The following is a 70,914-nucleotide window of genomic DNA, read 5'->3' on the forward strand; positions in this document are numbered from 1 at the left end:
TATACTATCTAACTTATTTTATTATATAAGGGGTTCCTTAGGTTAAGCTAATAGTAGGTTTTAGTTTTACGTTTCCTTTATTCGTTATTACGTCGTAGGCGAGTATTAGCACGTTCTTACCTTCTATACTACCTTTCTTTTACTACTTATTTATAAGCTATAGCGGTATTAAAATCTTTTCCTCTCTAGTAGCGGTAGGACTTATATTCCTTATCTATTATCTAGCTCTTATAAGGATTAGTTTACTTCTTAATTTCCTTATAGATTTCTTATTTCTCGCTATTAGATAGGTAGTGCGTAGGTTCTTCCTAGGAAGCCTTAGTGTGAAGGTTATCCTTAGATGACCTAAGAGTTAGTTCTCGGGGATAGAGTAAGTGCGATAGACGGGGTTAGTGTGATAGCACGATTAGTAGATTGATGTAATATCACGAGGGGGTTATATAAGAACGAAGTAGAATCCTTAGATTAACTACTAGAGTCTTGTACGAAGTTGAACACACTGAGCCAGAGGGGTTCAGTGTCTAAGCTATATACTAATAAGGGTTGCGCTTAGTACTAAGCGTGTGAGTGCTCGTTAATAAGCGATACAGTAGTTAGCCCCCGTTATTAGCTGACTAGTCCTGCTTACTACTAAGCACCTGTTTCTGGATTAGCGCGTAATGCTTACTACTAAGCAGTCACGTAACTACAGCGCAGTTGCTGTGCTGTAATCCTTCAACTACGCCGCTCGATCCTCCAAAGGCATTACGCTTACCCCCGTCTCCTTCGAGGCGCAGATCGTAACACTATCCTCCTCCTATAGGGATTCGTCCTCGAATTATATAACTGATTTGTAGTTTCTATTATTAACTGAGGCTTGCCCCGCGTTATAAGTAAGGCAATTGTTATATCCTCTTCTACCTAACGTCGCTTACGCCTTAGCTCTAAGATTGTTTAAGCTAACCGTCCTGCCAAAACGCCTTATAACTATTATTTTCTTGAAAACAAGATTTGTTACGTTATGCCTGATTCTCGTCTGAAATGTGCTAAGTGCACTCGGTTGGGGCATACGTGTATAAATATGTCCTAGGAGTCCTTAGATCGCACGCGCGATGAATACTAAAAGAAAGTAGATAATAATGAGAAATTACTAGCGACAGTAATTTCGCGGTTGTTACGGAATAAGAAGATTCTAAAACAGGCAGAAGAGCGGGCGCAAAAGAAGGCGTTGTGTCTGGCTTCTAATATAGAGGCGGCTGGTGAAACGGAGATAGCGCAGGAGGTGGATTATCCTGCGTCTTCTATTGGTATGGAGTTCTCGCTAGCTATGTAGGCTATAATAGGATTGATCGACGCTTCCGTTGCTGGTTATGGTACTTCCGAAGGTGCAGTCGGTAGTTCGTAAGGTTCGTATCTGGTTCCTATGTATTTTCGCTGTCTGGGTAGCCTAACCATTTGATCAGGTATTCGGTCCCGTTGCCGTTGTCTCAATGTGCGAGTATTCTTTCGACTTCGAAGACGCTGTCTTCTTCTGTCTCGAAATGAAAGGTTTTTTGTAATGGCGTTGCTGGGTCTACTGGTTCCAACATGTTGATGTGGAATCTGGGGTGGATTTTCGCATCGGCTGGAAGGTCGAGTGTATAAGTAACTGGTCCCTTCTGGTTAAGAATTAAAAATGGTCCGACCTTGACGTTGTCGAGACCCTTGTTTGGTCTTTTGGTGCGGAGATTCTTCGTGAGCAAATAAGCTTTATCCCCCTTCTTTAGCTGAGGTGCCGTTTTTCGTTTCTTGTTGATATATGAAATGCTTTGGCGTTGAGCCTTCTCGAGTACTTTCTTTAGTGACTCGTGTACTTCTTTCAGCTCATCGGCTGTTGCGATAGCTGCTTCTGTCTTCTGACTAGGGAGTGTTCGTGTAAAGAGATTTGGGTGTCTCCCGTGGTTTGCGTAGAACGGTGTCTGTCCTGTGGATTCTGAAAGCTTGTTGTTGTATGCTATTTGTGCTATGGGTAGTAGTGATACCTAATTGTTTTGTTGTTGGTTGACATAAATCCTTAGGTATGCTTTCATTGTGCGATTCGTTCGCTCGGTTTGTCTGTCTGTTTGCGGATGATAAGCTGTTGATAGCTTTCTCTTTGTTCCAATTGCGGCTAGTAGCGTTGTCTAAAAATTGGAAGTGAAGAGTTTGTCTCTGTCGCTGATGATTGACTTTGGAATGCCGTAATGTCTGATGATTCGGTCGTTGATGATATGTGCTAGCTGTACTGCTGTAAAATCTTTTCTGAAGGCGATGTACTTAGCTTACTTTGTGAATTGATTAACTACTACGAGAATTACGTTATAAGATACTTGTGTAACAGGGTCTCTTAAGACTAGTAAGCCTGTAACAAAGTCTATGGAGATGTCTAACCACGGTGCGTCAGGTAGCTCTATTGCTTGCATTTCTCCGTAGGGTGCGTAGGTACTGTGCTTGTTCTTCTAATAGTCTGCGCATTTGGCGATGAAGGAAGTGACCTTGTCCTTTATGTTAGGAAACTCGTAGTTCCGTCTAATGAGTTCTATAGTCCTTGCGATACTAGGGTAACCGTGTACAGGGTCATCGTGGTGTTATTAGATAATTACCTCTTACAATTCCTCTGGTACGTCGCTAGCGATCTTCATGATCTAGTTTAACATCTTCGCGGGTCCTAGCGATCCGTCAGTGTTGACCTTGAGCAACGCGGAATCCGTAATTGATTTTATTCCGGCGATGTTATGTCTGCGGCTAAGAGCATCCACTCTGCCGTTGTCTTTTCCTAGGGTATACACGATCTTAAACTTATATTATCCTAGTTCTTCTGACTATCGAACCTAGCGTCGGTTAAGTACTTTAGTAGTCGTGAAGTTAACTAAGTTCTTGTGGTCTATGAATATCGTGAGTTCTGAGCAGCTTTCGGCGTATACTCTCTAATGCTTTAAGCATGCAACAATAGCTAGTAGCTCTTTGTCGTAAACGTCGTAGTTCTCTTCTGGTCCTGAGAACTTGCGAGAGTAGTAGGCGATAGGATGCTATTTGCCTTTGTGTATTTGGCTGGCACATCCGCCTAGCGCGAGATCCGAGGTATCAGTCTTAAAGCGTAGTGGTTGTCCTGCTTAGAATATGCGGAAGTATAGTGGTTCTATACTTGCGTTCTTGAGTCGTTAGAAGGCGTCTTCAGCTTCCTTACTCTACTCGAACGGGGTGTCTTTCCTCGTGAGTTTGGTTAGTGAAATAGCGATCTTAGAGAAGTCCTTGATGAACTGTCGATTGAAGTTTAGGAATCCTAAGAAGGATTGTATATCCTTGACTGTTTTAGGTGTTAGCTATTCCTTAACTACCTTAATCTTTTCTTCGCTTATGCGTACTCCGTTAACCCCTACGATATATCCTAAGAAGTCGACTTCCTTCTTGTAGAATTTGCACTTCTCTAGTTTTATGCGTAAGTTGTACTAGTCTAGGCACCTTAGTACCGTGCGGACATATTCAATATAGTCTTCTTCTTTTTTAGAGTAGACGAGGATGTTATCTAGATATGCGACGATAAAGATGTCTAGGTGTGCTCTTAACACGTTGTTGATAAGTTCTTAAAATATTGCCGGGGCGTTCGTTAGCCCGAACGGCATAACAGTATATTCGAAATGTCCGTATCTTGTGCGGAACGCTGTCTTCTATTCTTTACCTTCTTTAATTCTGATAAGGTGGTATCTGTCTCGAAGATCTATTGCTGTAAAGACCTTTGCTCGAGATAATCGATCCCGGAGTTCTGTGATGTTTAGTAAGGGGTATCGATTTTTGATTGTGATATCGTTGAGCTTGCGATAGTTAACGCACATTTGTAGTGGCCCATTCTTCTTTAGTACGAAGAGTATAGGGAATCCTGCTAGCGAGCTAGAAGGTCTAATGTATCCTTTCTTCAGATCCTTATCTAGTTTCTCTCTTAATATCTTGAGTTCTATCTCCGATAGTTAGTATATTAGCCTAAAGGGTGGAGTTTTCCCTTCTTCTAGGACGATTTCGTGGTCCTAGGGTTTATGCTTTGGTAGGTCTTGGTCGTCTACCACTTCCGCAAAGAGGTGCTCAAAATCTTTATACTCTTTTAGGATATTAGGAGTTACGCGTTTCTCTAGTACTCTAACTTCTTGATCTAGGGGTACCTTGCCAGTATCTATTAAGTCGAACCTTTGTTTCTTGAAGCCGTTCTTGTGCGAGGTTTGCTTTCCTTTTGTAATATTATTAATCTTCCTCTTATCTACTATCATAGTCGTTGGATGCGTAGGCTGGCTTACGGGTGCGTCTAGTCCGCAGCACTTAAATAAGAACTCTCTCGACGTCTAGTCGATCCGCGGGTTGTGTTCTTGTAACTAGGGAAGCCCTAATATAATGTTATAGGTAGCTAGTCCAAAGACGTCTAGGTCTAACTTCTCTTAGTGATCTTAGATGCTGAGTATCACTTTAGTGACCTCGTGTGTAATCTGGTTTCCGCCTAGCATAGGCTGACTATTAGCAACGTATAGTGGGTAGCTTTCTTCTTTCCTTAGTAGTCTTAGTCTAGCTAAGAATACTGCTTGAGCGGAAAGGTAGTTTACTTATAATCCTGAATCCACTAGTGCTTGCATCCGTCTTCCGTTAAGCTTCACGGAAAGCGTAAGGAGTGTTAAGGAGTTTATACTGTTAATCTCCTTTCTAGGTCTTAGTGTTTCAGGCGTACGTCTAAAAAAGACTGCGCGTTATAACCGTAGAACTCTTTTGCGACAATGTGTAGTTCGCATTCAATGTTGAGGCACGTGTACTATAAGGGCTGATTGCACTCCTATATAGTAGTTCCGTCCTCTAATTTCCTCTGCTATATAATATGCATCTACAGGGTCTCTTGTAGGTCTTTATAACTGTAGAAGTATAGGCGATGTCTCTTGTCCTATAGATGTATGGCGCATTCGTCTTTAGGATAATTGAACTATTAGAAAGCGCATATTAGTATTCCTGCGTACTTACGTGGAAAGTAGTTAGCTCCCGTCTTCTCTGAGTAGTGGACCGTGCAAGAGTCGTGTAGGTACGCTGTCTAGCTCATTTTATTATGTAGTAGGTTCCTTAGGTCGAGCTAATAGTAGGTTTCGGTTTCGCGTTTCCTTCGTTCGTTGTTGTGTCGTAGGCGAGCATCAGCACGTTCTTGCCTTCTGTACTGCCTTTCTTTTGCTACTTGTTTGTAAGCTATAGCGGCATCGAAATCTTTTCCTCTCTAGTAGCGGTAGGACTCGTATTCCTTATCCGTTATCTGGCTCTTGTGAGGATCGGTTTGCTTCTTGATTTCCTTGTAGATTTCTTGTTTCTCGCTGTCGGATAGGTAGTGCGTAGGTTCTTCCTAGGAAGCCTTAGCTTCATACGCCTATCCGAACAGTTCTTTAGCGTCGTGGATACCCTGTATCTTGAGTTCTTCAATAAGATCGTGGTATTCCACAAACTTATCGAATTCATCGTAGAACTGGTCCTTAGTATCAGGGTATTTGTACTCTGGTTTGCCGAGTTACTAGCGTAGTACGCCTAGCCTGAAGTCTAGGTCCTCTGGGCACTTAATAACTTCTATCTTATCGCTAGCAGTAGGCTTGTCCTATACTTTGATAGCGCGATTAATCTAGTTAAGTTCGTCAGGTGTAGGCAGGAACTTCAAAATGTCTGCAGGGAGGTTTTCCTTATCGTGCTCTACCTGGCAGGACAGATTGTAGAAGTCCTAGCGCATTGCTACTATAATGTCCAGTGTCTCGTAGGCATACTCGATAGGTTGCTTATTAAGGTATTGGAGTAGCTCGTTGATCTGGTACAAGAGTGTCTGGAATTGTTCTTCCGTAGCGTGAGGTGTCAGAGGTCAATTTTCTTCCTTAAATATGGCCATCTTACTGAACTTTATCTAATCAATTTCTGTGACTTCTATGTCCTCAAGGGATTCGGAGTCGGAAGTATCTTCGTCTAAAGATAGTTCTTCTACCTTAGTAATAGTGAGGTCCTTAAGACCGTTAATTATCTCTTCCTCTTCTACGTCCAACTTAATGTGTAGTCAAGTGATGACATTCTATTCCTTAGTGAGGTCGTTGTTGGGTACTGCCTAGCGAATAACGTTTAACTGTCTTATCACCTTACCTTAGCTTTAGCAGTCTCGTTTTATATGGCCTTCCTTGCTACAGGCGTAATAAGTAAACTTTTTCTTATTACCTTTGTTATGTGGAAACTTCGGCTTTCTAGGTCCCTTATTGAGATTGTTGAGGTGTATAGGCTCAGGTCCGTTAGTCCTGTATTAGCCTAGGATCTAGGGCGTGTAGCTTCGCTAACGTCCCTAATTAGGGTATGAGCGTCGAAATAGTTGTCTTTATTAAGCGTTTGTGTTCTAGGGTGCGCGATTCCTAGTGTATAGGCGTTCTTCTAGCATTAGCTCATAGAGTTCATTGTCTACTCGAATAGCTTTAGCTATGAGTTCCTTGAGCGTGTTAAGGCTAGATCCGCTTCTTATAAGTTCTATGTGTACAGTCGCTTTGAGACCTTATCAGTATATCCGCATCAAAGCGTTGTCGTCCCAATTGATCATTGTCTAGTACTGCTAGAATTCAGTCGTATAGTCGGCGGCAGATTTAACTTGTCGTAGTTTCTAGATTTTCTACTTAGCGATTACAGACTCCTTAAAGGGTAAGAATACTTCTCGCATCTTAGCTTTAAAAGCGTCCTAATCGTAGACGAGTTCCTAATTAGCTTTGTCCTTGATAGAGTTGTCTATGTAGCGACGGATAATTAGGGTAGCCTATTTCTCTGCGTCGCCGCGGAGAAAGGTAGTGGCCCAAATAACTATATCGTAGTCTTCGACTTTGTCGCCTTCCAAGTAGAAGTATCGGTTGACCTAGAGTAGCCATGTCTTAAGTTTAGCACAATCACTATGGTAGGTGTCGGGCTTATTACCTCGAACGTTGCTTCTCTCTATAGTCTAGGAATTGGTAGGGGTGTCTATTGCGGTATCACTTATCTTGAGGGTGTTTAAAGTGTGAAGGTTATCCTTAGATAACCTAAGAGTTAGTTCTTAGGGATAGAGTAAGTGCGATGGACAGGGTTAGTGTGATAGCATAATTAGTAGATTGATGTAATATCACGAGGGGGTTGTATAAGAACGAAGTATAATCCTTAGATTGAATACTAGAGTCTTGTACGAAGTTAAACACACTAAGCCGTAGGGGTTTAGTGTCTAAGCTATATACTAATAAGGGTTGCGCTCAGTACTAAGCGTGTGAGTGCTCGTTGATAAGCGATATAGTAGTTAGCCCCTATTATTAGCTGACTGGTCCTGCTCATTGCTAAGCACCCGTGACTAGACTAGCGCGTCCTGCTCACCACTAAGCAGTCACGTGACTACGGCGCGGTTGCTGTGCCGCAATCCTTTAACTGTGCCGCTTGATCCTCTAAAGTAATTACGCTTACCCCCGTCTCCTCCTAGGTGCAGATCGTAATAGTCTATCTCTTATCTATAAGGTAGCTAATAGGATAGTTTAATTAACCTAGATAGACGCTATTAATCTAGGAAAATACTTAGTCTTTTTTACCTTATCTCCCTCTAGCTAGAGTAATAATAATATAGGATTAGCTTAGTTAAAAGAGGTTTTTAAGTAAGAGACTAAATAATATACTTTAATAGGGTACTAATTACTACTCCTTAATAGCTATAGATCCTATATAACTATAGATTTTATTAATTATTATAATAATAATAATATCCTATTAGCTATATTTCTACCTTACGTAACCTATACGCTTTAACCCCTTAATATTAGGATATTTAAACCCCTTTTAAGTACTTATATAAACTAGTTAATAGTATACCTCTATAGTAGCTAGGGGTTACTTAATATAGTAAAAAGAGACTTTTTCTTACTCTTTTAGAGGGCTTAGAGTAGTACTTTTAAACCTTTAGTAATTAGAAAGTCCTTTAAAGTAATAGGTATATACCTACCTAACCCTAAGGTTATACTCTAAAAATTTTATAATAAGGTATTAGATTTAGATAAAAGCTTAACTTTAGTACTTAGTACTAAGGATTAGCTTAAATTAGAGTCTATATTATGCTATTTAGTTAAAGATTAGAGGGATAAAGATATTAAGAAGCTTTAATAAAGTTTATATTATATTACTACCTAAAATAGTATCCTTTATAGAGTCCTAAGCTATTAAGAAGAGGAGAGAAACTAAGAGGTATACTCTATAACTTAATAACCCTAAGGATTACTATAAAGGAGCTATTTTCTAGTTACTAAGACGTATTTAATAAGCTTAGGATAATAAGGTATTATAATAATAATAAGCTATATAACTATAACTTTAAAAAGCTAAGAGGGCGTAGGTAATAGAGTAATTATAACTTTATAAGCTTTAGGTATATTAGGAGAAGTATATTAAGTATAAGAGACTTTAGGAGGTTAGGAGGTAGTAGTAAGAAGATAAGATAGCTAAAAAATAGTATTAGAAAGTACTTTATAATACTAAAAAAGCTATATAATAAGCCTAAAAGGGTAAGCGTAAGGCTTTATAACCTTATAAGCTATCTATAAAGTGTTAAAAATATATTAGGGTTACTCTATCTTATATAAAAGCTATAACTACTACATTACTAACCCTATTATATAGTTACTACTCCTAGCTAATCTAGCCCCCTAAAAAATATTTTAAATAAGCTAAAACTTTCGTAAGGCTATATATAGTATAATCCTAGCTTTATATAATTTTATTATAACTTTTAGTAGCTCTACAGCTTTATTTTATTAAAAATATTAGGTTGTAGGGGGTGTTTATCGAGCGACCATGATCATCGAACGCACGGACACGGTAGTGGCGTGAGAAGGAATCGCTTTACACATGTAACATGCCGCTGACTTCCACCGACATTCGGACTACATGGAACGCTTGCTGATGCCTCAGGCATAGACCACCCAGATAGCCTTTGCATGATCGTCGACTTTTCTCGAAACACACCAGCCGCCAGCACTACCTTCGATCGTATACATCCTTCTTCCTCCTCCTCTCAGAACCCAAGCTCCTCCTTGGTGAAGACGGTGATACCCGCCTTTCAGGAGAAGGTGGCGGAAACTGGCGACGCGAACCGCTAGGTTGACCGACTCCCTCAGCCCTACTTCCCTTACCAGCATCTTCACATCTAATGCGAGGATGGGACCGACTACCGCAACCACTGCATACATGGGGAAATCGGCACTTGCTATCCGTGTCCCAGCTGTTTCCTTCGTTCCAGAAGTAACATGGTCTACCTCGTTTGCCTGGCGGTTTTTCAGTGTTCTCAGCGAAATCGAAACGAACTCGTTTGCGAGCGCGGTCGGGCGATGGTCCTGGTGATTGAGAAGCGGTCCTGCGGCGTGGGACCGACGGACGTTGTTGCGTGGATGGTCCTGCTTCTCGGGGTTTGTCGCGAGGACCAATACTGCGGGTATCTTGAGCGGTCGATCTGTGTGTCTGTGGTACAGTGGTGTCTGGAACACTCTTGGAACCCGATGGTTGTATGTTCGACTTTTCCTTGCGCTTCCGATAATCGACCCATGAAATACGTTTGCGTTCACCGTCCCCTGAATCTTCATTCGTGCCTGTATCTTCTTCCGCCTGCATTTTCTCCTTGCCTTTACCCTTGGACGTCATCTTTTCTTTATCCCCTTCCGCTCGCACTATCTCCTTTGCCTTGCCCTTCCTTTTAGACGCGCTCTTATCGACATTTCCAGCTGATTTTGCCTTCTTCTTCTTTCTGTCCTTGGACGCACTTTCTAGGTCTTTTCCTAGCTCTTCGCCCACTTCGCCTCCATCGCCACTCTCATCCCCTCGTTCTGTCACTCCTTCCTTTTCTTGGTCGTCGCCCGTAGTGTTTGGCGGAATAACTGCTGTTACAGTGACGGAATGCGCGACTTTGCTAGACGAGGGTTCGTCGGTTCGCACTTGCTCCTCAGCTACAGTCGATATGGCCACATCCGCAGGCTGAGTAGGTTGAGCCCACTGCGCCTTGCCGCCGGCAGTGTAGAAATATGTTGAATCATTCTCATCTCTAGCGCGGTACCAGCCTAGTGGAAGGACGGTGTATGACGCCGGCGGGATCGAGAATCGTGGTTCGCGGAAGAAGTGTGATCTTAATGTCCGTGATGATGATGGAGAACATGGATGCATGACACCGGCAGTGAGAGTGACTGCGCCGCCCCTTCGAAGGCCAGTCGCGTCTGACGATGACGATGCGCTATCGTCAGTGGCACGTGCCGTATGTCCGATTGAGCAAACTCTTTCCTGTCGCGGGCGCAATGCAACACGAGCGGCGAGCTCCCCAGAACGTCTCAGAGACATGAGCGCTACTTCTGGTGACGAGGAACGATCGCGATCGTGTGGCGATGGTGGTGGTGATGGGGAAGGTTTGTTTGTGTTGATTTCTACAAGAGGAAAGAGCTGGTTAGTATCGGAAATTGCGAGTGCGATGATATTCACTCACCTGGTGGCTGTTCAGACGGTAAGATGTGCCGTTCCTTTTTCTGATTCTCGCCAGTGATGCCACAACTATCTTTGCGCGAGATCGCGTATTCCTGTGATAGCGGCGAGTTCTGGTAAGTTCGCTGAGGTAGAAATAGCTTGCGGCCTCCGAAGGCTGACGGTCGTGATTCATTGTTTCCCATGCTGAAGCTACTGAGAAGCATTCAAGTATCGCATTGGCTGATTTCTATCGTGACGACAGTAAGCCTATAGAGACCGAAAAGAAGAGATGATTGTTTGGCAGCTTACATGCTTTTCAGTTTACTTTCTAGACGTGATTCTGAAGCGCGTAACAGATGTTTGTTTGCGTTGGTGGTGCACTGACCTTCATGCAACGAGCCGACGCAGCTGCAGTATCGTCGTTTCCATCGACGCCACACCGTCAGTCTATCCGCGTCACTTCAGTAAGGCGCTCTGCTCTTGATGGTAAGAGTCAGAAATTAATGCTCTTACGTGAACACTCGGCACGTGGTTTGCTTCTATGAAGTGTGTATCGAGTGTTATGCCGGAGGCGATGAGTAGTCCAGTCGGACTGCGTTGCGCCACGTTGTTTTGCCATGTCCACGACGACAAATCTGAATGATTCGGCGGCACGAAAATTGTTGTTGTAGCTCTGCTTGGAACCAAATCATGTTGCGCACTTTGTAATGGACGCGAAAGTGACAGTTGTGGCATCTTTTCTGAATGAATCAGGGGAGTCACGTGGTATGTAAAGCATCAGCAAAGCCGCACCAGAAGGAGGTGTAGAAGTATTAAACAGCCACATGAACACGCGAATTACGAGAAGAGTGAACTGTATTAATGTAAACGTACACCGTGAGAGTCGTCGCAGCTTTTGAGGCTCGACATCCTTCATCACACGCGAGCATCTTGCAATTCCGCACTCGTGATAGTCAAATTCTGGTACGTTACACAAAGCTAAGAGCATTCGATAATCATCATATTGTCGGCCTGGAGGCACAGCATATGCGTGTGTTACGACTGACGACAGGGGTACATGAAAGAGCGACCAGGCATCTGTAAAATGCCAATGATGGCTAGCAGGTGATGTATGCATCTAGAGATTAGCATACGCCCTTTTCCTCTAGTAGATTTTTAGTATCATCAGAAAAGCTCAGATTATCGGTGTTGATGCTTGACGCCTTCACTCCTGTCACGGACGCTGTGGGGCGGCTCGTCCGCTGATTGGCTACTTTCTACCCTCACCTTCCACCTTCTTTATTGAGCCCCAACGCTAGCTGTGCCAAGCCTCACCCAACATAAACCTCTCAACGTCATCAGACTCTCACATTCTCTTCTCCTCTCCGCCTACTTTCCAATGCGACAGCCAAAACACCCACCAGACGTGGCTCGTACAGGGCCGATGACGACTGTTATTCGTCGCTCGCTTCTCTTTGACATTTCCCACTCACTACACTTACCTCACCTTCACTCTCTATGCAATGCATCACGTGCGGAACCATTTCGACGGCAATGACACAGCTCTGTCAGCCAGGCCCTCGCGATTTCAGAAGTCTTTGTTTTTGAGACACAACCACCCGCGAATTCTGCTATCTTGCATAAGAAGGCTAGCACGTGGCGCCGAGTAAAGGTCACAACGAGTGGAGCATACCTATTATCAAGGAAATGCCCACTATTTCTATGAGTTTGTCCAAGTCGACTCAGAAGTGCCGCCATGACCGTCCCCAATTTTACTAGTTCATTTGTGAACGCACATGAGGATGAATTCGAGTTCAGAAACGTCTTTCCCTCATCGAATGGTCATCAGTGAGTTTCTTGGCCATCTCAGTGAGGAATTTGCAATTGCGTTCTGCCTTCTGCTATGAGATTATGCGGGATTCTAGTTGGAGACGATCCCCATTCATCGCTCACTGTTCCGTGCCTGAGATACCACCATCCTCATCACCGACCTATCTGCGGCAGCGTTACTCTACGCACCCTTCCACTAGAAGCCTGTCTCTTTACTCTCCACATCAACCTCTGATCCTGAGGATAGGTTTGTCGTCGTATACCACAACAATCTCCGACCAACCATTACCGTCAAACGTCAGCATGCCTCCCTTCCCCAAACCCTCCACCGAAGACGGGCGTTCAGTCACCTGGCTCCTCCAATCTTTCACCATCGGTAATGAGCAGAAGATTGCCAGTCCAACGAACATCTTCTTGGACCGCGCAAACGCCGAGTTCGGGTTCATCCAATACAACGCATCCAGCATCGCGTCCATACTCCGCTTTCCCGACACAGATGAACCCATGTACTTCCGAGCCAAAGGTGCGTGCGCATCAGCTTGGAGGGACAAGTGCAAGAAAGTCTGCATCCTCTTCCAGCATCTTCAGCTTGACTTGGAGTTTGCTTCGCCAGATCGCGCTCGTGGGTTCTTGAACATGTTGGAGGATATCGCGACGGCAGCAGGCAACCACTCCTTCTACAGCTATGAAGTTCCGCAAAAGATCGCATTCATGAAGGCCGACTTCGACATGGAACAGCATGGCTTCACCAGTCGGGCTCCACAGCCATGGCTCGCGGTTCCGACAGAGTCGTCCGAGTGGCCTCGCCTCCGCAAGACGGGCGAATGGTCAGACTTCACAATTTTCGCAGGAGGCAGTCAGTTCCTGGTCCATCGTGTCAAAGTTTGCAAAGAGTCGAACTACTTCAGAGCGCTGTGCAGCGGTGGCTTTTCAGAAACCGCACAGCAGTCCGTCAACTTGCCTGAATCAGCACAAATCGTGTCCACTCTGCTCGACGAGATGTACGGTGTGTACAACCCCACTACAGGCTCGCTCTTCACGAACTTTGTACCTCGCAAGGAGATCGAGAAAGAGCATATGATGAACCAACTTCTGCATCTCTTCATCGCCGCGGATAAGGTACGCCGTGCCATTCTCTGTCTTTCTCAGCCACGATACTGACTGATTTGGTAGTACAACCTCGAAGCCATCAAACGCCGGGCTGCAGAAGCCATCATCGACCGGCTTCCTTTCGTTGCTGACGCACTCATGATTGTCGACCTCGCTTCCTGTATCCACCACGAGCAATGCCCGGAGAACGATCGCGGTCTGCGTAAAGCCATCATCGAGTGTATTCGGACGAGGATGCCTGCTATACTGGAAGACGAGAGTGCGTGGAAGGATTTTTCAGAGAACAAGAACGTACTGAGGGCCTTTCATATGCATATGTGCGAAATGGACGAGAGTGGCGGTAATGCGGTCGCGGCTGGGGTTGGTACGATGACGCCGCCTGCTACGCCGAACATGATAGCGAGGCGGTGAGGATGGATGCGGTCTATGAGGCTTTGCATGTGGTAGGGATACACTAGTAGGAGAGGATCGAGGTAAGTTGATATGAGGATGAACGCTATATCAGGGCTGAGAGAAGTCTTCTTCTGGTCCAGCTTTGTGTATGGTCTGTCGCGTTATGTTGATGACGCTTCGACATGGGCCTGTGGCTTGAGCAGGACGTATGAGTAGAACTATACTGCAGAACCCGATATTTTGAGTTGAAGCAACCGTCTCGTGCGCAGTCATCTATCGCACAGTGAGCATCGCGTCGCTGTAGCTAAGGTCCGTGCCTAGAGTATATTCAAAGCTTTACAGCAACTAAGAGTCTTGGAAGCTTTGACTTCATTCTAGTGCGGAGTGAACTTGGTCGTTGTAGTAAAAGACTCGGGCGGGAGCACTGTAAGGCCTCGACCGATCTCAGCCAAAAAGAGACATAGAGCGCTCGGGGGTGCTAACGCATCTTGTTCTGCCGTGAGTTGTGATATTTACGTGAACAGCGGGTTATCTAACAACAAAAAAAGGAATGCAGGAGCCTCCGCACGGGAGACGTAAAGTAAGCGTACATGTTGTTAACTTGTTCGAGTGAGCTACAAGCTCACAGACGATGCGCTAGTCTCCCTCCGCCTGCGACTATTGGTCGACACTCTGCTAGTTTAACTTCATACTTGTACACCGTATATTCTGTAAGGCGGGTCCAGAAGCTGTATCAAACTTTAATCAACAGGTCTTCTTCTCTGGGAACTTGGCGGAGCGGTGTAGGCAAAGCATCGTCCGGAGCACTAAACGTGAGGACTCAGTATATAACACCAGCTGAAAGCCACCATCTTCGTCTACCAAGCGAATCCACCATCACTTTGGCACATCGAATCAGTACAACCGCCGCTTCACAAGAACCAACACATCTACTTTCTCCCGACCAAGATGTATAGCCCCCCCAAGTTCCTCAAATATCCTTCACTTACTCCCACAGACCCATCTCACAATGCGCTTCCTCTCCCTCGCGATCCTCATCTCCGGCGCCACTGCTTGCGCCCCGGCACCCCGGTGCTCCGCTCCCAACGGTCCCGACATTGCCGTCCAATCCAACGGCGTAAATGACCCCGAACACAGCCAATACAGAGTTACTGTAGCGTTCAAGGATGGAAAATATGGAGGCAATACTTGGGCCGGAATTGTCAATCATCTCCGCTGCAATATCATTGTTAAAATTTATTCACCGGCAGCGAATGATGCGTTGCAGTGCTGGGTAGTGAAGCCCGGGGAGCAGTGTAACCTCGACGTCTCGATTTCTGGACTCTGGTACCGTTCGTCTTGTTCGTCCTAAGGGTCTTCACACTAGTTGCTTGACGACGATCGTTGGTAGAGAAGAGGAAGGGGTTACGGGGACTATGGCGAATATGGCGAATATGACTAGGCCGTAATGTAATGGCCATGGAGCTATAATGAAATAGATTCGAAAAGCTCCCAAGCACAATACGTTCTATTCGAGAAACTGTGATTTTCTGCTTGTGTTGCGCTGACATTTTGATTTGTTGTTGTTCGGATTGTGATAGCTCTTGCCTCTTGGAGATTTCGCGTTATACACGTCCGCCTGTTCCGTCTGCTGGCGTCAATGGTGTCTTGAGATCTGGCAATTTCCTCGTTTCTCCCCTGCAGGCGAAAGGCTACAAAACTGCATTCAGCCTCGCATCATATCGCGATATGAGAAGCTCCTGGTCCACGGTACTATCAGCCTGACTGCTGATGGTTAGGTGGCAACGTGCCTCAGGCAAAGGCATACATGCTGCGCGTGTGTGTATGTGGAGGCTGAGCAACGGAGAATGATTTGCTTTTACCCCAGCCCCGCTCTCAAGCCCAAAAAGGATTAGTGCTTACCCCATGCAGCCTCGTACAACATCGGAAGGCTAGGCTTCCAGCTCCTTCAGCCCTCCACTCTAGAATGTGATCATGCACGCATCTGATCCTTTAAGCGATCTGCAGGCGTTTCTGATGCCTACTTGGCGCTGAGATCTTTTCAGGATGTGTTTCCTCTATCTTTCTGGGTTGCCCCGCGCTTCGTCTCCGCTCCGCCTTCCCATGCTTATACTCCCTCTACCAACATTTGATGCGTCACTGCAGATAGTCAGAACAAGATGCCGATTCAGCTCCTTGACTTCAGCGTTGGATGTGTGCTTGCTACAATTCTCTTCTTTCTTAGTGTCAAATTCGCGCCATCCTTCACGCGGGCTACGGATTACTCTAACTCCAGATCCTCGGCTCAGCAGTCACCTTCTACATTCTCGCCTTTCGATCCATACGAAAATTCTAGCTCTTTTACACATGCACCTCTGAAAGACCCGCGTCATTTCAGAATCCTGCATCTAAAAGGCTCCTCGCGTTGGAAGTCAGGAAATTGGAAGGACCAGATACTAAGTGGTACCCTGGTGGAGACCGCTCTCGATGATGTTCCGCGGTATCTCGCGTTATCCTATGTTTGGGGCGATCCCTCACCTAATGATGTCATTTTCATCGACAAACGACCGTTGAAGATAACGCGATCATGCGGAGTTGGACTACGACGAATGCTCAAAGGTGAGTCTGAGATAAAGATCTGGGTAGATGCGATCTGTATAAACCAAGCTGGTATGCACATCATGATCTTCGAATTCATTGCACTGATGGACATTTTAAGGCGACACACAGGCAGTCCAGGAAAGAAGCACACAAGTCGCTTTCATGGACGAGATTTATAGTAAAGCCGTACAGGTGAATGTGCACCTGGGCGAGGGAGACGAGAAGACTGATGAAGCGATGAAAGCAGCGAAAAGACTAGCAACTGCTTCTATGGCTGCATTGCAAGCAAAGAGAATTGGATTAGGAAAAGGCATAACGAAGAGAATATATGATGAGATCGCTGAGCAAGTCCTTCGTAAGCTATCCACCCCTGATCTGCTCAGAGGAACGGTGAATCGCATGAGCACTTCTTTTGAAAAAGCACTAGCGGTCTTTCGTGGCTCTTTACAGCAAAGTTACTGACATCGTCTAGAAAAGTCTCTAGATTTTCCACAGGGCAAACTCCAGCCTATATTCCGGTCACCCTGGTTCCGCAGAATTTGGGTCTTCCAAGAGGTTGTGTTAGCACAGAAAGTGGTCTTTTATTGCGGCAAATATTCGATAGCTTTTGGAGACCTAGCTCGTGCAGCAGATTTTGCATGTGTTCCATACTCGAAGCTAGACTTGCGAGCACACTGGTGGAGTCTTTATCTCGAGAATTATAGTTATTGCATCCATTGTCTCCGGCTACAAGAACAGGGAAAAGACACGCCGCTTGGCCATGATGACCTCTTAGCCATTTTCACCATGTTGGATACCACGAGACCGGAAGACAAGATCTATGGGATGTATGGATATGCAAAAAGGATGAAACTGGACTGGCCGATACCCGACTACACTAAATCTGTCGCTCAAATATATACCGAGTTTACAGTCGCTTCTTTCCGGCAGTCAAACAGCCTTTGGGTCATACTTATGGCCATAGGTCCAGCGAGCGTAGAATTCGGGTTGCCGTCTTGGGTGCCAGACTCCTCAGTGTCTGCAACCTATGAATCATCGAGACCGCCAAGGATAGTCATGACGCTTGTCGAGAACAAGCAATGTTCGGGGGCGACTCGATGCGACTGGACTTTGATGCCAGACGGAAGACGACTCGGAGTAAAGGGAAGAAGATTCGATTACATTGCCACTGCTAGCGAACCTTGGAAACTTAACACTGCCACTGCAGTACGCGGAGGTAAACAGTGCGACTCAGTCAAGACCATTTACGGTTTTCTAGACTGTATTAGCTCCTGGTTCGAAGTCGCTCTGCAACGGCGTATAATCCACAATAGCGACACGACTGTTGCAAACCGAGATGCAGCTGTCGCTGATCTTGCCTATCTCTTCACAAGATGGAAACTTTCAGCCACTATGCCTCCTGATGGATTCATGGAATATCTGGCCATGTTCACAAGTAGTGCCAACAAAAACGATGTGAATTCCTGCTCGTGTTTCATCGCTTCCAAAAACAAACAAGGCGTATTCGGGTTGACACCACCAATGCAGCAGTTTTTCGACTACATCTCCCAATTAGCGTGGAAGTTGGTCTTTCAGACAGCAGGAATCTCATGCCTGGGCATTAGTAATTATCATGCCAAGGCTGGAGATCTGTTGGTGGTGTTCTATGGCATGTCTTTACCATGTCTTATAAGGCCTTGCGCAGGCGGCTTTACCTACGTTGGTGCAGCTTATGTGGATGAGGTTACGAATGGCGAGTTTTGGAAAGCAGGATCAAGCGAGGATGACGAGTGGTTTACCTTGATATAGATCTCATTTTGGCCCTATACGAAGTCTTCATGTCATTTTGGAGGGACTACAATTGCATTGACGTCCACTTAAGCACTGTCTATCTCGGCGTGATCTACAAGAAGCTTTAGACATGACCATGTTGAACAACATGTAGAGAACCCCAGCGAATCAACACCAAAGCCATACAACTGACGGTTCCCCAAAGCACAACCTGATAATCACTGCTATATAAGACCCCTACGTGGATACAAGTTGGCGGAGAGCTTGTCCCAATCGTGTTTTTATCCGTAGGGTGCAGCTTGCGCTGCACAAATACTCTAGTGGCCGTTCAACTCAAATTCACAAGACCCCTACTAGTAAATCTCAACAATCTTAACGAACAGGTTCTCATAACCAAGAGAACAAGCAAGCAGGACGATGCCTCACTAGGGACTCAAAGGCGACTAGACACACTTGTGCAACATGCATATATATCTTGTTTGCAACGGGCACAATACGATTCAACAATGCCAAATCTATGGTTGGAAGCTATGATTCCAGATCCCAAACGCTAGATACCTATCCCATGATACATCCCGCTCCCATGAACTCCAAAAAACCCCATATATCATACACCAACACCAGCACACCGCACCAAACACTCCACCCCGCTCACCACGTCGTCTCCACGCTCGGATACTCCTCCTTACTAATCTTCAAATCATCAAAGACCGAATCATCACCATGCAAATGCTGCACCCTCAACTCATCCTCATGCTCCAACTTCTCAATCTCTTCTTTCGGCGTCTCCTTATCATGCTTCTGATCCTTGCTCGTCGGCTCCACACCACTCTCCATCTTCTCGCCAATCAGCAAAATCTGACAGTACTCGTAATCGAGATACTTTGGTTTCGCCTCGACCCACGCCAGACCACGAAATTCCTCGATGAACCTATCCTCGCAGCGTCAGTCAGTCAGTCATCAAGGCTCAAGGGGGAAGGAAGGAGAAACACATGGCGATAACAAGACTTCCGACTTACTCTTCAGGAAACCCAGGTTTCTGATCCAACTGCGCCGACGCCGGCCCCTTCCTCTCCGGATTCTTCACACTCACAATCCAACTGCCCTGGTCCCTAATCCCAAGATCATCCTGCACCTCGCCCATCTCCCTCGGAATCGTAACTGAATAAACCAAATGACATGTCCGATCTTCGGTCCGCGTAAGCGCATACACACCCTCCGCGACGGGCGCAACAGGTTCCGTCCTCCGCTTCCCTTGCGTCTTGGTCTCGTACTCGTTTGCGCCAAAGAACGTTTTTTTGAGTTGTTTGATGGAAGTATTTGCCTTCTCCACAAACGCCATGAAGCGGTCATTGTGGGATTTAGGAAACACCTTTTTCGGCAGCGCAAAGAGACGGATGTTGTTGGCGTCATCGGCGAGTGCACCGTCGCCTAGTTTCGCACCAGAGGGCATAGGTCGGAGGACAAAGAAGGTGCGTTGCAGGTCGCCGACGCTTTCTGAGTCTTCGATGCCGACGCGGTTGCGGGTGAAGAAGTAGATGATGCCTTTTTCGAGGATGTTGGAGGGCATTTGTTTGGCGCGCTGGGGGGAGGCTTGTATTGCGCCTTGGGTATCTGCGGCAGGCTCCTTGGATGCGGAGTCGTCTTGCTCTGGGCTGTTTTCTTGTGTAGTCTCGTCGGCCTTGGCAGCTTCAGTGTCTTCGTCCGTGTTCTGTTTCATCGTCAAAGGCTTCTCATCGTCACCAGTGACCAACGCCTTGTCGTCGCTCGCATCAACAAGGTCTTGGGCAGCCGCCGCTTCAGCCTGTTCTTCCGACTGCTCTTCTTGCTTCGTGTCCTCTGCGTCGTCGGAAGCGTCTTTTGTGTCGCTGTCTGACAACTTGCTTGCGTCGAGCGTCTCTTCAATCGTCGCCTGCTTCTTCGACGCCTTGCGATCGCGCTTCGGGGACGGCTCGACGTCTGGCTTGCGCTTGGTGCCGGCTGCGACGTTGTTGCCTTTTGCAGGACTGGAGGGGTTGTCAGAAGAGCGTGTTCCTGCCATTGTCGCTGGGTAGAAAATTGATGTAGACTGATGTGAATTGAGATGATGTGGTAAGAAAGGGCGCGAGAGATGAGTAGAGTAACACGGAGGCTGCTGTTTGCGGGCTGGAAGTTTGTCCAGGCGCGTCGCGTGAATGGTGACGTCAATGGCAGCGATTAGTTCATCGACGCGTCAGGAAGGCACGTGCAGCTTGAGCCATGATGCCGAAGCCACAATCGATAGTGTCAAACGGACTGGGAGCGCGTGGAATTGCGATGCGCACCCGTGTGCGTGATCACGCCATCTCGACTTTATATACAACCCTTTCTGACCTGCATCGGCATTCGCTTACTACCCAGTTGAGCTATACTGAGCCACTAGGAACTAGAATTGCTTCTCTTACTCGCGCCCTTTGAAAAAAGCTCCAATGCCTTCTGCGATGCCCTCTGGACTCGGCTTGTCTGCGCACACATCAGGCGTAAAGCCAAACTGCTGCCTTAGGTAATCGCGCGTAGTCGGACCGATGGTAGCTATCAGAATGTCCCTCTGGTCAGCAGCCGCATACTCAGCCTTGGCCTTTCCAGTCTCCGCGTCCAGAAGCCCCAGGCTCTCGAGCATCGCTTGGCAGCCGCTGGGAGAGAAGACAACGACCCATTGTCGTGTCGAGCCCTGTTGGGCGTTTCGCCGCCAGATGGTGGAGAAGTCGTGCTTGAACGACTGCATCTCGCCAGTCTCGTATATAACCACTTCATCTATTTTCGCTCTCTGCTTTGGATCCAGCTCTTCCGACTGCAGAGTCTTTGGTATTATATCCCGCCTCTTGTCGCCGACCATGAAGAGTATAGGCGGGTTCACGACATCCGGATGCAGCGCGTTGTAGTGCCTCAAGATGAAGGCCGCCAGGGCCTCGCCGTTGCCCGTCTCGTCACCCAAGATTGGGCACTTGAGGCCGAGTGATCGCAGCCCGCGGGCTGTAGCTGGACCTACCACGTACAGCGGCAGGCTCTGCGGAAGCAGGTCGTCGACATCGAGGGACCCGTCTCTGCGGATTTCCTCGACAACCTCGCTAAAGGCTTCGACTGCGCGCTGCGAGGTGAATATCAGCGCGCCGTAGGTGGCGAGGCCCTGCTGCGACGTTGGCACGAAGCCGCGGTTGAGGACATGTTGGCGCACATGATGCAGGGCCTCTCGCTTGAAGCGGTGCTCCAAGACGGGCACCAAGACGGGTGCATAGCGGCCGTTGTCGAGGGTGAGGAACAGCTCCTCGTACGCATCCTTGGGGACTGACTTTGTCTTGAGCAGCAGAATGGGAATCTTGGTGTTACCCCGCGACTGCTCCGCCATTGTGTGGTCTGGAGTTTGCATGTTCGCGGCCCAAGTGGCAGCTGCAGTCGATGGATGGAGACTGCGGGCGGCTTAGTGCCGCCCGCTAAAGGTCGGGAAAAGTTGCCAGGATGTTCGCCCGTGGTTCACTCGACATTCTCGAATTTGATAGTTGTCCTCCCACCGACCGCCCTCCGCCCGCCCACATTCACTTTTCGGCGGTCTACAAAGGTCTCGCAGATCTTTCCCCTCCCCTTCCCCCCACCGCTGCAAATCCCCAGTCAAGGCCTCAACCCAATTGACTGCACAGCAACCATGGCCGACGCTGCAACACCGCCCGCCGCCCCGGCCACGCCCGCCAACGGCTCTGCTGCCCCCAAGGAAAAGCAGCAGATTGTCAAGCCCGACAAGCCCGACGAGGACAAGTACAAGGAGGAGCTCGCCAAGCTGGAGAAGGAGCACGCCGCCGCCCAGGAGAAGCTGGTGAGTGCGGGTGCGGGTGCGGGTGCAATGCGCCATGGAAAATTACTGACGACCCCCAGAACGCGTGCAAGGCCAAGCTCGACCTCGCCAAGCCCAACAACAAGGACTCGCCCAACGCGAAGCGCCAGCAGGAGCTCAAGACGGAGCTCAATGCCATCCGCCAGTCGCAGCAGGGCAACAAGTCGGGCCGCAACGCCATCTTCGAGAAGATCAAGAAGCTCGACGAGCAGCTTAAGCAGCAGCTCAACGAGCTCAAGACGGCCAAGGCCAAGTCCAACTACAAGTCGGCCGAGGATGTCGACCAGGAGATTGCCCGCCTGCAGAAGCAGGTCGACACGGGCATGATGAAGCTCGTCGACGAGAAGAAGGCCCTGGCCGAGATCAGCGCGCTCAACAAGGCCAAGAAGAACTTCTCGGGCTTCGACAGCCAGCAGAAGAAGATTGACGACATCAAGGCCCAGATCGCCGAGCAGAAGAAGCTGCTCGACGACCCCGAGAACAAGGCCCTCAGCGACAAGTACACCAAGCTGCAGACGGAGCTCGACGGCCTCAAGGCCGAGCAGGACGAGGCCTTCAAGAACCTGCGGTCGCTGCGCGAGGAGACGGACAAGGCGCGCGCGGTGCAGCAGGAAAAGTACCAGGCCCGCAAGGAGCTCAAGGACAACTACTTCCAGCAGCTGCGCGCATTCAAGGACTACGAGTTCCAGGCCCGCAAGATCCGCAACGAGAAGCGCCGTCTGGAGCAGCTGCAGTACGTGGCCAGCAAGCGCAAGGAGACGGCCGCCAAGCGTCTCGACGAGGCCAGCGCGCCTGCGTACGGCGACGAGATTATCGCCTGCGAGGGCCTGATCCGCCACTTCGACCCCTCTGCGCTCCCGCCCAAGGAGACGACCGCCGCCAGCAAGTTTGCCGCCTCGGCCCAGCGCACCGTCGACGACTCGGGCCTCAAGGGCACCCGCATATCGAAAAAGGACACCGAGGAGGAGAGCTACTTTGCCGGCACCGGTGGAAAGAAGGGCAAGAAGGGCAAGAAGGGCGGCGCGGCTGCTGCTCCTGGCAAGTTCAACCTCAACATTGGCATCATCGAGGAGCTGGCCAAGGTCGGCGTCGACCCCCCGTCCAACCAGGAGGAAGTCCCTGCCACCGTTGAGAAGCTCCAGGCTAAGCTCAAGCACTGGAAAGAGGACCAGGACCGCCAGACCAAGGAGGTAAGTCACCATGTATCCGCCTGCTAGGGCTCTGCTGACTGTCTATAGAACATCGCCAAGGCGCAAAAGGAGATTGACCGTCTCGAGGCCGAGGAGGCCGAGGAAGACGCTGCAAACGGCAGCACAGACGCCGCCCGCAAGCCCGCGCAGAAGAACCAAGCCGTCAACGGCAGCGCTTCTGCCGAGGCCGAGCACAACCAGGAAAAGGACGCCGCGGCCGACGCTGCCGATGAGCTCAAGAAGGCGTCGATTGAGGACAAGGAGACTGCTGCCGACGCATAGAGGGCGCGCGTTGTCACGACTTGTCGCTAGAGGTCTTGGCCTCTCGGAACTTTGGGTCATATATCCGGGACATTTGCATTTGCTTATTCTGGAATCTAGCCCACATCTTCATTTCTGGCTTGGAATCGGTGTATTCTCTGCTATTGTTCACGGGATACCAGCATGGCATTGGACGGGGTCACGGAGTGGGGTATGACGGATGTTTTCTCTGTTAGATGCGCAAGCAGATGTAGAGGGATATCACCATCTTATTCTTAACGTTGTTGTTATGCCCAGGCTGTTGTCCAGCATAGTGTGTACCACTCCGCCATGAGAACTTGGTTCTTAGCTTGGACAAGCATGACATGACGCAAGACCCTGAGCTACCTGCTAGACCACCCGTAAAACGAGCGCCGGGTGACACCAAATGAGGCTACCCCACATGGTGGGGTGGATGAATGTGGTTCCAATGCGCGCAGCGCTACGCATGACATCATCAGGGCAAACTCCATATTAGTACAAAGTCGCGCCATATCCTCCTGTTCTCTCTCACACAAACTGCCTACTACCAAACCACTCATAACAAGGTATGCTCCAGCCTCGTCTCCTTTCTCATTGCATCGCAAGGACAGCGCAGAGACGTCTGCCTCGGACATTGTGCTGCGTACCGTCGCTGACGCCATCTACGCAGCTACTACCTCGACACCACCACCACTACACCAATACCCCTCAACGCACATTCTCCACAACAACGTCCAACATGTCTGGCTTCAGCAACGCAGACACGGGCTCCAAGACCGCGGACCCCTACACGCAAAAGAACCTCGAGGAGCCCTCTCTCAAGGAGAAATGCGAGGACCTGCTCAACTTTGTCGACAAGACCAAGTTCTGTCTGCTAACCACACAGGTCGCTGACAGCGATCTGCTTGCCTCCCGTGCCATGGCGCTCGCCGCAAAGGTATATCCCCTTTCACCCACTCATTCACCTATCCATCCACCCACTGCAACAGGTCGCTAATACATGTATGAATACAGGAGGGCCACGGCTTCGACCTCTTGTTCCACACCAACACCGAGTCTGGTAAGACGGACGATCTCAAGGAGCACAAGTCGGTTAACATTGGCTTCATCAACAACTCGGGCGAGTGGGCGTCGATCTCGGGACACGCGTCCATCGAGACGGATCGCGAGGTTGTGAGGAAACACTATTCGCCAGCGCTCAAGGCTTGGATTGGGGATCTGGGGGATGGAAAGCATGATGGTGGACCAGAGGATCCGCGGATCGGTAAGTGGAATACTCTACAGGAACTGTGTGTGGGGATGCGTGGACTGACTGACCGTGTTTTTTTGTAGGTATCATTCGTGTCAAGGCGAGCACGGCGCAGTATGCTGTGTCCAAGCGAACACAGATTGGTGGTCTCGTCGAGCTGGCAAAGGGTATTGCGACGGGCGAGGCGCCGAGCGTGAATAAGTTGAGGCATCTTGATGAGGCGGAGATTCAGCAGTACAGGTCGCAGTAAATGGCAAGCTCTTGGGAGATTTGTTTCAATTCACAATCACCATGGTCGCTAATGCTGCGAGAAGAGCGGCAAGATAGCTTGATGACGATTGATGGAACAGTAAAGAATCATAATAATTACTAGATTTGGCTGTGATGATACTTGGATCTGCTGTCGACATTGCAGAGTGAAGCTGTCTGTGGCAGGGGAGTGCGTTGGAGCTGTGATCTACATGACGTCACCACGGCGCGACATTCCGAGGTCGCGTCTCACACCTGCATCCGCGACATCCTTCACCCGACACAGCTCTTTCCTCTGAATAAGCCTCCCACCACACCCCTCAATCCCATCACCGCCTCTCCGAAAATGGAAGACCCAGGTACGTCCCCTCCATCCACGCGACTGACGCGTCCAATGCGCTTCTTTCCATAGCAGTCCCACCACTCCTCCATTCATCCAACTATCCAACTAACATCCCCTCCCAGTCCAAGAAATCCCCACCGTCATCCACCTCCTCACACAATCCCCACCGTCGCTGCAACGCGCCACCATTGAAAAATATTTTACCCCCGACGCCGCCTTTTCGCACCCATTTTGCCGCACGTGGAGCCGTCCGAATTCGAGATGGCTGGTGCAGCGCACGTATCGGTGGTACAAGATTATGAGTCCGAGGATTGATTTGACGGTGCAGAGTGTTGGTATGTATTGGCCTCTCCGTGTGGCGGTTTGAAGTTGGGGGTGTATGTGTGACTAATGAGGAGGAATAGCGTTTGACGAAAAGAATCTAATTCTTTATGTTACGATATTTCAAATCTTTCGGATCTGGGCGGTGCCATTTTATTACGCGCCCGTGAGACTTACGACGGTTTTGTATTTGCGCCGCTCGGGTGCGCCGCCGTCGTACGCGGATATCGCGTCCTCTCCCTCTCCATCTACCTCCACCTCCGCGGAAACGAAACCTAAACCAAACCACTCCCTCCTCGCGGACCTGACCTCGCAAAAGCCAAATCCACCGTCCACTACCGCCACATCTTCAAAACCTCTCTATTATATCGCCAAACAAGACGATCTATATCAAGTCGACCAATGGATTCGATTCATTGCGCCGGGCGCGTGGATGTTGATATGGTTGTGGCAGGTGTGGGCGACTGTGTTTTGTGTGGCGGGCACGGTGCTGTTGTGGCCTGTGACGTGGGTGGAAGAGAATTGGGGGTGGGGGAGTGTTGGGGTAGAGAAAGGAGGGAAGATGCGAGTAGAAGGGGAGAAGACGGGGGGTATGGGGAAAGAGGTTAATGGGGATGGGCTATCAAAGGAAGAAGTGGTGAGCAGGAGTGGGGCGCGGGGGAGGGTTGTTGGGTGAGTGGAGGGGTGTGGTAGTGGGTCATGGGGTGGGGATGTGCTTGTGGTAGCTATATGTAATATGGGCGATGTGTATAGGAATTGGACTTGATGCTGATTCTCACGCCCTCGGCCGATTGCCTGATATGCTGCTGTGAGTTCTGGAATGTATGAAAAGCGAGAAGTCAGGATAGGAAATAATGGGCATCTGCGTTGTGACTTCTTGGCCACGACGTTACGTGTGAGAGAATGAGAATGTTAATGTCGTTTGGTCTACTTTGTACGTGTGTTCATGCGATATTGCAAAGGGCTAGGATTTGGTTTGAGTTGGATGGATTATGAAGACATGTTTGCTATGGCCTAACATACCCCAGGCCCTAGCAATGCCAAAGGCGGCATGTTTGTTCTCTATAGTACCTAGGTCGTATGAAACCTAGTAGTACGCTATCAAATGGGTGTAGTACAACCAGTGATGGGTATAGGTTAGGTTGATGTCTTACAGATTCTGCCTAACCCTTACTTAGCTACATCTAGGATGTACCTGTAAGTCGGCGATGAATTCACCGAACTTCCATACCCATTGCAGAACCCGCAATTACTGAGCTAGACCGAATCAAGTCTAGGCGCTGACATGCTTCTACAAATCTACCAATGCACACGCAGTGTGCGCCAACGTGTGAATCATGTACCTCATTTGACTTACCCTGCATATGCTGTTGGCTAGCGGCACGGTTTGTGTAAGCAATACACAGGGCACCGTGCTCCCCAATATGCCCCTCCTTCCCTCATCTTCCACTCCTCTTTCTTGTGCGAAACTCACCATGGAGAATATCCACGACAAGCTTCGCAAGTGCCAGCCTATTGTCGAAGACCTACTTAAGATAAGCGGCTCCCCCGGATTCGCCATTGGTGCGTACCAGCATGGCAAGATTGTTCATGAAGACTACTACGGCCTACGCGACGTCGAAAAAAAGCTTCCAGTCAACAGAGACACGATTTTCCATGTCGCTTCGTTGACCAAAGCTATAACTGCTGCAGGTGTTGGCATTCTGGTTGACCGTGGCGATCTAGATTGGAGCACACCAGTGGAAGATATCCTGCCTTTCTTCAAGGACAACACTGCCGAGAAATCGAAACTGACGGTATCAGATTTCCTGAGCCATAGGACAGGAATCACGTGGGGAGACGCTCTCTACCTGCAGTCGAACAACAACCTCATGCTGTCGAAAAGCGAAAGCATGAGAACATTTCAGTACCTACCGACAGTAGCAGCTCCACGTAGTCGACTTCTCTACAACAACCACGCATACAATATTCCAGGGTTGGTCATCGAAGAATTGGCTAAACAGCCTTACGGTGAATTCCTTCAGGATAACATCTTCGGCCCTTTGAATATGGCTCGCACCTTCACCAGGAATCCAGACGATCCCAACGTGGCGGTACCATACAAAATATTGAGCAATGGAACTTCTTTCCAGATCCTATTCTCCGAAGCATCGTCTGACACAATCATGTTATCTGCTGTCTCTGTGCGCACGACCATGGCTGACATACTGCACCTGTATGGAGCTATGCTCGAAAAGCTCAGCGCCTTGATTCCCCGTGAAAGACCACACAATGCAAGAGATGCGGATGTCCCAAGCAGATGTCATGGCGTCGTCATGGCGTCTGGCCCTGATTCCACAGACAGCGGCCCTGGCACTACCAATCCAATCAAACAAGTCAACCAACTATTCCGTCCACACATCGCGAAGAATGCCGACACGTTGTACGAACAAATGGTTGCTCTTGGATGGATGCGGACGTAGCTTCCCGGAAGGCTTGATTTCGGGTGGAACTCATCAAATGTATTGGCAATGCCACTCTTCGGGCAAGGGTACCCTGAGAAATTAGCACTCTGGCACGGCGGGAATATGCCTGGTACCACGGTGGCTGCGATACTATTACCAGAAACTCAGACCGCAGTCGTTGTCATGCAGAACTCGCTGGGCCTATGTGACGCTGCTGATCTGACTGCTCAACTGCTCTTGGACTGCCTCTTCCTTGAGGAACCACAGTACGACTACGTATCTTTGGCTGAAGAAGCGACAAAGAACGGTTTGGCGAGGATGGAAAAGGTTGCAGAACAGCTGGAGGATGAGCGAGAACATGGGACTAATCACAGGCCTTTTGATGAGTATACTAGTGTCTACGAAAATGCAATCAAGACCTAGATCATCCAAGTTGGACTCGATAGTTTCGGAGGTCAATTCTTGAGATTCCAAGGGCGTTTGGACGAGGAGTACGCACTGCGACACTACCACTATGACGTGTTTGCGTGGAATCTGTCTTACGATGAAACCGTCAAAAGAGCACAATACTGCAGGCCGTATACCTTTTACCGATTTCATTTCGAGGCGCAGGATGATCTTATCTCCTTCTTGAGGTGGTATCATGATCCCAATATTGCGAAGGGAGAGGTTTTCGTAAGACGCAGAGATCATGTGTAAAACCAACCATTAGATTACATGACGCGACTTCTGTTATCTACAGTCGAACAACAGCATCATGTTATGGCAAGCGACAGCTCTAACTCATTCCAGTACGCATCCTCGGCGTCAGCACTATTTGGTAGTGTTTCTACAAATATCAATTGTTCTACAGAAAAATAGGAAACCTTTGCATCTATAGTGCCTAGCGGTTTAGTTGGGGTCGTAATACAGCCTCGTAAGTCTTATCTTGATCAGACCATCTCCAGCCTCCAATAGCATGCAACGCGCAAGCAAATCGGAAGTGTTGCACGAGGCGCCACCACCCACAGCCTACTTCACAAGCAATATCTAGTCTGCTGCGCATTCATTTTTGGATCATTCAGAGTCCTCTACCTACACATGGTAAGGCAGATTGCTATTTTTACCTTCTGTCCATCTGCACTTGGAAGTAAGTGGTTACCTCCTGGTCCATATGAGCAGATCTCCACTCAGAGCATAGGGAGATTGAACACACAATGAGGGCGCATGAACATCTCGATCGCTAGGATAAATGATTGGAGCAATGATCTGGCGTGCAAGGAAAAGTCTGGGTCGTCGCTCAGCTGATGCATGTCGACGCATGCGTGCTAGCAATAGGATGTGGCTTACCAGCTGAGCCTTGTTGGTGGGGTACAATAGTTCAGCGGAGACGTACGAAAGAAGCGCATACATCTTATAACACCTACATTCATTTGCAGTAATCTTGCTGAAAGCTGTCACCCACCGATAGTCATTTTCTCCTTTGCGCAACTCGAACAGCCGGCTTACAGGCCGATGACCACCCTCTATGAACAACTCGACACGATATGATTTCACCGAGCTCAACCAGTTGGACTACGAGGATTACAATTGCAGTAGCGTTATAAACATTTGGAATTACTTCCAATACAAAAACACAGGGGAGGCTAGATATAATATCGGATATGATAACGAGGAGGGCGTCTATCATTCCATTATGCAGGGTTTCGAGGCTGTCCAAAACGGTTCCCTGGAAGCTCCAACGATGGACGAAGACTTTTGGAACTGGGCTGTCAACCGTGGAAGTCTTCAATATGATGTCTTGAATATGGGCTGGAATAATTGCTCCGAAAAGATGTGCGAAGCTCTCGGCTGGGAGGGTAGTCCTGACATTGCTGGAGTCGGTGTAAGTATCATCCTCGTGATACTCACTTCAAGACCACCATGTGCTAATCGACTTAGATGCTGGCTACGTACATAATACAGGCTGTTCTGATCACGGTCTACATTGCCGGAATACTCACGACCGACCTCAACCAACGATCGAATCGACCAGGGATGTGGCCACCGCTCTCACGCATCCTATGCGCAGTACTCGACACAACTCGCGAATTTCTTTCGACATCAGCAATATTCTCGCTTGCCTTGTTGGTCGCATCCGTGTGTTCGGTTACCCAAGAGGAGGCGTTCGAAAGTTCAACAACATGGATACTTTTGCTGGTCATACCTTTATACTCAGTCCTCGCAGTATTAGTGCTACATCTTGCAGCATGGGAGATGCTTCAAAGATACAAGGGGCGAGTATTGGTGCTACTGATCATAGACGTCATGGTCATCGTTCTAGCCGCACGCAGTTCGATCGCTTATAACGGCGGAGCCTATGGATGGGGTTGGAAAGATTTTGATCCATCATATGAAGAAAGTCCATGTCTGAAGGTCACTTCATTCAATAGTATGGCAATCTTCTTCTGGACTGTCGCTGGATTCTTGTGTCTCGGTGTTACAACATATCTCGTCGATTTCCTTTTTTCTCTGGCCCGGAATCGACCTGGACTATTGGAACGACTCCCAGGCATGATAAGATGGGCAATAATCAGTGTGGGTTTGTGCGCCATGTGGTATCTCATCGCTTGGTTCGTGAAGTTGACCCTCGACATACGATCTCGCGCCGGAGAGAACAACGCGGACAACCGATGGACATTTGGACAGGTGCTGGCGCTTTCCACATGGTCAGTATCAGATTTTCGGAACTCGTGTGACTCATATACTAACTTGTGTCAATCGGCAGGGTCCCTTTCCTGATAGAATTTGGGTATAACATATGGGAAGGGCCAAAGAAAGCAAACGAAGCGCATTCGAATTATCCATCCAAGTCGGTCTTACAGGATTCCTTTGCAATGCGAGCACCAGGAGGAGACGAAGAAAGAGGCAGATTTGCATTGCTCGAGTGAGTGCCACATAGGGTACCTTGCTGTGAACAATTTCTTCCATAATCCTTTTGGTCTTAGTAATGCAATAGACACTTTTGTATCCGGACTTGCCGTGAGTCTCAACGATCTGAACGAACAGGGTCTTTCAAATGAGAGAATTCGCAAGCAACAGAATGCTGGCCGTGAGTCGTCACACCTGGTGGTAACTCAGTAATGTCAACGCTAACATTGGCAAAGCAACGAAGAAGCTCCCAGCGCCAAACACTACCTCCCAGGTGCCCCAGAAAAGCTTGCCCCCAGCTACCACACAAAGGAGAATACCGATGAATACGAAGAAGCATCTGACAAAATCCCACATAGTTTCGACATATAGTCCATGCAGTTCAACGTATCTACTCTGTGGTCGAGGCTGTAGCGGTCGGGGTGACTAAGATGGCAGAAATATCTTGCTTGATGGTGTTGATGTTAGCAGGGTTTTACATTGTGTTCAACCGGGACCTACCTGTATTGATGGATGAAGCAGTGTCCCTCAAAGCCGTTGAGTATATCTTGAGAACGGGCACCAGCTGGGTTGAGAAAGTAAGAGGAAAGGAAAGGCGCAGTTTCAATCCACTGGGGCTGATCGTTGCAAGTTTCCCATATGAAAAATGGGCAGGCTGTTTCACTGTTTGTTGAATCGTAGACTGGACAACCACTGTTTCGATGTTGCTATCCCCCTGAGCTGTCGCGATAGCAATCCCATGGATCATCACTATAGTCGAGGTTGGTCGTGATATCAATGGTCGTCATGGCTTTTTCTCGCTGCTCAGAATATATTTTTCCAGGGCTAGCCAGGTCCAAAGGTTTAGCGAAAGCTAGGAATCTCGTGGAAGAACGGCTGATTATCCGAAACTGTACTTGACGTCAGTATAGATACGCATGCTACGGTATGGCTGGAACATACAGTGACAGGTTTGAGTCTACTGAATTTTCGAAAACAGAACCACCTTCGCAAGAAGCCAATTTGTTTAGCGTACTGTTTTGCCAATGAAGCGAAGATCTCATCTTCATTCTTGGGATCGGCAATTGGAACGTCCACAACACAAGTAGGACATCTTTCAGAGTCTTCCGACCCCCAAAGCAAGAACACACAGCTTGCACCATCTTTTTTGTCAGCTTCCTTTTGGAAGTAGGTGAAAATGTCATCTTCAGGCCGCTCTGACGGCTTTGGCGATATGTCGTGCATGCGCCCCGGCTGTCTGTTCTCGGGAATCTTTAGGCCATGGTTGGAAGCAATCTGGATTCCAGTCGCTTCCGTCGCAACGTCTTTTGTGCTGGCCCTGGCGAGAGCTCTAGGCGGCGGTGCCGGAGGTTTTGCAAACAACGGTAACATGATATGGATTGAAGTGAATAATGTCGACTGAAGACGACAACGGAGAAGAGTGGCTCATATCTGTAAAGCCACAACACTGCAACTTGTGCAAACGACAACTAGGCAACACTACGCCTCATAACTACCTGCATGTTCCAATGCGAGGGATCAAGGCAGACAAGCAGAAATGCTTTTCATTTCCTACTTTGCATACGAGGCTGAAGACAGTGCCTGTTTGTGGCGAAGCAAGGCTGATATTGCCATGACCTGCCGCAACCTTGTTCATAACATTCGTCAGAAGTGCTAGACAGAGCTCTCAAATTGCAGTGATGCCGAATGGGAAAGTCTGATACGCGTTGTAAGATTTGCATGCTACCGAAACGCCGAAGACGTCATGCACAGCTGACTTGTCTGAGAATCTGCTCGCCTCAGGTATTCGAAACCCGGCGTGGAGATGTTCAGGTTTGAGATGTAGAGCCTGACATTTGTCTGGATCCCCAGCGCGGGGAACGGTTAAGTTGCGAAACGCGTGGAGTGGACTCTGAGTGGAGTGAGCCGGAAGGGCTCACCTCGACGATCCTGGTCGGTGTTGCAGTAGCTTGTTGACGTGGCAGCAACTGAGCAGCGACTGCACGGCGGAGGATGCGGGATCACGGTCCTCCCACGAAGCAATAACAAAAATGGTTCACCACTGGACAGAACTCAGCCTCGAATGCACTATCGCGACGCGGATCGACGGATTCAGCGGATGGCGGAGGCGTCGAGGGAGGAGGGCGAGCGGTGATAGGACCCACATTGTGGGGTATCGTCGCTTGACGGGCTTGTCGCAACGTCATTGGGTAGCAGCGCGGCACTTCCGGTCCACTCCCGGTCGACAGCCAACGTTGACTGCATATGCACGGCGTGGCTGGCCTGGCTGAATTTCCTCGTCGTTGCTTCTTCGAGTTCACCATGCATTCTCCTCGTCTTCCGTGTACCGCAGTGCCATGATGATGGCGCACGCCAGCTGTGACGTTCCCCAGGCCTTGAGGCGTACCACGACATGCACCGTTTGCTTGCGTTGCCCTTTTCAGCTTCTCTCGTCGCACTGCGTGTGCTTGTAATCGCTTCAGCATGCAAGGAATCGCACATCGCGTCACAGTCTATATTCACTCTCCTCACACCATCGCCATCCCCGCACCAGGCCTTTGCCGCCAATATCAGTTTCATTGACGCAATCTCCGCTCTGCTGACAGCAGCTGTGCCCTGTGACCTCTACATAGCATGGTGGGTAGCCAACATAAACACGCTCTTTGCCTCTCTGTCCTTGTCCCGAACTGCCAGATTGCTTTTGGAACTGACGCGGAACCTTCCATACATAGTCGGACCACACAGCACCCTTAGAGGGCTCTGACTCACCCTCCCGACAGCGCAGTCCTACACCAGGCGACCCTACATACCACTACGAAAGCCTCAATGACATAGGCAAGAGCTCTGCTGCTAGTGCACCCTACACCAGACGTCGTCCATCTCGCACCAGCTCGGGCTCGAAAGGCACCCCACCTTCGGCCTCACCGCCACGCGGAGACGACCATGACGAGAGCGAACAGCGGAACAGACCGCCTCGCACAACGCTGAAGAAGCTCTTGAGACGCGACTCGCACCACGTTGATACGGCATCGACGTCACAAGGCAACCAGGAAGAGTTGGATGAGGAGGGGAGCACCATTGGCTACATGCCAAGGCTCGGCCAGATAAGAGAGAGTAAGAGCAAGGTCAGCACACGAACAAGACGGCGGGGAAGGTCTGTTGTCAGCTCCCCAGCCGATGCTCGGGTCCTCCGTCGCCGGCACACAGGCGACAACTCAGTGAAACGCTCGCACGCACGTGACAAACGTAGTTCTTTGCAGCGGCATGCTGGGGACATGGCCAACGTGTCAGACCCCTCCCTGGTCTCGAGTGTGACGCAACAATCAGATGTCTCGAGCGGCAGCAACTCGACAGCATTGCAGAGGCCGTATAGCGGTTATAGCAACGTCGTCCAGTATCTAGAGCCTGATGAAAGCCATAGTCCGTCTGCATCAACCACCGTAGAGAGTCCGGCTCCACACAGTATCAACGCCACCCAGCCTGCAGTCTTCCAATATCTTCAATCTAGCGACGAAACGACCGAGAACTTTTCGCCTACGCCCACCGACCTTCAAGCCATGCCTCCTTCCATCATTGCCTCGTCGTCTTCTTCGTCATCAAGTGACACCCAACACGACGACGGTCGGTCGTCTGTAGCAGCAGACTCGCAACACACCATCGACTCCCCCATGACCTCACCAGCCTCAACACGGAGATCTTTCCAAACATCATCACACCTCCCCAACCAGGAATTCCGCAAGTTCAAGAAGCCGTTGTACGCTAGCAGCTTCGTGCATGGCCCTGGGGACGAAGCTGAAGGCACCCAGGAAGAAGGCAGTGACGAGAGTGGCAGTGGCTCAGAAAGCGAGGAGGAAGTGAATCACAAGAACCAGATACCTGGCAACCATGCCACGGTGACCATGCCTCCCCGGGCTCCGTCGACAGGTTCTCACCAAAGCGATCCACACGCCAGCCGTCTCAAACAACAGGAGCGCGAACTAGCAAACCACATCCTCCAAGCCCCAGAGCCATATCAAAACTACCAATACGGCGCAGACCAACCCACGTACAACTATCCACCAATGCCAATGTACAATCCACAAGGCTACTCCAGCGCATCTCCCGCAGCAATGAACGCAGCCACCAGCTCAGCACCCGGCTGGCCACCCATGGCCTCCTTCCCAGCCCCACTAGCCATTGGCTACGCGCCTCACCAATCCCCAGAAACGGCACACGCGCATCCCCTGTCGACAATACGACCCCCTGACAACATGAGTATGATCCAGCAGCAGCACATGCCCCCTCCCTTTTCCCCACACGCTACCCACCCGCCGCTATACCAACACCACGCATCGCCATCCAATAGCCAAACCAAATCAACGGTAATCGGCTACGAACTGCTCGCCACCGAGCTCAGCAGATCAACTGCATCACGTCGGAGCGGCGGCGGTGGCAGTGGGAAAAAGAAGCGTGGCCTCGTGCCCATGTACAGGAAATTCGAGCACCTGAATCACCGCGTGTTGTTGCATTTACAAGACGAGACGAGCGAGCTGGAACAAGAGTTGCGCAATCTAGATGAATGTATCGCACAGAGCACACCGCGCGACGCAGACGGGTATGTGTTTCCGGCGTCGAGGCGCGGAGACGCGCGGTATGGCGGGGACTTGCATTTCAAGCGGACGGAGCTGCTGGGGCGGATTTACCAGAAGCTAGAGCAGTATAGTAAGTTTGTCGTGGCGTGTGAACTAGATCGAGGTGTGGCGTAGTGGATGGTCCCCTGCTGCTGCTACGACCAGCTGATTGTTCCCTTTGCTGACTCGGGTTCTGACTACGTGTAGACAAGGCGTTGGCGTCGTTTAACCAGGTATCGATAAGCCTTGAGCGGCCTTCTCAACAGGCTATCCACGACTACCGCGAGTGGATGGACGCACACGAGCCAATCGACGAGACGGAATCAGCATTCCTAGAACGAGACGACGACTTGGTCACGATCGGTAGTGGTAATAGTAGTGGTAGTAGTAGTGCACGCAAGCCTGCTACTACTACTGCAGTACCGACGCCTCCTCCAGCTCCTAGTACAGCAACGGCGGCAACCGGACAACCAGACGCGTCCCCTCGATCCACGGCGCCACCAGCGATTACCTTGCCACTACTCGCCGTGCTACCCCTCGTGGCGTTTGCGATTGTGCCGACGCTACTCGGACGCGTCGTTGTTATCCTGGGAGCGATTTGCGTGCTGGGGAAGATGGTTAGGGAGACGCCGGTGGTGGTGGGGATGTTGTCGTTGAGGGATTGGGGTGTGGTTGCTGCTGTGTAAGTTTCCGTTTTCTTTTCGTTTTTTTCTCTTGTTGCGACAAGATTTCGGCCCAATGGGCATTGTCGTGACGTCGTGTCGTGTTCTTGTCTTGGAACCCAAGATCCCAAGACAGACAAGGGAGGGAAGGGAAGGAGCGCGTGGGGGCCACGAATAAACGAAGCAGACACGGGTACATGCCTCACACCTCACCTCACCTCACCTTACATGTAAGCGGAGATTTGGTGGCAGTTCCCACGTGAACCGCGTCTTTTCCTCTCGCCCGGCACGGAGAAATTTCCGGGTGCTAGACAAACCGTCTTTCCTCTCCCTTCCTTCATTTCAAGCCCACATGCTTAGATTCATTATGCCGGCCGGAGAGCGACCATTTCTTACTTTCTCCCTCTTCGCCCGAACCGTTTCCTGAGGCGGTGCACCAACCCACTCACCCCGCCCACTCCCGAATAAACACAAGATGCTTAAGCTAACGCCAAACTTACAAAAACCAGCTATTTTGGGGTAAACGTGCTCCTCGCAGCGCTCGTGCGCTAAATAAACGGCTTGGCGACGGGTTTTCGATATAGTTCGCATGGGAACGAGGACTGAGAAGAGGAAGATGAGGGGTTCATGACTCGCGAGTTGAACAAAGGCAGGCGCGCTACAGCAGACAGGCATGCATGCAGGCCACCTGAATCTGAAGAAGCTCCGTGCGCGACCCCCCCAACCCGAAAACTGGACGGACGGCGATCATTCTGCGCGTCGTCGGCCGTTCCCCAAAGTGTGCAAGGCGCGTTAGGGTGTCTGAGATTCGCGAGGTAAGGTCTTGTTCTCCCGCATGTTTAGACAGCAGAATTTGGCCGAAGAGATCGCGAGCGAGCGATGGATTGTGGAGAGGAGCGGTTGGTCTTTGGCCTTGTTTATTTCCTGTTTGGTTTGCTTGCCGTGAGCCGAGATGGTTGTACAGTATGCATGTGGATATGTATATGTGCGTTATTATGTATGTACTATACGAGGGTTCGCAGGCGTTCGCGCTTTTTACTACATGTATTTGTCCGACACGGCGCGGCGCATGTGTAATGCTGGGGATCATCTGTTATTCTTTTCTTATTTTTCGGGAATTGGGAAACGTAAATGACAGGAAGGGTGGTGTGCAGCCGACTAGATGTATTGGTTATCCTCTCCATTGGGAATCTTGTTTCCTTGTTTGGAACGTTCGGCTTTTGTTGCTGTTGTTGTCGTGATGGTATACGTACAATACACAAAAACTCACGGGATGTCGCTGTTTTCGGTCCTGCCGGGGCAGCAGCTGCCAAACCAACGTGGGTGCACGGTGCGCGCGCGCGCGCAAGCAGGGGTTAAGCACCGTGGGCGGCTACCAGAGATACTCTATCCAAAGCAGACCAACATGAATCGCAAGCAGAATCCGCTTCGAAGGATTCATTTGTTTTGTTTGTTCAAATCTCCAGTTCCTGGTTTGGGAATAGAAAGCGGAGCGGGGGTGTGTGCGCGCACCAGACTAGGTACGGTAGAGGGCTATGGCGTGATGGATGGGGATTCCGAGTGAACGACTCAGTTCGGTGGGAAGGGGCCCTGCATGTGACTGAATCCATTCGATGCTGGTCACATCCGTTCACACACAATTCGTATTTGTATATGCTGCGCATTACCGAAATCAAACTCTTTTTTGGGTTGTATTTTATTTAATTGGGTAGTTGTCCCGTGTGCAGAGGCGATCCTGTGGCGCAAGTACGGTAGTGCAATGGCAATCACGCTGCGCGCGGTATTTGATAGTCGAATGGAAAATTGCCGATCGCTAGCGACGCGGGCGGGAGAAGAGAGAGGGCTATCAATTGTGTGGGCGCATTTTGGCAACAACATTGCGATAGTCGCGCGTCGCTGATTCTACTTGATGGAGCGGGCACGGAGAGAAACGGGTGGTGCAGGATCATCGGACCGAAGACAGTCAAGATGACGATGATGATGTAGGATGGGAAAATGGCAGTGTCAATGATCGTCGACAACGGGCACGGAGAAGCGAGTCAGTCGACGAGGTGAGTTGATAACGGAGACGGAGACGAACGAGGTGTGCATGGCCCACCTCCACATGTTTTGGTGCCGCTGCCATTCGTGGACCGTGGTACACGCCAGATGCAGACAGGGCACCGGCGCGTCCTGGGTTCCTTGTTCTCGGCAGCTGGATGCACAGCTAGATTAATACAATGCACGGTAATGTCGACAAAGACAGCAAAGACTACAGTACGGTGACATGGATAGACGGAGAGGTGCAGCCAGATGCGGCTGGAAAGTCAAATGGGTGTGGTGCAGCTGGCGTCGGGCTTGACGTGGGCTAGTCGGCCTTAGCCAGGAACCAGCGGCGTCGCTTGGGCGCGGGCCACGTCCTGCATCCAGCACCAGCAGAGGAGGATCGGGGTTTTTTATTCAGGGGAAGGCGAGCGAACAAACGGGCAGCTGACCACAGTTTCAGACGGGGGGAGGGGAGGGGGGAGAGGAGAGGAGAGGAGACCCTGGTGCTCGTATGGCTAACTCGATGGGGGCTGCTGTGCAATGGACAATACGTTGCAAGTGGCAGGGGACAGTAGTGTATGCCGTCGCCTGTCGCTCCATTGTCTGCCCGTCTGCCCATCTGCATCTGCATCAAGATAGTCGGCGCGTTGTTTTGCTGTGGGTTTGGCCGTTTGCCCGTGCAGCCCTCACAGTCTCCGCGCCCGGTCCACTCTTCTACGACGCACTGAAACACGCGTGAATCTGTAGCCAGGCCCACTCCACACACTGCCCCTTCGTCCCACGGCCGTCACCGTCACATGGTCAGCAATTCACCAGGTCAGCAATCCACAAAGTCACCAAGTCACTACATCGCCTCCAAGCAACGCGAGCGAACAGCCAGCACCAGAGCAGTAGTTGGCAGTTGGCATGTCGCAGCTGGCCCATTGCCCACTCACCGTCTGAGCTCCCTCACTCTCCCCCGCGGCCCCCTCCCGGCCATTCACGTCGTCGCAGCTGCCCTCGCCCTCTCCGACACGCAAACGACGGAGGCACCGCCTAATCTGCCCGTCCACCACACAATCCACGCCCTTCGCTTCTCGCTCGACGGGCCCTCCCGCTGCAATTCCCCTGTAGACGGCGCTGATTGACGCACGCGCGCCCCGTCTCCTGCCGCGACCGCGCCCACCCATACCCATCAGGTCACCGCTTCCCGCTCCTGCTCCTCCTCCTCCCCCTCCCCCAAACATGGCAGTCTCGATGCTGCACGCCCCCTCGCGCGCCTCGACATCGTCGTCGTCGTCGTTTGTCCCCGTCTCGCGCCAGAACACAATGTCGTCGCACGACGGCTCGCGCTCGGTGCGCCAGTCGAAGCGCTACTCCGTCACCGCCCTCTATCTGTCCATGTCCGCAAAGGACAAGGAGCTCGAGATTGAAGACGACCTGGCCAGAGGTATGCGCCCCACCGTGTGCGTGCTGCCATGCGCCCACAAGGCTAACCGTTGGCAGCCCAGAAGATACTCCGCGAACTCAAGGCCAAGATCTCGTCGCAGTCCAAGAAGAACTTTGTCCTGGAAAAGGATGTGCGCTACCTCGACTCGCGGATAGCCCTGCTGATCCAGAACCGCATGGCGCTCGAGGAGGTGCGTTGGCCAGCCATTCATGTGCCGCGCTCTACTGACCATGGCAGCAAAACGAAGTCGCCGACCACCTCGCAGACGGCCTCGAACTCCAGGAAGGCTTCTTTCCCAACGACGAGAAGACGCAGAAGTACGGCAACCTGCTGTTCCTCCTCCAGTCCGAACCACGCCACATTGCCCATCTGTGTCGGCTCGTCTCCATGGCCGAGATTGACGCGCTGCTGCAAACCGTCATGTTCACAATCTACGGAAACCAGTACGAGAGTCGCGAAGAGCACTTGCTCTTGACCATGTTCCAGGTACGTTGTCGATTCGGGGGCCACGAACCATGCTGACCCACTACAGTCGGTTCTCACATACCAGTTCGACAACACCCCAGACTACAGCTCGCTCCTGCGCGCAAACACACCAGTCTCGCGCATGATGACCACATATACCCGGCGAGGACCCGGTCAGAGCTACCTCAAGGTCGTCCTGCAGGACAGCATCAACTCGCTCATCGAGCTCAAGGATCTCGACCTCGAGATCAACCCGCTCAAGGTGTACGAGAAGATGGTGACTGAGCTTGAGATCCAGGGAAAACTGCCCCCAAATCTGCCCAAAGGCGTCACCGCAGAGCAGGCGGCCGAGAACGAGACTGTCCAGAACATCATCACACCGCGCGTCAACATGCTCATGGAGATTGCCAACAACTTTCTCACAACCATCATCAAAGGCCTCGAGGAGACACCCTACGGCATCCGGTGGATATGCAAGCAGATTCGGAGTCTGTCGAGACGAAAGTATCCTGATGCCCAGGACCAGACCATATGCACCCTCATCGGCGGCTTCTTCTTTCTGCGCTTCATCAACCCCGCCATTGTCACACCCAGGTCATATATGCTCATCGATGTGCTGCCCGCGGAAAATCCCAAGCGGACGCTGACGTACATTGCCAAGATGCTGCAGAATCTCGCAAACAAGCCGTCGTATGCAAAGGAGCCGTACATGGTCAAGCTGCAGCCTTTTATCCACCAAAACAAGGAGCGCATCAACAAGTTCCTGCTGGACCTCTGCGAAGTACAGGACTTTTACGACACCCTCGAGATGGACAACTACGTTGCTTTGTCCAAGAAGGACCTGGAGCTTTCCATTACGCTAAACGAAGTGTATGCGACGCACTCGCTGTTGGAGCGACATGCTGCTGAGCTTGTGAGTGGATAGCGACTCTTGCATTTCCGTACTAACAGGTCCAGGCCAAAGAAGACAGCTCGCATCTGGGTGTCATTCTACAGGAACTCGGCAGCGCACCAGCCCAGCTTCCACGGAAAGAGAATCGCGCCATTAACCTCCCACTATTCAGCAAGTGGGAAACACCACTCGACGACCTCACAGCAGCCCTCGATATCACCCAAGAAGAAATCTTCTTCATGGAAGCAAAGTCGACGTTTGTCATGATCCTCCGCTCGCTCCCCTCCAACACCTCCATCACACGACGGCCGCTCCGACTCGACCGCATCGCCGAAGCAGCCGCCACCACAAAGAACGACTCCATCATGGTCAAGAAGGGCATCCGCAGCATGGAGCTGCTCTCTCAACTCCAAGATCTAGGTGTCATTGACAAGGAAGACGGCTTCTCGCTGCTGCGCGACGAAGTCGAACAAGAGCTGGTGCACCTGGGCTCCATGAAGGAAAAAGTCATTGAAGAGACACGCAAGCTCGAAGAAGTGTTCCGCACCATCCGCGATCACAACGGCTTCCTCGTCAGCCAGCTCGACACATACAAATCCTACCTCCACAACGTCCGCAGCCAATCCGAAGGCAAGACGCGGAAACAGCAAAAGCACCAGGTCCTCGGCCCGTATAAATTTACGCACCAACAGCTCGAACGCGAGGGAGTCATCCAGAAGAGCAATGTGCCGGAGAACCGACGCGCCAATATCTATTTTAATTTTACGAGTCCGTTGCCCGGCACGTTTGTCATTTCGTTGCATTACAAGGGCAGGAATAGGGGGTTGCTTGAACTCGATCTCAAGCTGGATGATTTGCTTGAGATGCAAAAGGACAACCAGGAAGATTTGGATTTGGAGTATGTGCAGTTTAATGTTTCCAAGGTGTTGGTGTTGCTGAACAAGAGGTTTGCGAGGAAGAAGGGGTGGTGAGGAATGAGGAGAAAGAGACGGCTTGCTGATTGGTTTGTTGCACTTGCGGCTACGCGCGCAACAAGATTTCGATGGAAGAGTTATGAAAGAGGAAGGAGAAGGAGAAGAGCAAGAAGATACGATACCCCCGATTGTTTATTCATTATCATTACTACTACTATCACCACTACCACGACGGCTTTTCTTGCTGCGATTGGAGGGATTTTTTCGAACAACGGCCAGACAGACGTACACGTACGCCTACAACACATGCATACACAGATCCGACTCTCGTTCATCTTCGTCCCCGGAGTTTCCTTTACTACTACTATCACAACACCAACACCACCACCGGGACGGACATGGCTCGTTTCTACGAAATCCGCATTCCATCCACTCATCCCATCCATCCATCCAGCAAAGGCATGCATCCCGGCGTCGGAGTAACAGGGCGTTACATTGGCAGAGCGCTCTTTGTTACTCTCTTCTTCTACACAACAATCTCCTTTTCAGGATGGATACCCCTACCTTGCCCTGCCTTGGTGTGTGGCGGATAGGTGCTGGTGCTGGGTTTTGGATTTTGAGTTTTGGTCTTGTGCTGCTGCAGGCTATTTGGTTTACGATAGCGTGGGAGTTTTGGAATGGGGGTTATGGGGTTTCTGGATCATGGGATTATGGGGCGGTGAAGTCTGGCAATTTCCTGCTTTCTCCTTGCTCGTCTGCTACCCCTGTGCGTGGTGGGGTGTTTTGCTTTTCTTGCGCTTTTACCTGTCGACGTCCTTTTTTCTTTCTTGCTGTCGGCATTGGAAGCCGAGCAGCAACAGCAGCAGCGACTGGATATTTGTTTGTTTGCTTGTTTGCTATTATGGGAATCTCACTATGCGATTGCTTCTTTTTCTTTTCCACATTTGCCCCACTTGCTTTGTTCTTTTCGTCAAATCTTTCCATGTCTCTCACTAATACGAGGTCTTCGGCAGGAACCGAGGCTCGCTACCTATTCTATGTCTTTGGCACAACGGGAAAGACTCTTTATGAGTTTGGGTTTGGATTTATTGTTTTCTTTTTGGTGCGAGCAGAGGGGACGATATCCAGATGCTAGCTTTTTGTTCCTTTGACACTTTTGTATGATATATAGGAATGATGCGTACGTAGATGCGAGTGACGAGAGTAGTGGTATTTTTGTAGAAACATTAGCAATGCTGATCGTTTGCGGCTGTGGTTGAATGTCCAAAGTTACGGTGAAGTATGGATGCATCGACATCACTGACAATGGCATCTGAGCATGGTCTCTTTTTACTTTTTGTCCAATCCAAGCATGTCAAGAATACATGTCGATGCTACGTACCCTATCTTGATGGAAACAACGCACCGCACAATACATACATACACAACACGGCGTGCGTTGTTCCTACCATGTGTACAGTCCATGCACATGCATCGATTCAGGCACCGGCCCCAGCCCCGGCGATAACGCTGCCCGCTGCCTTGACACGCAACGCTACTGCTACGTCACCTACTAGTCTCGTTCCGTTAACCCCCCCTTCCCCTCCCCTCACAAATGACCTGGTTTGCGTTGATCGCTCCCCACACCCGTCGAGTCGTGAACGCGTACCTGCAATTAATAAACCATGTCCATCATCGGATGCCACCGGGTCTGACATGATCCTTCTTAGGTACTGTTGTTAAGACCCTGGGTAGGTAGGGTAGTAAGCTCGGGGATGAATACGGTTTGCGATGTAGATAAGGATACGGCGGGTGAGCGTATACATGGCGCTACGGATGCAGGATACGGATATCATACACCCACCCACCGCATAGCCCCGTCATGCAAGATATAGTAGCAAAGGACGGGTAGGTGGGTGGTGTGCCTGCTTGGTACTGTACACGTGCGCACGCCATGTGTACAGTACAGCACTGGCACTGGCACGAGCAAGTGAGGCGGCGCGCAGCGGCATCAGGAAGTGAGCTAATGGACCAATCATTGTGACGCAGTGTGCTTCCGCGTGTCGTGTCGTGTCGATCGCTTTCGAGGGACGGGGGATGTGGGTGGGGGGAAGTCAGACGAGGCTACGGGGATCTATGACAACGGCGTCGGGTGTCCGGTGATGACTGTTTCTGACTTGTCCACTTCCTCACTTCGTCCCTGCTGGTGTACGGTATTTCTTGATTTAACAGACGGTTGGTGGTAGTTTTGTTTCGCTGCCCTTTTTTTTTGTTAACCTGGAGGGAGCTTTTGCTTATCTGGGTAACGCATCAACTATCTACCTACCTATCTGCCCTATCGACACTCCAACGCCGTCAACATCACAATGTCCTCCTCCATCGCCATCCCAAAACGCAAAGGCAAAGCGCCCGCACACGACTCCCGAAACACGTCTTCTTCCTCTTCCTCGTCTTCTTCCTCTTCCTCGTCGTCGTCGTCGTCATCATTCGCAAGTCCCTCCACGCCGCACAACTACGCCTACACCTTTACACCCTCCCCGAACCGCTTCTCGTACGGCGGAGGCAGTGGAAGTCCGCGGAGCTATGGGTCGTCGACGCCTGCTTCGTCAGCACAGGGTATGCGGCGCAGGGAGTCATTGATGAGCGAGACGTTTTCGCGACAGGAGCATATTGTTGTTAATGTTGGGGGAGGGGAGGAGGAAGGGGGTGGAGGAGGGGGGTTGAGGTTGATTAGCTGTGTCAAAGCGAGTCAGGGGTTTGATTGGAATCAGGGTATGTGTTTCTATTTCCTATGCTTTCCTTGTTCTCTCTCGTCTTGTGAGGGTGTTGGGGTTGGGGATTTGCATGTCGGACTAATAACGCTGTATGCTGACCGTGTTTGACAGAAATGTTCCTCCCTTCGTACATTGAGTACCACTTTGACGATCTCGAACGCAGACAAGATCCTGTGCAGGATATCATTCTTACGGATGAGGAGGTTAGGAATATGTTTCCTTCCGATACCCGGGTGTAGACGCTTGCGGATACGGATGCATGGGGAGGGACCAGTTGGCTGTGGATATGCATTTGCTTTGGCATCCGAACGGATGATGCGACCCTGGATTTATGTTTATATGGGCTGGGACAGGCGTTTGGTACACGAACATGGGCGTTTGGTTGGATGGCTTCATACGGGACATTGGATTGCGTGGAATAGGGAGTTGGGAGGTTTTACGTGCTGTTGAAGAGGCTTTTGCACTGTTTCTGTCTCTGTATCTCCAATCAAGAATCACACAAGCTGCAAAGCTATGAACACATATTCGGCCGTCTATTGAACGGTGCAGACTGTTCTGCCATTGAGCGCATGCTTCGAGGTGGTGCAGCGACCCCACAGCCTCGGCCCCGATAAGGCAGGCCGATAAGGATCAAGCGTCGCGCGCGGTCCACGTTCCGCGTTCACAAACAAACAGCCAAAACAAACTCGACACAACCCACGACGGCCGTCATTACACCACCCAACATACACCACCACGCCGAAGAGCTCGCCTCTGAGCAACTGCAAAAACCATCTGTCGAATACAACGAACTCACCTCCCTCCAACAAAAGGAAAAAGACACCTCACGCCGCAAACACCACAAACCCCCTCTCCCAACAATGGAACACCGCAAAATCGAACTCCAGTCCCCAGCCGACCTCGCCTACCTCACCAACCAAATCCGCACCGCCGCACGCCAAAAACTCGATCTCCATCTGCCTCCCGTCCCGCCCACCGATCAAACCGCAAACACACCGGACGAACTACGCCGCAGCGTCGAAGACCTAGTCGACACTTTTATTGCACAAGTCCTACACGGCATGCGACACAATATCAGCATCAACGGGCTCGACGTCGTACAGAGCGCTTCTGAAGACGTGGTAGGGAACGGGGATGGGATGGATATCGACGGAAGAGGAGAAGACGTCGAAACCATCGAATACGAAGCTTTTGACGATAAACTCCGCACACAGCTTTCCGCTACGGTAGCGAAGCGCGACGCGCTGATTGCGAAGATAAGTCAGCAGCGGCGTACGACGCCGAAAGTTGCAGCCGAGGAATGGATCAAGAGGTTTGAAGCAGAGAGTGCGGTGCTGCAGAGTGCAGGTCAGGGTGGAGATGTTGACGCGGAGAGTGATGGGGTGGCGGGTGTCGAGGCGCTGCAGAGACAGGACGAGGTGGAGAGGAATTGGGAGAAGGCGGTGCTGGCGCTGCAGAGGTTGAACAAGGGCTTGCCGGAGACGAGGGCGCGGTTGGAGAGGGCGGGGGATGTGGTGGGGTATTTGGGTGGTGGGAAGAAGTGAGGTGCGTTCTTTGGGATGGGGGCGTTGAGGCGTTTGGGTGTTTATGGGAAATAGGCGTTTTGTGAGGGATATGGGATACCCACGGCACTGATATTGCTGGTAAAGCATTGGCGAGATACTAGATCTTTCGTCTTGTTCGCGGATGCAGTATATGTTGTATGAAAGACGGTGTTCGAGAGTGGGTACTACCACTTTGTATATTGCTACATATCTGCAAAAGCACGATTTCAACGCAGCGTCTTCTCTACACGATTCTCTTGCCAACGCTGAGTTGCTGCCATTACAACACTTCGTCTGGACATCAAGAGAAATATGCCGGCAGCGCCCAATGCGATGATAACCTCGAGTCGATGATAGAAAGGTGGTTGCTAGAGAATGGCTGATCATACGATCATTGCATCACCTGAGCGCTTCTCAACCAACAAAAAGTCTCTGTCCCACCTGGGCACACTCTTTGTCCTCCCACTTCCTCCATCCCATCTCTCAAATCTCACACGCACTATCGTTCGCAGCGCATCGCGACACCGACGCATGCTACGGCCCTTTTTCTCCCGCGTCGTCCGAACCGAACCGCATGCTCAACCCTGCCATATAACTACTTGGGTATACCAACAGTACCGGTAGTCCGCAGACATGTCTTAATCTACACAACCAAAAATCACAATCCACCTTTTTGCGCAACGACTTTCCAATCGCAGCGACAATCGCTTGTGGAACTCGCTCGGAACGCTCCGCGCGTCAGGCTTGCACAAGCCATACGTCATGGCGTCGACGCCGACTTTCCGTGCGTCGTCCCGCAAGCACCCGGGTTGTTGATAAAAGTAAAAAAGTGCGGGTTGTCTTTGCTTCAATAATCTCTTGAGCTGCTGCGATAAAAGGAATCGGCTGAGTTGCGAAGTATGAACATGCTTTCGCCGGCTCGCATGTCGGTGTTGCCAGGTGGTATCAGGGAGCTTGCGGCCAGCTCGCGCGTGGGATCTTTATCTCGAACGCGTGCTTTGACAAGCGGAAAGTATGGAAAGAGCTTGGAGCAGAGGAGAGGAATTACGATGGAGAAATTAGATGAAGGAAGAGGCAGTACGTTTTTCAATTGTTACTCTCCTCCAAGATAATACCTTCATAGCCCTAACATCCCTTCCTTCCAGACCGCGAGCGCGTAGTCATCCTCGGATCCGGATGGGCAGGCTTCACAGTCGCCCGCACTCTCGACAGCTCAAAATTCCAAACCGTCGTCGTATCCCCCAGGTCCTACTTCGCATTCACGCCCCTGCTCGCCTCGACCGCCGTTGGTACTCTGGAATTCCGAACTGCCCTCGAACCCGTGCGCAGCCGCCGCACGAGCGTGGAGTTCTTCCAGGGATGGGCCGACGACGTGGATTTCAAGAACCGGACGATCACGATTGAAGAGGCGGTTGATGACCCGAAGCAGGGTGTGGCATTGACTACGGATCGGCATGCAGGCGAGACCAAAGAAGAGAGGGAGATGGAGAAGAAAAAGGATGCGAAAGTGGGAAGGTTGTTTGATCTGCAATATGACAAGTTGGTTGTGACGGTGGGATGTTATAGTCAGACGTTTGGTACCCCCGGTGTCAAGGAACACGCTTTCTTCCTCAAGGACGTAGGCGACGCGCGCAGGATCCGGAATCGCATCTTGGCGTGCTTTGAAGCCGCGGCGCTGCCTACGACTTCTGTTGAGATGAAGAAGCAGTTGCTCAACTTTGCTGTTGTCGGGGGTGGGCCTACGGGAATCGAGTTCAGTGCGGAGCTGCATGACTTGATTAACGAGGATATGAAGAAATTGTACCCGGAGCTTGTGCAGTATCACAAGATTACTGTTTACGATGTTGCGGAGAAGGTATTACCGATGTTTGATAAGAGACTCGCGGGGTATGCGATGCAGAAGTTTAAGCGCAGAGGTATTGATATCAAGACGAGTCACCATGTGGAGGAGTTGAGGCCAGGAGCGCCAGTTGAGAGGAGTATGTCGGACGATCTTGATGATTATCATCTTTATACGCTCAAGGTCAAGGAGGAGGGAGAGATTGGTGTGGGCATGTGTGTTTGGAGTATGTCTTCCCACATTCGTTACGTAAACATACAAATACTGACTTCGACCGACAGGCACAGGACTTATGCAAAACCCTTTCGTCGACCACGCACTATCTTCCGTTCGCGAAGCTCCAACCGACCTACACCTACCATCTTCCTCTTCTGTTCCTGACAAAGACGTAAAATGGATCGTCAAAAAGGACCCAAAGTCGGGCTCCATCATCACTGACGACCACCTCCGCGTCAAGCTGATCCCTTCATCCCCATCTCAACAAAATGAACAAAGCAGCTCCCAGCCCGAAGCAATCCACCCCTCCGTCTTCGCCCTTGGCGACTGCGGTATCATCCAAGACACGACCTACCCCGCCACCGCACAAGTCGCATCTCAAAAAGCTTTCTGGCTCGCCAAACGGCTGAACAAGGGCGACCTATCTCCTTCTTCACCTTCAGAATCTAAAGGATTCACATACAAGGATCTCGGTACGCTGGCGTATATCGGTAATTGGAATGCGTTGTTCCAGGGCGGCGGCAAGTGGGGTGGGAGGTTGCAGGGATATGTGGCGTGGATTATTTGGCGAGGAGCGTATTTGACGCGGACGGTTAGTTGGAGGAATAAGGTGCTTGTGCCGGTGTATTGGGCGGTGAATTGGGTATTCGGGCGGGATGTGAGTAGGTTTTAGGTGAGATGGGTGTGTGGTGAGGTATAGTGTTGAGACTGCTGTCGAGACTGCATGTTTTGCCATTATTGCCGACGTGGGGTCAAGGTGATGTGATTGGAATGCTTGTCATGAAGCTATGTGCATTCTCATCTGTAATCTTGCTGAGTTGGTACTGCGGATTGCACTTTTCTTCATGCAAGCCATTGAGATGTGTCAAACAAGTGCGTACTCTTCCTCTGCTATACCATCGAACTGAATCCAGTCTTGACCAAACCGCCTGTAGATTCGTCGGAACTGAGCCACGTTAAGCATGACATGCACACGACCCCTTCCAAGAGGCCTCAGGATAAAAGGCATGTTGTAGCCGAACCGATTGACGACAACATCCCCGGCTTGTATCCCGACCAGATCTTGACGCCACGTTACTGCAACCTCACCTTCCTCCGTGACTATCAGAGCCCGAGGGCAATCAATGAAACGTTTTGTGATGATCCTCTCTATGACTTCCATCCGTGGAAAACCAACGTTCCTGGCTCCAGACAAAAAAGTAGTTACATCATCCAAACGCACGCGAAATTCGGGATCGAAATTCAGTACCCCATATAGACGTTGCGGAGTTATGTTCAATGGTTTTAGAGTGTTGTGAAAAAAGTCGCACAGCTCAATGGCTCGACTTGCGTTCTCATCGTTCTCAACCTTCCCTTGGGTTTTCGCGTACGAAAAAGCGGCGGAGATCGTACCAATGCGTCGACCTTTTGCAAACAGAATCCGGCCATCTCCTGACACGCGCAGCAAGTCGTTTCACCCCTTCCGCTCGTTCAAAGGTAGCTCGAATGGTTCACGAACCCCAAGGCCACGAAGGGTAGAACAGAACGAAGAAAGATCCTTGAACAACCATGAAGGCTTGCCGTGGCTTTCGTCAAAGATTGTACGGGACGTGAAAGGGAAGTTGAGGTAGAACCCCGGGGATCCTTCTATTATCGCAACCACAGTGGCGTCGGCAAGGACTTTTTGGAAACTCTTCGAGTAGTCGGGTACGATTGGATCCGCTACTCGGAATTCACAAAGTCCAAGTAGGCCATAGACCTTGTCCCGGTTGTCTGTAGCATGAAAGCCATGCGAGTAGGCCAGCCATCGCCATAGGCTGCGGGTTCTCGCACGAGAGCGAGTCAAGCGACGCTCATCTCGCATCTTATCCAAATCTACCATTTTTGTATAGCTATACGTTGGTATTTCATCTTCATAAGTCTCCTCGAAGTGTTAAGAACATGCTTTGAAAGCGAACAAAAAGTTCGCCCACCACGCAACGTGACGTCCTATGCACATGACTGGATCTCTTTCGGCCAGGACGAACTCTTGAATGATCCATAACCCGGAAAACCATGACCGAGAAGCAACGTCCGAAAGGTGACCTTCGAAATGGTCCATATCATAGAACAGCTCGTATTGTTGTAAAAAGCTGGACATCATCGAGTAGCGTTGACTGTTCTCAAAAGGATCGATCATCAATTCTATCCAACTTGCTTCAGTGAGAATTCTAGAAAACGCTTTTTCACAGTGTTCTTGATCTCTGCATGTGTCGGACGATTGCCATTCTCCAAGCCATACCAGTACATTCGTCGCTAACTTGTATATCGACGCCATATGTTGAACTTGTTGCGATCGCTCCTGAACATCATTCTGGTTGATGCACAAAGCGTCGACCCATAATATGCGGGGCTCTCCAGCATCACGGAGACGTCTGAGGCCAAGATCAAGGCTCTCTCTCATAGTAATTAGGGTTCCGTTGAGAGAAGCTTCGTTCGGGCTATCGGTCGTTCCCCATGCATAGGAAAGGGCTTCATATTCGAGGTCTCTGGTTAACTTCTTTGGCAGCAGGCGCATTGAAAGCGGATCATCGTATTGCCAAGGCAGCAGTTCTAGCAGTCGGATTTCTCCATTTTCGAAATCGATGTTTGAGTTGGCCGGAAGGTGTGGATTGCGAGGCACGAGGGCTTGCGAATTCTCTTCCCGAGAAGGCTCGCTCATTGTGAGAGTGAACCGAGCGGTTGCTCGGCGGGAAGAGGACTAGAAACAATCGATGATACTATGGTAGGCTAAGAGACAATGCGCATACGCACGCCAGTGCAAAGGCGACGGGAGCCCATCGTCTGGGAGGAAACTGGAGTGAAGTGGCCGCGATATCAGAGAAGTGACGACTATAACATCTATTGCGATAAGATTCTAGATAGATACGACAAGGCTGAGAAACAGCTACGTGGACGGCATAGATTGGATGCCGTATATTATCCGCAGCAGGTGGGGTATTTGTAACCGGTGTGGCGTCGAAGCGCGTCGCATCGAACCGGAAGGCAAGCTGGGTCGGGCGGCGGGGTGCTTGGTTCCAAGGCATATTTATACAAGCGTGCGCCCTCTGCAAGTCGCACACCACCAAGGTAGCGACGGCAAGGTTGTCTCGATCTATTCAATCTGTCGACAGATTCCATAAGCCATGACAGGACTTTGCCGTAGTAAAGCTTATAGGGGTAGGCTCCAGCCTCTTGCCGCCTCCACTCCTGTTAACAACTTAAAGAGTAGTTCGATTCGTATTGTCTTTGCGTAGGCGGATGTTAAAAGACACGGTAGCAGAAATGTTCCATATCGGTAAGGCTGTATAGTATTGATACAGAACGCACGCGAGTGATGATGCAATCAATCATTCCCCGGGCTTATCAGCCACATATTTCTTGCAATGAACCTTGTGTCTCTTCCACTCCCGTTTTTGACATTCCTGGGAACATTAGAACGCTGACCTGCATCTACTGCATGCTTTCAGCTCATTGAACTTGAACAGGCGAGGAAGGCCATCGTTCCGAATGCGAAAATCGATAAGTCCAAAAGGACACTGCGCCGAGCACGTTACGAAGGCCAATCTAGGTTCCATTCTGTCGAACATACCTTTGTACTTGAGCAAACCATCGTTCCTGTACTCGCGCCTTGCAAACGAGCTTCTTTAGCATCAGAAAGCTGGTCCATATCTTCAAGGATTAAACACAATTGCTCCTTGGCTAGTATAGCACTGCCTTTACCCTCGCGTCCAGCGAATTCTGCAGAGTATATTTCCAGGCTTTTCTCAATAGCTTCTTTTGCCTCTTGTAATCTAGATGCCTTGCGATATTCCGATCCGATCAAGTACCTGTAGTTTTGGTATGCGAAGTAAGTAGACATATCAGACCGGGGTTGCATCTTTGCTCTTCTTACCAAGCACCGGCAACTGGCCCAGACTCGGCCTCGTAGACGCCTAGTCTGAGTTGCAACGTCTCATGAGCAAGCTCTACAACGCGCTCCGTATCTCCAGCTCTACCCGCGGCCGCATTCATCAAGACCAGCCGTTCTGTTTCCCTGTCTGCCGCTTCAGCTTACGCTGCGGTGACATCATCCCGGAAGTCGGGATGTATAGAGTTCGCCATACGTGGCATGATGTCTAACTTTATGCTATGTTTGTCGTTTTGCTCAAGTATATGTTAATGAATTAGCTGACAGAGATGAGAAGCGTTTGTGACCGCAAAGAAGTTAGATGGAAAATACGTTTTCCGACCCAGTCTGGCGATCTGGCCGCCTGGCACGTGCTTGTGTGGCGCGATCCCCGCCCAAGTTTCATCTCGGCCTTCGGTCGTATCGACACCAACTGTCTCGAGCTTCGATGCAACGGGCTTGTTATCAGGCTCATTCTCGCAGCGATCAAATGCGTACGAATTATCGGATCGCGAATCGATCGTTCAGCCCATCATTATTACGTAGTCAATACACGATTTTTCGAGCCGAAGGCAACTTTTCTTCCACGAAAAGAGCAATGAGAGTGGTGCAGATCCCGTTATACTTACCGCGCAATTCTGTACTCACAGCGCATGGCCTAGACCGCACTTCGAAACTCGTGGTGCATCACGCATAGCGCTCGCTGAATGGCCTCGCAAGCTTTAATTATTTAGAAGTCTGAATCGAACTGCTAGTACGCTAGATGAAAGAGATGCCGGAGTAGAACTGTCCGGCGATCGTTCCTGGCGGGTGGACGGTCTTCGCCTCAACCTGCTATCGCCATCCGACTCCGTTTACTCAACGTTATCAGCGCCAGACACATCTGCCGTTGCACGCGGGGAAGGGAAAAATCGAGCACCCTATGTAGGCAGCTAGGCAAGGAAGCGTTAGGTTTTTCCCTTCCCCGACGTGGCTGTGACATCCTAGGCTGGCGCCTAACACCACACCCCTCGCTGAAATATCATACGGCGGTAAATGCGATGCGGTTCTGTGGCTCATTGCCGTTCGCTTCGCCAATGCAACCGGTCAACCCAAGTTGCGGAGTTGCTGTGACTAACAGTCCAGTGGCTGACAGTATACACTTCTATTCGTTTGGCGTCGAAACGGCACGCGAGAGCCACGTTGCTTACATGCGCTTGCAGCGATGACATCGATTGGAGGACCTGTAGCCCAGCAGAGCGCCTGCCAGAGGCTGAACATTGGCATAGAGATCATTGCCTCAACAACTTCCCCACAACTCATTTTTGCATTCTCAGCCTCATACCAATTGCTCAAGACCTTCCTGCGGCTATGGCCCGACCTTCCAATGATTGCGACGCTCGTATGCAAGGTTGCACGAGGGGTGCTGCTGGTGTTTGGTATTGTGTGGACTGCGCCAGTGAGTTCTGCGAGCCGTGCTGGGAGAAGTTTTTGGCGCATCGTGGGGGCAGAGAAGGCAGAGATGGGCCGCATGAGAAGGTCAAGTATTACATGTATGCCAAACTCGTTAAGATATTGGAGCCCAAGTACAGTAAGGAGGAGATGGAAGAGCTCCACGAGCGCGACCTGGCTACTACCTGGTTCGGTATGATTCCTGTCCATCCGAGGCGCAGGCCAGCACTGATATCACCCAAGGGGTAAAAAGAGACGACGATCTCGAACGTCACGACAGTTTCCAAAGAACAAGCGACCAGTCAAATCGCCAGCTATTCCTCGATTGTGACGTGTACTCTGGCTTGTTGGGTAGCCCGCTCAGGAGCGGCAAAGAGAAATACCCACAAAGAGAAATACCCACAAATGGTATCTTTCATTGGACAAACCAGTAATACTTCCATCAGTCGATGTCTTGAGCGTTTCCACAACACTAACCACGCACTAGATGCTGGGAAAAGTACTTTGATCAACATGCTCATTTAATTACAAGCGGCCTGCGGCCTAACAGAAGGATACCCTTCTTCTATTGTTAGTTTAAGGCGTCTTAAGGCACAAGCTGCAAATAAGAGGCCCAGAAACGATCCAATCAAGCACACTCTAACGTCCGTCGACGTACATTTATACGCAGACTCCAAGAGCACCAATTCACAAATACCCTTACTATATGCAGACTACGAAGGTTTAGAAGGTAGAGAAAGCCCACCGATTAGCGCACGAGAAAACCGAAAGTCATGGTCAAATCCTCATTCGGCCTCTGCACGGTTGACTCCAGGTCGGAAGCGATCATTAGCATGGGCTACCGCCGGTACGGAAAGAGAAAAAAGAAGTTACATTATGAAGGAGTTATACCCACGTATCCTTTACACTCTCTCAGACGTTGTGGTTTTTATCATGCATGGCGCGAACTCAAAGTACGTGAGATGTCTCGTCTCGGGCTCTGTTCACTTACAGTTTTGCAAGAACATTCGAGGTAGCAACCCTGCAACCCTTGTTGCAATGGGCTGACGCATCCCTGGAGACGTCCGTAAACCAACCGACACTTCCACATGCCATTATTGCACTTAACAAATGCGAACCAAGTGCCGAGCCGAATGAATGGATCAGTAAATCGGCAACGGAAAGCTTGCTAGCGGCCAACCAACACTGTATCGACCCCAGGCATGGACATCCCTTCTTCATCGGTCTGGCGGAGAGTTGGAGAGAAAGAGGACGACGCATAACATGCATTCTTGATTTGATTCACTGCTACTACTCCACATTCCAGGTCATACGAATACCACGCGAAGGTAGGTATCAATTATTACACAACCAAGTCAATCGTCTTTACAGGGGGATTACGTCTTCTTGCGAAAAGTCGTTCGATTCCCGGAAACGAGCCAACATGCTCTTCAAATCCTTTGAGCTGGCCATGCATTTCCAGGCCGTGTTCAGCCATTTTTCACGTACGCTCACCATGCCTTTCGACTTCATCGCCATGGGTCTCATGAACAATCCGATACCCAACGACTTTGGTGGGCATATGCTCCAACTCGCGCTTCCTATACAAGCTCATGATAAGAAATCCGCGCTCTCCAAAAGTACCTTTAGAAGGATACACAAGGCTACTGCCATCTTTGATCGTATGTCTAGACTTGTAGCCTCCAGCATATCCCTTGACTGTGTCCGCAATCTAAAAGGTACGTGGTATCGCCTATCTTCTTAATACGATATGTCTTTCGATCTCAAGTTGTAACTAGGTGCCCTCAATGCCGGTCATCTGAACGTTCTCTCAAGCGTTCGCTATCGACTGTTCTGACATGTCATAGGTTCTGCTTTGGATCACCTTGTTTACTATATGAACTACTGCAAGTTCTCAGTAGAGACATTCTGGAGTCAACATCTCACTTGCGAGTTCTCCAACGGCTCATATCGATGCGTCAACGTCGGCGCTAACCATGACCCAAAAGGGCACCAGAACGCCAAAGGCAAAGTGATACCCGGTGACTTCGTGTCCAGTTTCCAGCCAGAAAGTTATTTTCCGGTGTGGGAAGCTAGCATCCGATCGCAAATGCGTGACATCGATCGTGAGCTAGGAAACGCCTCCCTAGAGCACCAGGCTACTCTAGGGAAACCTATATGATGGAGATTCACCGCGACAACACGATCAGGTTTTTCGATGCTTTGGGTTCAGCAAGTGGGATCCTGAGTCATGCTACATGTTTCTGCTGTCTTATGCAATCGCCTGAGCACGCCCTTCGTTGTGGGCATGTGCTCTGCACGCAATGCGTGCGGGCTCACGGACAGCGTCCGCAGAATGTCACCAACACACGATGTTTGGTCAATCTGGAATGCTGCCCCTTGCACCCGGAAGAAACGCAATAGGAAGTACCGTGCCTTCTTAGATTCAAGCCTGAACATGCAGGAGTTCGTCTACTATGCCTTGACGGGTGAGTTAATTCCAGCTAAATTCGAAGCCTTTTCGTGGAGACAAAAGCCTACATTATTAGATCACGGATGCATTCACCAATCTTTCCCGTGGTGTCTCTCCTACTTTAGTTAACTTTGAATATGTCCTATACTAACATCTATAAAGTGGTGGTGTGCGCGGTATCGTTGAGCTTGAAGTACTACGAGCCATACAAAACCAAATTGGTGACCGAATTCCGATCCAGGCATTCTTTGACCTAATCATGGGAACGAGGTAAGTCTTAGGGGATTTCTGAAGATAACAATGCTCACGTCTCGAAGCACCGGCGGGATCATTGCGCTAGCAATGGTCGCTAAAAACTAGAGTCTAAGGCGTTGCTCTAATAAGTTTAGAACGCTTTGTAGTACTGCCTTCACACCACGGACTTTGCACAGCATTCCTTTCCTAAGACACTTAATAACCTTAAAGCTCACTTCAAAGTATTCCACAGGCCCGTTCAGACAGACGCCACTACACAACTTTGGAGAAGAGCATCTCTTCGGCAACTATGGACAACGAAGTTCGTAGGTCAATACCAAGGTCGCTGTGACAGCCACGGACAAGACCGGATGTAAAGCGATCATCATAGCAAACTACAGCCGAAAAGAGAACGAAACTAGTTCGTTACGTCCTGCCGAATACGAGTTTTTGCGACCAGACCGGCTTGAGATAGGCCTTTCAATCGCCAGAGTTGTCAACAATCAAGCTAAGTAAGCTAGGTACCCCAGCTTAGCTTAATTGTATCGTACCTATACACTAGGTTAGCTTAATTAGCTTAGGAGGTTAAAATTAATAAGTTTAATTAATTAGCTTAATAAGCTTATTATTTAAAGCGTTTTTAAGGCTATATAAATATTTAATATTATCTATATTATAGCTTTTTATAGCATAAAGTTTCTAAATTACTGTTAGTATTACTACTCTCTCTAACGTCCTACACGTTTCTACTATTTAACGCCTCTATCTTGTTATCTAATATAGGGTTTCTATTATTAAGTTTATAATTATATAGCCTAGCTATATATAGCGGGGTAATAAAAAAAAAAGATTCTAGGAGAGTTATAGTTTTTAGATAAATATATCTCTATACCTAGAGTAGCTAGAGACTAGCTATTAATATATTAAGAAAAAGGAAAACTTACACTAGAAGAGAGGCTACTAGTAATAAAGCTTAGTTAGTATTAAGAGAGTAGAATCTACTAGTAAAAAGTAGTTTAAAAAAACCTCTAACTTAATTCTTAAAGATCTCTTAAATATTATTATTATTATTATTAAGATTTATTTATATTATATAATAAATATAGAGGTATTATATATAAGAAGGATAAGGTAATAAAATATAGGATTATAGAGATAAAAAAAAATCCTTTTTTTATATATATAACTATCTTATCTAGCTTACTTATACTTAGTATACTAGCCTTTAGCTTCTATAATAGTACTATAACACTTACGTAAAGATAGAATATATAATTTTTTATTTTCTATAAGTGTAGGGGTATTATTAAAATATAACTTTAAAGAAATAAAAAGTAGCTATCCCTCTACTTATTAATCGCAAAAGTTAATAAGAAAGATAAAGTAATAATATAGTTTAAATATAAAACTAATTAGCGTTTTATTATAATAAAGCTCTAATATCTATATGTAAAAACTAAAGTTAAAATATTTTTACTAAAGGTAACTAAAAAAAGACACCTATTAAACCTTAGTAGGCCTGATAGGGATCGCTAGCTATTATTAGCTAGTAATGTGATTATAATATATTATAAAGGGGAGAGAGGATATAGTATATTTACTATAACTAAGAGGAGGTTATATAAAAACTAAGCTACTTCTAACCTTTATACGAATACTAACTTATAAGCTTTAATACTATATATAATTATTTTATACTATATATAACTACCTTATATATAACTAACTTATATATAAATACTGTAGTAATCCTTAATATATTATACTATAAGAATAATTACACCCTAGTAGGGGAGGTCCTACTTATACTATTTAGTAATATAAAAGATCTAAGTATTATATATATTAGTAAGCTGCCCCTAAAGGTCTTCTAAGAGTTAGGGGAGTATAAACCTAAAGTCCTTTAGTACTTTTACTATACTAAATATAATAAGGACCTTATAAGAGAGACTAGGGTTAGCTATATTATAATAGAGGAGGGGGTAGAGGAGACTATAATAATAATCCTAAGGAGGAAGGGGTTTAAGTTAATATTTATTATATATACTAATACGCGTTACCTTATTAAGCTTATTAGGTATAGCTACTTAGCTATTATAGCCTTAGGTGTTAGTAAAGAGACTAAGGAGTAGCTATACTAATAAATCCTAGACGTTAATAAGGTAGTTACGGAGAGGGATTTAAGTATTATAGAGAGGGAGTTTAAACGTATACTATAAGGAGAGTAAAATAAGGTATAGATAACTATACTACTAGTATTCCTTTAGCTAAAGTTAATTATCTAGTAGTAATAGTATTATAGATAGCTATATTTAAATAAGGATATAACTATAACTATAGGGGTAGTAAAAGGCTTTAAAGTATATTAGCTACGCTTAGTATACTAGCTATATAATTATTTAACTTAGAGGTTATAGTTAGTAGTAATATAGGTATTATAAAGAAGGGATATAGTAGGGGTAGAGTTCGGAGTAAGAGTAGGAGTAGCTATAGAGGGTAGCTATAAAGGGTAGAAATAGTAAAGGATAGTATATAAGTTAAAAAGGTTACATCTTATAGTCTCTAGTCTATATATAATACTAATATATATCTTTAGTATCTAGTGTTTATAATATACTACGTATATACTAGTAGTACTAAATATAGGCTTATATAAGCCTATAGTTACTTAGTTAGTACTTTATCTTAAAAAAAGTCTCTAAATATACTATAATAATAAAAAAAGTCTATAAAGGTTAAAGCTAAATAGAATATATTTATCTATTAATTACTATAGTATTAGCTCCTACACCTCTTTAATAGCTTTAATAAAGCTATTTAAAATCTTTTTAAGTTTCTTACTTATAGTTTAGATCTAAATCCTATAAAAATTATATAGAGTTTACTAATATATACTTTAGTTAAAAGACCTAAAGCCTCTTTAGGCTTAAGTAATTTTAAAGAGAGGGATCTTATTCTAAGAAAACTAGCTACTAATATTAATAGCTATATAGATCCTTAAGTTATCTTACTAAGATTTTTAACCTAGAAAGATATAAATATTAGCTTTCTATTAATATAATTTTTATAATAAAGGTAAAAACTTTACTTACTTAGAGCCTTTTAAAGTTTAAAACTAAGGAGGTTAAACCTACCCCTTTTAAAAAGTAGTTATACTTTAGATACTAGTATCTTTATAATAAAGTAAGTATTATTAAAGTTAGTAGTAATTAAAGGGGTCTTAGTTACTACTAAATCTAATCTACTATCTAAAAAAATTACTCCCTAAACTAATATAGCTATATATCTTCCTATAGCTCTATTAGTAAAGAAATTAAAATTATATTAAAAATAGTATAAAATATTTGATTTTCTAAAGAATAATATAGGTTATTTAGAGTTTTTTTAAACTTACCTAAATTCCTTTTATTAATAAGTTTAGCTTTAACCCCTTTATTTCTCTATTTTTAAATATTTACTATATAAGTACTATACCTATATTATATAATAGACTTATTAAAGAATATAACTTTCTTAAAGTCTAAATTTATTATAAGTAATAAAGGGTAAATCCTCCTTATATAAAGGAGGGTTATAATAAAGGAAATAAGGCTTAGGTATAGGGTATACTAAGTTACGTAATTAGTATCCTACTAAGTTAAGGCCTTAGGGAGGCTAGGGAGGATAGGTATTAAATATAATAGGTAGAAAAGATAGATAGTTTTTATTATTATACTTATTATAGTTTACTTAAATAGTTTATCACTTATATAGATTATTAACTAGTTATTCTATTGTTTATAGAATTAGTATTATATATCTCTTAGTTATAATAATAACTCTTTTCTACTTAATTATTCTATACGCTACCTTATAGACTATTACCTAAGCCTATCTCGCCTTAGTATAGACTAAGCTTAGAGAAGTATAGTAAACCCCTATATAATAATATTTTAAAGATTTTAGCTTATCTCCTTAGCGTATGGTAAGTAATCTTTAGCTTTTTTTAATATAAAAGAGCTTTATTCTTTATAGTAATAAGAGAGTAATTCTCTTCTCTAAGAATATATTCTAAACTTCTAGTAGAAAAATCGAAGTTATTTACTACTAAAATATACTTATTTATTCTCTTAAGAGTCCTTTCTAAGTCCCTATTAGTAAATATTCTTAAAAGATTTTATTCTTTTAAAAGACCGTCTAAGTTTAAGAGTTTAGTAGGGTAGAAAAGTTATATTTTTTAATCTTATATAATAAAGAGTATTAAAAATATATCTAATATATATATCTAGAATATTACTAGTAGTAATAGTAGAGTTAGTTTATAAAGATAAGAGATAATATATTTTATAAATAAGCTAATAACCTAAGTAAGCTAATAACACTTAACTAGTGTACTACCTATACGTAGTAATTATATAATATCTTAACTATAACTAAGCTAAAAGATATCTACTAAAGTAGATATATAGCTTACTATCTATAATATAAAAGTATAATATATCTAAAGCCTTAATTAAGCTATAATAATATATAATATACTAGAAAGTACATATAATATAGCTATAAAGTAAACTTAAAGTACTTAATAAAACTAGAAGAGGAGGCTATAGTCTAGAGGGTTCTTAAGTAGTTTATATAAAGTCTTATACCCTTAAAGTCTATTATATAAGAAATAGTAGATAGATTTCTTTAATTAAAAAGTAGTAACCTTATTAGTAAGAACTAAGTTAATAACTTTATTTTAGCCTTAGCCTTCGTAGAATTTTTTTTTATTATTATTATAATATATTTAGATACTTTTTTTAAGATAAAGCGCTAACTAAGTAACTATAGGCTTATCTAAGCTTATATTTAGTACTACTAGTATATATATAGTATATTATAAAAGCTAGATACTAAAGATATATAATAGTATTATATATAGACTAGAGACTATAAAATATAACCTTTTAACTTATACGCTATCTCCTACTATCCTCTACTATCTTTTACTATCTTTTACTATTTCTACCTTTTATAACCTTTATAGCCGCCCTTTATAACTACTACTACTACCTCTACCCCTTCCTAAGAATAACTAACTAGCTACCTATAGTATAGCTACTACTACTACTTAATAATAAGCTTTAGTTAGAGGAATATTAATAGTAACGTAGCCTACGCCTTATTCTCTTATTCCTATAGTATCTTTTTAAATTCCCTCTCCTTAAGCCTTAGATACTAGTCTTTAAGTACTATTTTAATATTAATAGCTTAGTAGTATAGCTATCTCTTAGTCTCTTTACTCTACTTACTAAAGGTTAGGTAGTTAAGGTAGCTAAATATAAGGAGATTAATAAGGTAGTAAGTATTTATATAGATAATCTCCTTACGCTTTATAACCCTCTTTAGATACTATATTCTAGTCTACTTATAGGTTACCTCTATAATAATATTACTAACCCTAGACCTCTTAATAAGGTACTAGCTAATAGATTTACTATCGCTAAGGATTTAGAGTATTAGAGGTATTTACTCTTCTAGCTCTTTACTAACTACTAGATTTAGCTCCTAAGTATATATAGGGTAGGTATATTATATACTTATAGATATATTAATTAGTACTTCTCTAGCTACAGTTTTTAGGCTAGGGTATAAGACCTTATAGATAAAGATAAAGAGGAAATATAAATATCTATATATAGTATAATTTATTAATATATAGTATAATTTAACAATATATAGTATAATTTAATAATATATAGTATAATTTAATTATATATAGTAGGATACTTAAAGTAAGTTAGTATTAGTATAAAGGTTAGAAGTAGCTAGGTTTTTATATAACCCTCTCTTAGTTATAGTAAATATACTATATCCTCTTTCCCCTTTATAATATATTATAATTATATTACTAGTTAATAATAGTTAGTAATCCTTATTAGGCTTACTAAGATTTAATAAGTATCTTTTTAGTTACTTTTAGTAAATCTTTTTAACTTTAGTTTTCGTATATAGATATTAGAGCTTTACTACCCTAAAATACTAATTAGTCTAGCGTTTAAACTATATTATTACTTTATCTTTTTTATTAACTTTTATTACTAATAAGTAAAGGGATAGCTACTTTTTACTTTTTTAAAGTTTTATTTTAATAATACCCCCTTACTTATAGAAAATAAAAAAAATTAGTAGTATAGCTACTCCTTAGTCTCTTTACTAAAACCTAAGGCTACTATAGCTAAGTAGCTATACCTAATAAGCTTAATAAGGTAATACGTATTAGTATATATAATAAATTTTAACTTAAACCTCTTCCTCCTTAGGATTATTATTATAGTCTCCTCTCCTCTCTCCTCTATTATAATATAGCTAACCCTAGTCTCTCTTATAAGGTCCTAATTAGGTCTAGTATAGTAAAAGTACTAAAGGACTTTAGGTTTACGCTCCTCTAACTCTTAGAAGACCTCTAGGGGTAGCTTACTAATATATATAATATTTTGATCCTTTATATTATTAAATAGTATAAGTAGGACCTCTCCTACTAGGGTATAATTATTCTTATAGTATAATATATTAAGGATTACTACAGTATTTATATATAAGGTATTTATATATAAGGTAGATATATAGAGTATAAAATAATTTTATATAGTATTAAAGTGTTACAAGGTAATAAGGAATTACTTCCCTTTTATACAGGTCGTATGAAGGAAGACTATCGGGCGGACACGATAGACGAAAGTAGATCTAGGGCGGGGCCTAGATTACGTAAAAGGAATAGCATCCCGCTAAGACCTAGCCTCTAGGAGGCTAGTAAGAATTAGGAGGCTACGGCCCTCCTAGGCCTCCCTCTTAGTAGGGAGGGTAAGGAGGATAGGACCTATAGTAATAGGTATAAGAATGTGTCGGATCTTATTATTACACTTATTGTAGTTAACTTAAATAGTTTATCTCTTACACAGATTGTTAACTAGTTATTCTATTATTTATAGAATTAGTATTGTTTATCCTTTAGTTATAACGATAACTCTTTTCTACCTAATTATTCTATATAATACCTCACGGACCACCGCTTTAGTCTACCTCGCCTTAGTACGGACTAAGCTTAGAGAAGTATAGCCTAACCCCGTATAATACTTTAACCACCTTAGATATTAGTGGACGTTTAACTAATAGGACAGCCTAATTAAGATTTAATAATAGCTTATTAGGGAAACGCGCAGAATAATAGGGTTTAGGGTTAGAGACCCTTAACGCTAGTACGCCCTACCCTAGAAAATAATAAGATGCTAGAAGTATCTAATAACGAGGGAGAGAACCCTAACGTTACTGAGCTTAGGAACCTTAGGTAATATATAACTACGCAGGCTTAGCAGATTACTAAGATATAGGTAATAATTAATTAGCTTATAGGGCAACTAATAATAACCCCTAACGAATAACCTGTTACTATAAAGAAACCTAAGATAGCGTTACTAGAGAAATACGGCGGAGAACGAGAAAAGCTATAAGTATTTCTCACTAATATCAACCTATACTGCGAGTATAACGAGGTACCTAACGACTAGGAAAAGATCCTTATAGTAAGTACATATATAAAGGATAAGGCTTCTAATTAGATGTAACCCTATATCGATAATTACCTACTAGATACAGAGTATATAGGAACTAAAGAAGGAACACGTACCTTATTTGTAAGTTAGACTAAGTTTAAGTAAGAAATAGGACGTATCTTTAGAGAAGTAGACGCTTAAAACTAGGCTAAAAAGAAGATTACTCGCCTAAGGTAGACTACGTTAGTATTAGCGTATACGGTGGAGTTTAAGTAACTATAGGCTCAGATCGATTAGGACAACGCGGCACTTTAAATAGTATTTAAAATAAGCCTAAAAGAAAATATTAAGGATAGACTTATACACTATAATAAGCCTAAGTTACTATACGCCCTAATTAAGCTAGTAACACGTATTAATAACTAACTTTAGGAATAAAATAACTAGAAGAAATACTTCTAACCTAACCTACCTAATATAAAGAGACAGCGTAGTAGATTTAATAGGGATAGTGACGCTATTATAACTAGTAAGGTATAAGAGAAGGTTAGAGATAAGAAAACCTAAGGAAGTAAAAGATATGACAGTCTCTCTAAGGAAGAACGCTAGTAGTGTTACGATAATAAAGTATATCTCTAATACAGGAAGATAGGACACTTCGCTAGGGATTATAAGGAAGAATAAGTTAAGTAAGTAGCTATTAAGATCTAGATAATTAGATAAGGTACGCCTTACCCGGCTAGGATAGAGCTAGATAACAACCTAAGCGACTTAGACCTATATAAGGAGGTACACTTAGAGGATAAGGAAGGCTATAAAATTGTCCTAAGAGTTAAACTAGATAATAAAGTTCTTACTATAGGCTAGCTAAAGAAGACTAACTAGAAGGTTAAAGGCACTATTATAATAGAACGATTAGCTAATAACTAGTGTTAGGTATATAGTAATAAGACACACTACGCCGACGAATACGCAATTTATAAAAGAATTATAATTACTAGCCTAAATACTAAAGAAGTTAGGTATTAGGCGATACACTAATAACCCTACTTTAATAATCTAATAGCTAAGGTCGAGGACTAAGAAGCCTACGAAGTAGAAGATACTAAGGATTATAAGGATTTGTATTAGTATAACTGTAAGATTAATTACGAGTTCTATAAATAGGATAAGGAGGAATATAGGATAGACTAGGAATAGTGCTGTTACCTAAACCTCTAGGTAGACGAATGTCTAGCGGACAACTACTACCTACACGAGCTAGAGAAAGTAGAGACCTACTACAGACTTCTATAGACGCAATGCAGGAATAGGTGTGACTTCTATCGTAAGCAGCTTAAGGAAGTACATAAGGTAGATAACTATTACTATCACACCCTATTATTAAACATCTATAAGGTTGTAGACTATAAGATTTACAAAGCTAAGAAGGCTTAACTAAGGAAGAGGATTACTAGGGAGGAGATACCTTATTAGAATATTTACTAGAGCTTCTGTTATAATAATAGGTGCTTGACGCACTATAGCTTAAAGAATAACATAGGCTACTTTCCTAGGTATAGGAAAGGTAAGCAGTTAAAAAACTAGGATGCCGCTAGGGATAGGGTCACGCTAGTAAAGGTAGTCCTAAAATAACCCTTAGGAAGGTATAGGATACTAATAGTTAGGTAAAGTAGTTACTTACGACTATATCTATATAGGGACAGAACATTAAGGCGCTCGTAGATAGCGGGGCCGCATAAACGATAATCTTACCTAGAGTAGTAGAGAAACACAAACTACCCTACTAGGTTAAGAAGAACCTAGTATTAGTACTATTAGCTAACAAGAAACCTATAGAATATAGAAATAGTATAATATAGATAGAAACCGAATTGATAAAGCTACGAATAGCTAGTATAGAGTGCTAAATAAACATTAATATAATAGAACTAGGAGGACTAGATATATTAATTAGTTATAACTAGCTAGATGCCTATAACCCTGCTATTAACTAGTGAATAAAGACGATACTTAGAAGAGAACCTATATATAAGGTTACTAGAGTACGCTAAAGAGTAAGCCTAAAGGACTAGAGCTTAACCTAGGAAGGGAGGTTTAGTAAGATCTTACCTTATAAGATTATAAGAATCTATAAGAAGGACTCTTAAAGAGTAGGAGTTATATAGATAAGACGAGTTATAACTACGAAGGAAGGACCCTTACTACTAGAGATACTAAGAGAGTATTAGACCGACGAGTTTAGAGAACTCTTTAAGGAAAACGAAGCTATAGACTTAGTAGACTATTAGGATTAGGATTATAAGATTATCCTTAATAAAGGGGTAAAGCTAAGCCTAGGACCTATATATCCTATATTACCTAAGCACGATGCTGAGCTAAGGGATTACATCTAGAAGAATCTAAAGAAGGGATTTATCTAACTAGGATTAGGCCTAATAGCCTCACCTATCTTATTCGTAAAGAAGCCTAATAGGAAGTGGCGACTATATATTAACTTCTATAGGTTGAACAGCGTTACTTAGAAGAACTAATATCCCCTACTACTAATAACTAAGCTTATAGATTAACTCTAGGGAGCTAAGTGGTTTACGAAGTTTAACGTTTAGGAAGGATTTTACTAAATTAGGATTAAGGAAGGACACGAATAGATAATAGCGTTTAAGATGAAATATAGACTGTTTAAGTATATAGTAATACCTTTTAGGTTAATAAATACCCTAGTAACGTTTTAGTTAGTTATTAATAACGCTCTTTACGAGTACCTTAGAATCTTCGTTATAGCGTACATCGACGATATACTAGTATACTCTAGCGGAATGCTAGAAGAATATATAGAGTATATTAAGAAAGTGCTAAGGAAGCTTAAGGAATATAAGCTGTACCTATAGCTAGGGAAGTGTAAATTCTATATAAAGGAAACAGAATACCTAGGCTTTATTATATCTATAGAGGGAGTAAAGATAAACCTAAAGAAGATAGCGGCTGTATAGGAGTGGCTAACGCCCAAAATAGTCAAGGATATGCAATCCTTCCTAGGATTTGCTAACTACTACTAGAAGTTTATTAAGGATTACTTAAAGATCACAACACCCCTCTCTAAGATTACGAAGAAGGAAATTAGTTTTAAATAGAATAAGGAATATTAGGAGGCTTTTGATTAAATTAAGTAGATATTCCTTAAGGCACCTATACTAGAAATGTATAACCTAAAACGAGAGACGCGAGTTAAGACTAACGCGTTAGACTATACACTTAGAGCTATATTATTATAGCAGTGCCTAGATAAGAAGTAGAGACTAGTGTTCTACTACTTAAGGAAGTTCTCTAGAGTAGAACTTAACTACAACATTTATAATAAGGAGCTACTAGGAGTAGTTAATTCCTTTAAATAGTAGGAAGTCTATTTACTAGGACTACTATATTAGATTAAGGTTTTTACTAATTACTAGAACTTAGTAGGTTTTATAATAATAAAGAAACTTAACTAATAATAAGTCTAATAGGCTAAGATATTAGCTTAGTTTAACTTTAAGATAACCTACTACGCTAGAACGCTTAATAGAGCGGCGGATACTCTAAGTAGGAGATCTAACTTACGTAAAGAAAGTTATAAGGAACTATATAATACTATATTTAAGAAGATACTTAATAGTACCCTATATTATAACTAGCTAGAACTAGCTAAGGTAGCTAAGGTAGCTAAGTAGGTAGAAACTCTTTAGTAGTAGTAGTAGTAGAGAGTAGCTAGCTAGTAGTTTAAGCCTAAAGAAAAGGGCTCTAATAAACTATTATAAGATAAGTAAGAGTACTAAGATATAATTTAAAGTAATTAAATATATATACCTTTATATATAAGATTAAATCTTATTAAGGAACTATATAAGTCCCTAGAGTATAGATATATATTACTAAAAGAAATGGTTAGGCGACTATTAAAGGTGTTTACAATACTACGCTTATAAGTGAAGGTATAGGACGTCTTAGGTAACTGTTTAGCTTATTACTAGAATAAACCTAAAAGATATAAGCCCTATAGCCTATTATAACCCTTACTACTACTAATAAGACTATAGAGTAGCGTAATAATAGACTTTATAGTAAAGCTCCTAAAATTGTTAGAACTAGGATCTAGAAGATTGTGCGATATAACCCTAGTTATTATATACTAATATACGAAAGGAGTAAAGTTTATACCTACTAAAGAGACTATTATAGTAGAAGAATACGCGTATAAGGTTAGTAAGGCACTAATGTTAGAGTATAGGATACCTAAAGAGTTTATTACTAATTGTAATAAACTGTTTACGTCTAAGTATTAGAACATATTCCTAGTAAAGTTAGGTGTGAAGAAGAAGCTATTAACTAGCTTCTACCCTAAAACAGATAGCTAGACGGAAAGAACAAACTAGACACTAGAATAGTATCTAAGGATGTACGCTAATAAGTTATAAGATAACTAGGTTAAACTCTTACTAATAGTATAATTAGCCTATAATAGTACTAGGTCTGCGACGATAAAGTACTCGCTATACTATATAAACTATAGATATAAGCTAGTTGCTTATTAAGATCTAAAGGATATAGAAAGTATTATAGTAGGGGTAGACAATAAAGCCCGCTTAATGTGAGAACTATATAAAGAATTAAGTAAGAATATTATTTATAGGAACTTTATAATAGCTAAAGCGGCTAATAAGTAAAGGATTAAGGGACTAACCTTTAAGAAGGGGGATAAAGTTTTCCTGTTATAACAGAACTTAAAAACTAAGCGACTAAGTAAGAAACTAGATAACCTCTAAGTAGGACTATTTAAGGTTCTAGAGGAAATAGGAAATGTAAATTATAAACTTTAACTCCTACTAGGTATATATATCTACCCTGTCTTTTATAAGAAACTCCTAGAAAGAGCACCTCTAGATGCTAAGCTAGCTACTAATATAGAGCTTAAAGACGACGAGTATAAGGTTAAGGAAATTAAGGACCTACAGAAAATTAGTTGTTAGTAGAAATACTTAGTTAAGTAGCTAGGATAGCTAGAGAGCTAGAATACTTAGGAACTAAAGGAAAATTTAATAAACTATAAGTTATAGGTACGTAAGTACTATTAGAAATACTTAAAGAAGAGAGGACTAAATCCTTAAGGGAAGAAAAGAATTTAGAAAAAAGATTAAAAGAAGTATTATTCTATAACTAGCCTAAGTTAGTTAATAGTCTAGGTAGTAATAGTTTAGTTAGCTAAAAGTCTGTACTAGGGGTAGAGTTCCCCTTAGCTTACTCTTTTGCGTGATCCTAAAGACTTAAAATAGCGTAATCTTAATTAGTGAATACTTGCTCTTACGCCTTAGTCTCTACTACTTCTAGCTAAAGTTAAGTGACCTTGGCCTTAGCTTAAAGAAGCGCTAAGCGCTTCTTACGCTTTTTAGCCTTAACCTTCTCTTACTCTTCCTTAGTTATAAATAAGCTGTACTTAGCTTTTACTAAAATATAGCCCGTACACTGCCTAGAGGTAGTGTCTATAAAATAACGAAGATTCCTCTCCTTATACTACTTATAATAAAAGGTTATCTTATTCCCTTATTAGTAGATATAGTTAGCACGAGCCTAGCGCTGTTAAGTTGAGTTCTAGGTATAGACGCGTTAAGAAGTCTGAACCTTAGGTATAGTTAGGGAAAGTGAGGAAAGGAGGAAAGAGAGGATATGACACTACTAGAGTAGCTATACCTCTACTACCGCCGCCGGACTAGGCGTAGGAAAACAATAATCTAGGGTATTAAGATGATACGCCTAAGAGGGGGGGTAATGTTATAAGGTAATAAGGAATTACTTCCTTTTTATATAGGTTGTATAAAGGAAGACTATTAGGCGGACACGATGGATGAAAGTAGATCTAGGGCGGGGCCTAGATTACGTGAAAGGAATAGTATCCCGCTAAGACTAGGCCTCCCTCTTAGTAGGGAGGGCAAGGAGGACAGGACCTATAGCAATAGGTATAAGAATGTGTCGGATCTTATTATTACACTCGTTGTGGTTAACTTAAATAGTTTATCTCTTACATAGATTGTTAACTAGTTATTCTATCGTTTATAGAATTGGTATTGTTTATCCTTTAGTTACAACGATAACTCTTTTCTACCTGATCATTCTATACAATACCTCACGGACTACCGCTTTAGTCTACCTCGCCTTAGTACGGACTGAGTTTAGAGAAGTATCGCCTAACCCCGTGTAATATAAAGCTTATAAATAAGTATTAGTATAAAGGTTAGAAGTAGCTTAGTTTTTATATAACCTCCTCTTAGTTATAGTAAATATAATATATCCTCTCCTCCCTCCCTTTATAATATATTATAATCACATTACTAGCTAATAATAGCTAGCGATCCCTATCAGGCCTACTAAGGTTTAATAGGTGTCTTTTTTTAGTTACCTTTAGTAAAAATATTTTAACTTTAGTTTTTACATATAAACGTTAGAGCTTTACTACTATAAAACGCGAATTAGTCCTATATTTAAACTGCGTTATTACTTTATCTTTTTTATTAACTTTTGTAACTAATAAGTAAGAGGATAGCTACTTTTTATTTCTTTAAAGTTATATGTTAGTAATACCCCTATACTTATAGAAAATACAAAATTAGATCTAAGTCTAAAACTTTTACTTAAGGTTACTTTTAAGGGGGTTAATCTTAATAATAACTTTAAACTTACTATACTACTTAGTAGTTATGATAATAGTTACTAGGAGGGTTACTAGGCCCTCTAAAACTAGGCGCTTTATACTTATAATAAAATTATATATAATAACCTTGATATTAGAGATACTAGAGGTACTAAAGTTACTAGATATACTAGATATATTAAAGTATAAGAGTTAAGAGAAGAAAATTTAAGTAGTTATATAAATATCTCTCTTTTCTTAAGTACTATAGTTATAAGCCTAGAGGTAAGCTATAAACTATAGTTATTAACTAAAAAACTCCTCTTCTACTTTAACTCCTCTTCTCCCTAATATTACCGCGACTATCTAGAACTACTTAAAGTTTAGGGCTTTAGTTTTAACCTATCTATTATTAAACTATATATAGCTATATATAGTAAAAATAGGTATTTTGGAAATAT

At 46.0% G+C, this 70,914-nt stretch overlaps 10 protein-coding genes across 10 annotated transcripts; 8 read left to right on the top strand and 2 right to left on the bottom strand.

Annotated features, from left to right (window-relative positions):
* Window positions 1–12,585: 12,585 nt before the first annotated feature.
* ACET3X_007247 (uncharacterized protein) lies at window positions 12,586–13,803 on the top strand (the record flags this gene model as incomplete). The annotated part of the gene is made up of 2 exons (XM_069453631.1): window positions 12,586–13,401; window positions 13,456–13,803. The coding sequence occupies 2 exons, from the start codon at window positions 12,586–12,588 to the stop codon at window positions 13,801–13,803; spliced, it is 1,164 nt and encodes a 387-aa protein (XP_069304410.1).
* A 4,983-nt stretch (window positions 13,804–18,786) lies between these two features.
* On the bottom strand, window positions 18,787–21,520 carry ACET3X_007248 (uncharacterized protein; the record flags this gene model as incomplete). Its single annotated transcript, XM_069453641.1, has 3 exons — window positions 18,787–19,066; window positions 19,155–20,141; window positions 20,559–21,520. The coding sequence occupies 3 exons, from the start codon at window positions 21,518–21,520 to the stop codon at window positions 18,787–18,789; spliced, it is 2,229 nt and encodes a 742-aa protein (XP_069304411.1).
* A 273-nt stretch (window positions 21,521–21,793) lies between these two features.
* On the top strand, window positions 21,794–23,451 carry ACET3X_007249 (uncharacterized protein; the record flags this gene model as incomplete). Its single annotated transcript, XM_069453652.1, has 3 exons — window positions 21,794–21,961; window positions 22,021–23,169; window positions 23,218–23,451. 3 exons carry the CDS (start codon window positions 21,794–21,796, stop codon window positions 23,449–23,451), a joined length of 1,551 nt encoding a protein of 516 aa, XP_069304412.1.
* A 739-nt stretch (window positions 23,452–24,190) lies between these two features.
* On the top strand, window positions 24,191–24,950 carry ACET3X_007250 (uncharacterized protein; the record flags this gene model as incomplete). The annotated part of the gene is made up of 3 exons (XM_069453663.1): window positions 24,191–24,388; window positions 24,466–24,715; window positions 24,784–24,950. The coding sequence occupies 3 exons, from the start codon at window positions 24,191–24,193 to the stop codon at window positions 24,948–24,950; spliced, it is 615 nt and encodes a 204-aa protein (XP_069304413.1).
* Window positions 24,951–27,088: 2,138 nt separating this feature from the next.
* Window positions 27,089–28,075, top strand: ACET3X_007251 (uncharacterized protein; the record flags this gene model as incomplete). Its single annotated transcript, XM_069453675.1, has 1 exon — window positions 27,089–28,075. One exon carries the CDS (start codon window positions 27,089–27,091, stop codon window positions 28,073–28,075), a length of 987 nt encoding a protein of 328 aa, XP_069304414.1.
* Window positions 28,076–33,237: 5,162 nt separating this feature from the next.
* ACET3X_007252 (uncharacterized protein) lies at window positions 33,238–37,368 on the top strand. The gene is made up of 4 exons (XM_069453686.1): window positions 33,238–33,562; window positions 33,658–35,626; window positions 35,743–36,217; window positions 36,707–37,368. The coding sequence occupies exons 1-4, from the start codon at window positions 33,560–33,562 to the stop codon at window positions 36,747–36,749; spliced, it is 2,490 nt and encodes an 829-aa protein (XP_069304415.1). The 5' UTR covers window positions 33,238–33,559; the 3' UTR covers window positions 36,750–37,368.
* Window positions 37,369–39,530: 2,162 nt separating this feature from the next.
* On the top strand, window positions 39,531–41,979 carry ACET3X_007253 (uncharacterized protein; the record flags this gene model as incomplete). The annotated part of the gene is made up of 5 exons (XM_069453697.1): window positions 39,531–39,651; window positions 39,708–39,841; window positions 39,889–40,137; window positions 40,184–41,029; window positions 41,074–41,979. 5 exons carry the CDS (start codon window positions 39,531–39,533, stop codon window positions 41,977–41,979), a joined length of 2,256 nt encoding a protein of 751 aa, XP_069304416.1.
* Window positions 41,980–44,067: 2,088 nt separating this feature from the next.
* On the top strand, window positions 44,068–46,219 carry ACET3X_007254 (uncharacterized protein; the record flags this gene model as incomplete). Its single annotated transcript, XM_069453708.1, has 1 exon — window positions 44,068–46,219. Exon 1 carries the CDS (start codon window positions 45,536–45,538, stop codon window positions 46,217–46,219), a length of 684 nt encoding a protein of 227 aa, XP_069304417.1. The 5' UTR covers window positions 44,068–45,535.
* Window positions 46,220–47,268: 1,049 nt separating this feature from the next.
* On the top strand, window positions 47,269–49,533 carry ACET3X_007255 (uncharacterized protein; the record flags this gene model as incomplete). The annotated part of the gene is made up of 5 exons (XM_069453719.1): window positions 47,269–47,296; window positions 47,365–48,285; window positions 48,341–48,748; window positions 49,062–49,148; window positions 49,211–49,533. 5 exons carry the CDS (start codon window positions 47,269–47,271, stop codon window positions 49,531–49,533), a joined length of 1,767 nt encoding a protein of 588 aa, XP_069304418.1.
* Window positions 49,534–51,706: 2,173 nt separating this feature from the next.
* ACET3X_007256 (uncharacterized protein) lies at window positions 51,707–52,286 on the bottom strand (the record flags this gene model as incomplete). The annotated part of the gene is made up of 3 exons (XM_069453730.1): window positions 51,707–51,811; window positions 51,865–52,102; window positions 52,168–52,286. The coding sequence occupies 3 exons, from the start codon at window positions 52,284–52,286 to the stop codon at window positions 51,707–51,709; spliced, it is 462 nt and encodes a 153-aa protein (XP_069304419.1).
* Between the last annotated feature and the right edge of the window lie 18,628 nt (window positions 52,287–70,914).

This window comes from Alternaria dauci, chromosome 7 (assembly GCF_042100115.1).
Source record: "Alternaria dauci strain A2016 chromosome 7, whole genome shotgun sequence".
Taxonomy (NCBI): Eukaryota; Fungi; Ascomycota; class Dothideomycetes; order Pleosporales; family Pleosporaceae; genus Alternaria; species Alternaria dauci.

Bases quoted from the DNA above. Each gene is read 5' to 3' on its own strand.
- ACET3X_007252 (XM_069453686.1), top strand. The intron at 35,627-35,742 runs GTAAGTTTGTCG...GACTACGTGTAG, and splicing joins CCAGAAGCTAGAGCAGTATA to ACAAGGCGTTGGCGTCGTTT. The intron at 36,218-36,706 runs GTAAGTTTCCGT...TACAAAAACCAG, and splicing joins TGGGGTGTGGTTGCTGCTGT to CTATTTTGGGGTAAACGTGC.